A 72,089-nucleotide genomic window follows, 5' to 3' on the forward strand; every position below is an offset into this window, starting at 1 on the left:
CATCCATTCTTCACATACACTTTCACATCCATTCTTCTCATACACATCCACATCCATTCTTCACATACACATTCACATCCATTTTTACATACACATTCACATCCATTTTCATCACATACACATCCACATCCATTCTTCACATACACATTCACATCCATTTTCACATACATATTCACATCCATTTTCATCACATTCACATCCATTCTTCACATACACATTTTCATCACATACACATCCACATCCATTCTTCACATACACATTCACATCTATCCAATTCACATCAAATCACATTCATCCATTCATTCACATCTATCTGATTCACATGTCATCACATAAAGGTAAAGAGAAAGTGGTTGAGTCCCTTGTTATGCCTAATATTTCTATAGGGCATTCTCTTGTTGATGGAGAGTCTAGTGGCTCGGAGATGAGCTGTGAGACACCTCTGCCCTCTCCAGCATTCTGGCATAAGACAGTCTTTTAAGAAAACAGGGTTTCTATGTAAGTTTTCAGTTTGATTTTTCTTTTGAATACAAGAGTATTTCTTGAATCAGTATCCCCAAAACTTCTTGATCGGAATTCCGAATTTCATACCAGAATTCCTCGAATTCTATAACCTTAATCCACATATCAATATGAAGGGTCTCAAACTTAGTTTCAAATTTGGTAGGAATTTTGAGTGTATTTTTCTAAACTAGTCACACCTTCTTTCCTTAAAACTGACAAAAGAGTTTGGTCTTGGTCATAGTCTGATTCAAGGTTTCAAGTCGGATAAGATTTTTCTTGAACTATCTTTCTCGAAAAGGTTTGTTGATGATTCAGTTACTATTTTACTGAATTTCTTTCTTTGAATATTCACTTAACTCATTTCTAAATTAGTTTATAAATTAATCATTTATTTGAATATTTTGATCTCGATAGATTTCTTGATTTTTTTTTACAATCCGTGTGAATATAAAATGATAGAAATTTCTCTCTTAGAGTATTTAAATATTCATTTATCAAATACTCATAGAGTTTAGGAGAATTCTAATTTTGATATAAAAATTCTTTATGCATCTATTTATGCATAAAAATCAACTTCAATGGGAATAACACTTTTATTTTAAAAAAATCCTTTTATGCATCTATTTATGCATAAAATCAAATTTAACAGGAATAACACTTTTAAAATAGAAAGAAATTATTTATGTATCTATTTATGCGTAAAATCTCACATGTCTAGGCTTATGTCTCTAGACTCATATTTTTTTGCACAAGAATGTGGGCTCACTTTCCTTACATAAATTTTATAAGAATAACCCTTTTTATAATAATAAAAATTTCTTTATGCATCTTTCTATGCATAAAAAATCAAATTTAATAAGAATAACACTTTTGTAATTAAAAAAATTCCTTTATGCATCTTTCAAGGCTTAAAAATCAAATTTAATAAGAATAACACTTTTGTAATAAAAAAATTCCTTTATGCATCTTTCTATGCATAGAAATCAAATTTAAATCCAATAATAGCATGCACAATGAGAGAAGCACATGAAGCTAATCCTAGTAGGAAGCATTGATTTGCTAAGTGTAAAAGATGACTTCATCCACATGGTCCCTCTTAATGCAGTTACCAGAATGCAAAGTAGAAGAAGGGTTACAACTCACACTAACAGTGAGGCATCTACCTCGCAAAATCAGGGACACCTAGGACACGTGAAAGTTCTATCCCATAAGGATGTCCCAGAACAAGCACGCACACGACCACGCAACAAGGCACTCACAAAAGAAGAAGGCCACAAAGATGGGCAAGGGGGGTAGCCGCATGGTCTCATAAAGAGTGGGTCTGAAGACAAAACAATCACCAATGAGTCAATGTCCTCGTTTGGAAGGGGAGAAAATACTACCTTAGTAGGATGGATAGATCCAACCAGTTGTCCTAGAAGTGAGTTGAATATCCTAACCCCATTGAAGAGAAGGAAAAGCTAAAATCAGCTCAAGAGTTGGTCAAGGACTGTCAAGCTTAACTGGAGGATGAGCCTCCAACGGCATACCTTGAACCATGTCCCTTGATCTCCAACATGAGATTGACTGAGGAAGCTTAAGAACACAACAAAGGTTTCCATGACCAAAAACCCTCTGAGAGACCTCCACAAGTGGTGGTACCAACTGCTGTAGATACCCCCACAAGGGAAACCCAGTCGTGAAGTATTTCAACAACCTAGGAGATGATCTCCCAAAAAGGATAGACACAGAAGTCTAGCTCCCAATACCCTACTACACCTACAAGAGCTTGAAAAATAGACAAGGGTGATCCAACTCAGGAAACTGCATCTGTTCCTAGAGACATTGTAGGTCTCTTCTCCTTCTTCCTATCTTCTTAAATCCAAATCCCCATTGGCTCCTTAATCCAAGGTAGCCTGAGCTTATGGAAAGATTTAAAAGATTGGATGGAAGGATGCCTAGGAGCATGAATGCAAGAGCCCGCAAAAAGCTAGATAGTTCTAACGAGATAGATGAGGATGAATTCACTCTTTGAGTTAACAAACTAGGGCTATACTTCAAAGGAGATGAAATTAATGCAGCACTACCCATAACCTTTGATGGCCTTCACGTCACCGCCATCCTGGATGGAGGGGCAGGAGTGAGCTAAACAATGTTGGGAGAAATGGGGAGCACCTGCCATGGATGACACGGCTTTCCTGGTGAAACTTGTCAATGGAGCCATCGCAAGGCCCATATGCCTCTTGAGGAATTTGAAAGATCAAGATCCTTGGGACCAACTTCCAACACACCTTTGTGGTGAGCTTCGGCTAGCAGCCCATTTCATATTGATTACATCCTAGGATGTCCCTTTATGGGAGAAACAAAAATGATCCATGACTTGGACACGGATCATATCTATATTTTTTTAAAAAGGACCAAACGATCAAGATCAACCTGTGCACTTGGAAGTTCCATCCCACGAGTGGCTGACCCTTTGCAGAGGATTTGATAACAATAACCCAATCCACTACAATCCACTTATGCCAAACATGCCATAAAATGATTAACGAGGAAAGGGATAGCATGGAATTTGCACCTCTCCAAGAGTCGGAAGACTATGAGAATTGGATGCATATTTTTGCTACCTTAGACATACTTCCAAGAGGCATAGGAACCCAATTCGCCAAAACTGACGGGCAAGAAATCACTTCCCTCTACATGATGCTAAGCGCCGCATGGATTTCCGAAGTCACAAGTCATGAGCATGGGAATGACAATGGTGAGGAACCATTACGGGGAAACCATCCACACAGAACTCGTAAACCCAATGGTTTTACTGAAAAAGAGACATACGTCTTCCCGATTGACTCAAACACACATTGGCTGAAATATGTCCGGGTTGTCAATGTGCACGCATACTTCAACCAAGTTTGGTAAAAGGAGCTTGCCAATATCACCATTCCAGTCAATATGGTCACCCTCAGACTAAAGAAACCCATCGATTCTCAACCTGAACCCCAAAATATTTGCTACTCTGTGTGCAAGGTACACAACAAAAAGTTAGCGCTTACAAAAAAAGAAGCTTAAAAACTAGTAGAAGAGGAAAGCACTAAAGTTGAGGAGACCAAACAAGTCTCCGAGCACTTCAGAACCTTCAAGATGGCTGATTGATTTGTATAATATGACTCAACCCAAAGAACCCATCATGGAGAGCCAGGGACCTCTTATGATGGTCTCTAGCCAAGGTTAAAGAAGTTAACATGGCAAGCCCAGGTAAAGATCAAAGACCTATGTACATGAGATCTACATAGGGGAGGAAGACCTCTCAGCTGAGGAAGAAAAAGATTTGGTTGCTCTCCTCATAGAATCCCAGGACTGCTTCATGTGGAAGTACACGAACATGAAGGGTGTACCTCCCAAAGTGGTCAAAGATACCATCCCCATGGTAGAGGGAATGAGACTAGTAAAGTAAAGAGCATACCCTATGAATCCCAAATACTCCAAGATGGTCCGAGAGGAAATTGATAGAATAATAGATGTCGGATTCATCTACGAGATAGAGCACATATTCACCCATAGAGATAGTGCCCACCAAGAAGAACGAAAAAGTGTGAGTGTGCATAGACCTCAAAAAGGTCAATGTCGCCACAATACAGGATCACTATCCATTGCTCTTCACGGAGCATGTGCTTGAGAGAGTCGCAAGAAAGGAACCCTACAATTTCCTTGACGAATTCTCTGGATACAATCAAGTGTTGATCAACCCAAAGGAACAACATAGAACAACCTTTGCGACTGAATGGGACACGTATGCATATTGTGTCATGCCAGTTGGGCTAACCAATGCCCTAGGCACCTTCAAATGCCTAATGTGTAGGGCCTATAAGGAATATCTTCAAAAATTCCTTGAAGTCTTCATGGATGACCTCTATGTCAATTCTACTTTTGGAAAGCACACTTAGAGTGTTTACAAAAAGTGCTAGAGAGATATCGACTCTATCGAACCTCTCTTAATCCTCTAAAATGCCAATTTTGGATTCAACATGGAGTAATCTTGGGACACATTATCTGAAAAAACAAGGAATCTTCACAAACGATAGCAAGGTGCAACTCATCCTTGAGCTGCCATCACCGACCAACTTCAAAGGAGTCCAACGCTTCATGGGACATGTTGGGTATTATCGATGTTTCATCTTCATGTACGTCGACATCACTCTCCCCCTTTATGGACTTCTAATCATATTTGAATGGATAGAGGAGTGCCAATAGGCATCTAATACCCTGAAAAAAGCCTTGATAAAGCGCTCCCATCTTGAGGTCCCCCAATTGGGACATCATATTTCATGTTCACATGGATGCCTCCGCCTTTGCAATTAGAGGTGTGTACTGGCTCAACCCGAGTGCGGACACAATAGGGATTTCCCTATTAGCTTTGCGAATTGCTAACTAAACGAGGCAAAATAAAATTACACCACCACCAAAATGGAGGGGTTGGCCATGGTCTACACAGTTAAAAAGTTTTGCCATTATCTTTTGGCAAATAAGTTCATCTTCTTTGTATACCATCAAGCTCTCCTTTACCTTGTAAACAAACCCTGTAACCACCGGCAGAATCACTAGATGGCTGCTAATTTTGCTTGAGTTCTACTTCACTGTCTCACAGTGTGGAAGGGCTCACAACATGTTTTGGCTAACCACATGTCACGCATCCCCAATGGAGAGTCAACGGTGGCTGTCGACGACTTGCTAGATGTTGCCTTATTTGATCTATGCTTAATTCTCGAATGGAAAGAGGAGGTTGCACACTACTCCTTGCCAATGGCCTACCCATTGACCCACTCCTCAACAAATACCAAGCAAGGCACCTCATTAAAAAGGTTACCCCCTACCAATTAATTGCGGGAAATCTCTATAGGCAAGGGAAGGATAGAATCATAAGACATTGTGTCTGTGAAGACAAATGTCTTCCTTCTAGCATAGTAAATACAAAATTGCCTCATGAAACCTCATCCACACCAAACTATGTAGCTCCCCAAACCCACATCAAGAAACCACTCACCATTACTAACCCCACTCACACAAGACTAACCCACATTAAAGAAACCACCCACCATTGCTAACCCCACTCACAAGACTAACCCCACCCACCATTGCTAACCCCACTCACAAGACTAACCCACCCCAGGTACAACTTTAGCCCTAAGGCACACAATGCAAGAACACTCACACTTAGGTGCCCAAGAAGCACCTTACAGCCCAAGGATATTACGAAGGGGCTACAACTTTGCAGATTCCCCAAAGATCCACTTCCTAAACTCATGCCCCGATAAAACTAGCTCCTTGTACCTCGCGACCTGTAATTCGGCAACCACAAGCCCACAAGGTACAAGAGAACCTCTGGCAAAAACCTTCCACAAGGCCAAACCATCATCGCCAAAAACCTCGGCCTCCCCCTGCAACTACTTTTACAAGTGGATCCCTAAGTCTCTCCTACAAGCTCAACAGCTCTATGAAGACAATTGGCAAATTTGGGTCCCCCGAAAACCAAAGTACACCATCCCTCTCCTGTGATTCTGGAACTGCAAAAATTTCAATGGAAGCCAAAGATAGCCTCCATTACTACCACCATTACTACTGTGCGGGACAAAAAACTCCAGGAGGACACCTTGACCATCCAACCCCAGTCCACTATCCTTGACAGTGATGTACCTTCGACTTCGGCTACTCCCCCACCCCTTATCATCTGACTCCCTCGGTGCACCCCTTATCATCTGACTCCACTCAAACCCTTGCTTCTCCAACCCTAGCTGATCCTTCCATGGAGATACCAACCTTGCCAAATCCAAATTGGAGCTACCTTCTCACTCTAGCAAAATGTGCAAGGTCCGTACAAAACCTGCCAATGGGGTGCTGGCTATATAGCCTTAGGGTACAAAACCTGTTTACATGGTACCCATTTAAAAAAAACTATGATGAAGATACGATCGTGCCCTCACGAAGCCACGATCGTTCACTCATGAAGACACGATTGTACCTTCTTGAAGCCACAATCGTACCTTCTTTCTCCGCTTAGACATATCCGTTCTCTTGTCAAAAATCTAAGACTTGCCCGTACGCTCACGAAGCCACGGCCATTTCCTTGTCAATCACTTAGCCCCAGCAGTACGCTCTCAAGCCACGCCGATGGCTCCATGAAGCCACAGTTGTACCTTCCTCACTATGCTTAGCCACCCACGATCATACCTTCCAAAAGCCACGGCCATTCCTTTATTGGAAATCTATAAAAGGGACCCACCACTTTCATTTCAATCACTTTTCTCTCTCTCCTCTAGCCAAACTATTACAGTATTTTCTACCGAGCTTTCACCCTTGCCTACCAACCTTCTACCCTCATCAACATGGCACCCTTGCATGCTCAGACGACTCATCCTATGAGGTTCTCGCTTATACACCCTAGAAGAAGAAGCACCCTGCTATTGCTGGTGGCCATTTTTGAGGAGTACAACAATTACCCCTCCCAACTATCCCACCTAGGTGAGAACCTCATGCGCCAGGTTAGCGATCATGCAGTACAGAGCCTCATCAAGAACAACCACAAGGTGGAGAACAAGCTATTGTACTATGCAAGACCTTGCTATAGGGCGATCATCACTGATCCTGCTATAGTGGCCTGCCTGGAGCAGATAAGGCTTGGGGCGGCGGTCTACCCACTCTTGAACCCTTGAGCCCAGACCTCCTCACAACTACCTATACTACACCAAAACATATGATGCCAATGAAGCCACAGGGTAGGTACTCGACAATGAGGGCCACAATCCACCTTAGTTCGGGAGGCGCTTCATCTCCCATGCATTATGGAGCAACCATATGTTCGTGTGGCCAATGTAATGCACCATGTTCGCGGTACCTACTAACCACCAAGGACGAGGGAGTGGCAAAATATTTCGTAACATGAGCTTGTCATGCCAGCCTGCACCCTCTCCTTCCTCCTCACTCGTCGGATTGATCACTTTAATCGGTGCCACATGTCCACCCTTGCTCGTGTCCATCAAGGGGTATAGGTTAATTGGCCCAGATATCTCCATGCAGTCTACGCAAACCCCCAAGAGAAACTCACAGAGGTAGCCTCTCTTCACAAAGGTCTTATACCACGCTGGGCTGGCTGAAACTCCCTTGACCAATTCAACTGGAAGGTGCCGTCCCCATTCCCACACCTCTACCAGTACCCTGCCCCTCTCCAACCTCTCCACCCCCCAAACGCCATCACCCTAACACCCAAGAATAGGAGCCTACCCACCACCGAGCCACTGCTAGGGTAGACAAGGAGCCTAGGAAGACGAAGCCCGCAAAAGAGCCCATGAAGAGGAGGAGATGTGATGCACCACCTAATTTTTTGAGTAGAATCTTTATGAATCCCCCCCCTCATGTCTCCTCTCTGCCCCCTCCCTTCTCTGAAGGAGGTACTTCGATGCACCGCCTATTATTATGTAACCAAGCTAAGCGCTTCATGTAAAAGATATATGGGATGACCGAGCTTATGACTTGTGTAATGTTGTTACAGGAATAAGTCTAGATGTACATAGAGCTAGGAAATCAGTTTTAGGCCCCCAATTGTTAAATGGGCAGCTGACCATTGTAAAAAGTGAGCTCATTTATATAAGTGACTTATGAAATATGAAAAATGATTAATCCCATTATCACAATTGAGTTTTCCCTTCTCTCTCTCTCTCTTTTTGTGGCTTGTGTTATTGATGCATGCTTGCTTGATTGTTGTGGTGTGCATGTAGGTGATGGTCCTTGTTTTGCCTCCTCTTCTTGTCTTCTCCTTGAGATCCTTGCAGAAATGTTAGGAATACAAAGAGGCTCACCAACCTTCTCTTTGTCTTTCTGTGCTTTACTGCATTTTCAGGACTGGTATTTCGGCGTAGCATGCCACTCCAATGGTCTGTCATCACAATAGACCCAACACAAGAGGATTCTCTAGCTGGGTTCTCACTCAAAAGACTATAGTAGGGAGTTTGGGAAAATCCCAACAGGTTGACACGACCCCACCCAGGATGATCTCTTTAGTGAGAAGAAGTATGGAGATTATGCTCTTTGTAGAGACATGGATGTGGACAATTCTGAGATAGAAATCTCGCATGAGTCCCTTGCCTTAGAGAAAAATCAGAATGAGATCTTAGCTATGCTTAGAAGCATTCACTCTCGCTTGGATGCCACCTCGGCCACACCCATGGGTAGCACTGTTGTGCATAAATCTATATAGAGGAGGGTGCAATTTCCTTTTTGAGAGGACATAGGGCCTCGTTCAAGTAAGCAAGCCACAACACTTGTGAAGTAGTCTGTAGTGTCTACTAATTTCCTTAAGGACCTAAAGATGTCAACAGCTAGAGGGGGGAAGAGAAAGAGTGTAACAAAGGATGTAAGGAATATATTCCTACAGAAATGGTCAGATGTTCATAACCTCAGGTAGTTACCGGATGAGGTGAGGCTAGCCTGTTGTTGAAAGTAAGGTAGTTTTATCGATACTTAACTCTTGTTTGTTTATCTTAATCCAGCTTTGTAATTTATGTCTATGGTTTTTGTTTGTAAATGCTCAGCTTTAAAATTTTCATCATTTTAAATATTATAAAACTAATTTTAATATATTGTTTGTTTGTTATAAAAAATGGCATATTCAGGTGATAAGCAAAAAGAGAAAGAATTAACAAAGCCAAAGTTATGTATCTTCTAATGAAAGCATTATGCTAACAGTGTTGAGGACAAGTGAAAGCTCTCACTGAAGCCTGTCCTCAAGACAAGACAAGCTTCACTAATTTCTTGATACAAGTGTCCAATGTAGGATTTGCACAGTTGATCCAAGGCCTTTCCCAAGTTTGCTGAGAATCTAGATCTTGTGGAGAGTCATCTCGTTCCAAAGTGCAATCGCATTATTGGATAGTTGGATCGATTAAAGAGGCCTCAATCTATTATAGATACCCTTGCTACTATTGAGAAGTGCAATCGCATTATTGGATAGTTGGATCGATTAAAGAGGCCTCAATCTATTATAGATACCCTTGCTACTATTGAGAAGTTCAAATCAGCTGAGAAGTTAGATCTTGTGGAGAGTCATCTTGTTCCAGAGTGCAATCGCATTATCCAATAGTTGGATTAATTAAAGACACCTCAATCTATTATAGATACCCTCCCTACTACTGAGAAGTTCAAATCAATTATGAAGTTATTTCAAACTTATAAACAAAAACTTCAAATCAATTATGAAGTTATTTCAAACTTATAAACAAAAACTTCTAGTGTAGCAAGAGAGGTTATGGCAGGAGCAGTAGAGTTGAGATGAGGACAAGTTGTTGAAACAGGTGCAGCCGGCAAACACACGATGATGCACGAGGCCCAACCGGCCGGGGGCTCCCCCTCCCTTCATCCCTATACCCACCATAAAGGTGGAGGGATAATGGGAAGGAGCCCCCCTTATTTCTATTTTATATTGTGCTTGGAGGAGGCCGCATTCGCTTATGGGATATTCAACGAGAGGTCCACGCACATGGCAGCCAGCGTATGAAGATGAATTCCAACACCCTCCCGTCATTGAATGCTAGTGACACTCATCCATCACGACAGAGGCTCTACACGAGGACTTGGCTCAGAGGCACGAGGAGTTTAGGGTTCAGAGGCTCACAATTTTCGGCTTGACCCATGACTACACACGGCTTGGCTCAGAGGTTCTACTGGCGGGCTTAGGCTCAGAGGCGCACACTTTTTGGCTTGTCCATGGCCAGGCTTGTACACACGGGGCAACAACAGCAGCAGACGGCGAAGAGGATGGCGAGACAGGCTCTGATACCATGTTGAAACAGGCGCAGCCGGCAAACACACGATGACGCATAGGCCCAACCGGCCGGGGGCTCCCCCTCCCTTCATCCCTATACCCACCATAAAGGTGGAGGGATAATGGGAAGGAGCCCCCCTTATTTCTATTTTATATTGTGCTTGGAGGAGGCCGCATTTGCTTATGGGATATTCAACGAGAGGTCCTCGCACATGGCAGCCAGCGTATGAAGATGAATTCCAACACAAGTGAGGCTACATCAAAATCACGCTACCAAGTCACATCTCAGGCACAAAAAGCCCCACTACTAGGTCTAATGGTGCTCCGTCGTATGGGTGTTATGCCTTCAATGAAGATTCTATGTGCCAAAGATCTAAAACCCACTCCAAAGACAAGGTTGTTTTTGGGTCTAGATAGTAACGTAGTAAAAATCATTGTCATGGAAAGATCTTTTCTAGACAACCATTCTATTTTTATTCATATTAAAAGTCATACAAAGTTTTCATTTACTATTTCTGGAAGAACTTGCTTTTTGTAAATACTTTAAAAAAATATTATTTACACCTCATCAGGTGGATTATGACATTCATCTACATTGCTTCCTAAGCCAGTAACATGCTCTTTGATTTGAGTTGCTCCTTTGATAAATGTATAGCCACAAGCTCTGAATTGCATTTTTGAAGTTGTTGCAAATTAATGTATCTCCTCCACATATTTCCTTTCTATTCCTCTCCTCATTTCCCTATATGATTTTCAACCTACCAGATAATATACAATATACATTGGTTTTTCACAATTTTAAAAAATTATAAAAATATAAATAAATTGTTATATATTTATTATATAACTAATAAATTTTTGTATTATGCAAACTCCAAGAATAGAGTATTTAAAAATTATTTTTAAATAATTATTTACCTTTGTAGAATGTAACAAAAGAATATATCATATGTAAAATAAAGTAATAACTATTTTTTAAAAAAGAATTTGACCAAATCTTACTTTAGACTACTTAAACAATGGTTCTTTTTTAGAATGAAAATTTAAGATCTACAATCAAAAAATGATTTTCTCAATTAAGTTTTCATTTATCAATTAAAATATATTATTTATGTAATTAAAAAATTTATAATTTATAAATGGAAAAAATCACTTTATCAAATATAAACATTATTATTTCATCCATAAGAAAAAGCTAATTCTTCAACAACTGAAAGAGGTACTTAAATAATTCAAAAAATCTATATTTCATCAAATGTAAGCATATTAACTATTTATTATTTTCTATAAATAATAATTTATTTTTAAAAAATAATAAAAATAAAAATGATCATATTCAAAATGAAAAAGCAAGCTTCATATCAAATGAAATAAGAAATAAAAATAATAAATTATAATCTGATAAAAATAAATATACATATTTCAAACAAAAAAGCAAGCTTAACCAATTGAAAGTATTAAATTTATTTACCAATTCTCCTTGATTTATTTGATGTCTTGAGAGAGATCTCAAACCCTCGATCAAAAGATACACGTATTGTTTCTCATTTCAACCTTATATAAAAAAAATTAATTTACTAAAATGTAAGTCTAAAATCGAATTCCTCTAAAATAATGAAGTTTTTCTAAATTATTTGATCAACATTTTTAAAAATTTATACGATTCGTCCATTTTAATTGAATAATTCAAATTTTGTATTCAAATTAATGTAACCTAGCTCCAAGATCATTACATTAATAGCATTGTAGGTTGCCTCCCCACATTATCAATTGGAAACAATCTCACAAATTTACAACTTGGCACTCCTATTCCCTTTTAAGTACAAAATGTAAATAATTAGATGCTTCCCCATGGTTCTATCTTTACTTTCATCAATGAGGATTAAAAGAAATGGGCTTCCATAAATTTTAGCATACACTATTGCAATCTCTTAAAGCCATCAAGAACTCCCTTCTAGATTTGGGATTTGTTTAGAATGCACCATCATGTCAATACCCCCATCATGCCACCTAGATTAGACTTGAATTTTGCATGAGGATTTTTCATGCTCATTAAAGGCGGAAAGCTGGAGCTCAACTCTACACACTACACTCCAAGTAAGCTCCTAAACTTGCATAGCTTCTCTATACCCAATGCCTTCGCTAAGATGTTAGCCACCTAATATTTTGTGCTGATATATAAAATCCACATTATCTACTAGAACCTTCTTCCTCACAAAATGATAATGTACCTCAATCACTACTACAACACGTCAGGGCACAACAATGTTTTCTAGCAGCGTTTCAGCAGCACTTTTTTTGTTGGGATGTCAGGGATTTTGTTCGCTTCTCCAGCGACATTGCTGCTTTGCTGTCGCTACTGGGTAGCACTATTAACAACAAAATTTCATTGCTCCACAGCATTTATAGCAGTGAAATTCCACTATTGAGTAGCATTTTTAGCAGCAAAATTTCACTGCTATATACTGTGATTTTGCTACCTGGTGGACAGCAAAAATAACAGCAAAATTTCGCTGTTATTTTTGTTGCATGAAATTCCAGAGAGTTATTGGATGCTGAATTCTAAAAATACATGTCATATACACATAAAAATACATGTCATATACACATAAAAATGATATATAGTTTTTTTAAAAATCCATTAAAAAGCAAAAAAAAAAGATAGTTGAAAACTTTTGAGAAGCAAAACAATGTCAAGATCATGAATCTATCCCATCTTGTGATAAATCCATATGTGTTGCTTCATCAATGTCTATATCTAATGGAAGATCAATCAAAAGATGGGGTTCCATATCAATATCAATATCACTATCATGATCCAATGAAGCATTGTCATGATTGATAGGTAACTCATCATCTTCTTTCGATTGATGTTCCTCATGCGCTTCATTGGCCCCATCCAAAATGTTTTCTTCATCATCTTCTTCCAATGAGCCGATTTGAGGTAGTACTTACACCTCATCCAAAGATTCGGCCTCCATATCTTGATCTTGAAAGATATGTTTTGAACGAGGGAAAACTTGTATAGCATACCATAACTTTGGATCAATTCGATCGGCGCGAAACACAACCTAATATCACAAAGCAAAGGGGTTACACTTTTATTATACTACATCAAGATTTAATTTAGGATTGGTTGGGTTACTAACCTATTGACAGTGTTGAGGCAGTACGAAGGTATTTTTCTCATTATTCCAAAACTTGGTGGAATCAATTTGAAAGAACCCATTTGGATGTTTCTTCACGGTTGCTTGAGCACCTCTATATATCACCTTGAACCATTTGATATCAAAGATGAATAGACTAAATGCTCTAAATCCAACCTCAAGAATATCCTGAATAGTTCCATAATACTTAAGATAATCCTCTATGAGATTGGTATCATGTCTATTAGCTCAACTTTCTTGCTCAAAAGTTACCATCACACCACAATCAAATGTGTTTCTTTTAGAATCCACATGCTCCATGCAAAAGTGCCTTCCCTCTGACCATATTGCATTATATAGTTTGTACTAGCATTAAACAAAAGCATGACATTTAGTATAGTTCATTAAACAAGGTATATACATAAGATAGAGATGAAGAATGTACTTACTTGAGGGTCACATCCTCTTGCATACTCATGCTCTTCTCTTGTGATCATCTCTCCATTTTGAAATGCCATTGATATTGCCATATGAAGCCATTCTATATTGATCACATTTGGTAGAGATTCTAAGCTAGGCAAGAATGGCAAGTGTCTATTTGTCCTTTTGAAAGCTCTTCTCTCATCCTTTCGTCTATTGATTGCATCCTTGTATCTCCCAATCCACTTTTCCATGATGGGACTATTTAGAATGCAGAATGTATTAACCTTGTGGCGTAATGCTTCATCCTATCTTTGTTGCCTTCCTTTTCCTTGAGGCACATTAGTGATTAGTCGGTTATCCTCCTCATTGCTCCATAATCGTAGCATGGAAGGATCTATGCGAGATAGATGTTTTGAGATATACACAAGAGACTCTTGCATCAACCATCCCTCTGCCATGCTTGCTTCTGGCCTTTCTCTTTGTCTCACAAAATCCTTTAAGGTTTTCATGAACCTTTCAAGAAAAAACATCCATCGAACATGAATAACACCACACAATGCCACTTCATCAACCAAATGCACCACAAGATGCAATTGGCTAGTGAGAATTGTTCTAGGAAATTTTTCCTCGATCATACACACTGCCTCAATAGCATTGAGACGAGCCATCTCAATGGATGTAGGATCTATCTCCTTTAAGGATATGTACCTACATACATAGCAATTATGTGTACTATTTACCAATACATAACTTGTGAGCGCATGAGAATTCATAACTTGTGAGCGCTTGAGAATTCCAAATAAGCAATATAACCTAGTGAATTAAAGAGAAGATTCATACCTCACCAAGCTTCCTATTTTGTAAATAGCCTCTCTCACCTTCTTGTCTCCACAACCAACTATAGCAATTGGACTAATAAACTTATTAAGGGACTAAGGTTATGTAGAAGGGTGAGAGAAGGGTGTGAGTGTGAATGGACTTGAGGTCCACTTGCTCACCTATTTAAAGGTGAAGCCATGAGACATTTTGTATGAGAGCAAGGCCTAGTTATATTCATCAAACTTAATAAGGAAGAGTTTATTCTTGTACTTTTTGAGTCTCTCCTCTCCACACACTTGATCTAGCATGAGCACCACGTTTTCTCAACATGGTATCTAGAGCCTAGGTTGATTAGAATCACTTGTGGTGTAGATTAGGTCAAAAATCTTCATTTTTCTCTTATCTTTCTTGTGTGGAGCTCAACCCTCTTCCATTGGAGGCCTTCCAGCCGGTAGAGGCAAAATCTCTCTGAGATTTCAACATGGGAGATGTTAAGGAGGTCTAGGCGCATCAAAATGTACAGGCAATTTCTAAGAAAGATCACTCTCCGTCGCGGCATTGTTGACTGAGTGAGCCACCTGCGTCTGCGCTGGCCGCCGTATAATCATTCGCCGCATGTGAGTGATTATTGCCTATGGTGTTTGAGGGCTTTAGTAGTCCATTGAGTAAGGACTCTACAGCTCAAATCTAAGCCTATTTCATCCACTGAAGCGCCGGCTATAATCAAAACACCATGTGCCCCTTCTTCTTCACCTTCAAGCTTCCATTAAAGCTTCTTTTTTGGTGTTTTTTCTTGCACATATCATCACCTCCTTTGCTCTAATCAATCAAGTGATGAATTAAATGTTTGTTGCTGAACTTTCTCTTGATTTTGAAGAGATTCCAACCACATGAGATATTCATAAATCTCATTCCCGTCAAGCTTCAACATCAACATCAACCTTCAAGCCTTCAAAGCTTTCAAAGTGTGCTTTTAAGCACTAATTATATTGTTTAACACTAATTAAGTTATTAATCCAGCAAAGGGAGGTTATTATAAAGTGTTCTTAAACACTAATAGTGTTATTAAACACTAATGGTGAACTAATCACCAAAATAAGTGTTATTTTACACTAAAAATATATTTCTTAGCACTAATTGTATTTTATACACACTAATGGTGATATTAATCATCAACCAAAGTGTTGCTTAACACTAAGGTGGTCTTAACCATCAAATGAGGAGGTCATTTACATTAAGAAGGCTCTTCTTCATCAACATGGAGGCCGAGCACACACCATAAATGCCACATTCAAGTCTTTATCGTCAACCCGTTTCTTCCAAGGAGAAATGGTGCAACCATGAACCAATTGTCTTCATCTCATGAGTCAAAGAGGTTGAAGATCTTTGGTTTTTTCATCAACAAACTCAATACTTGAGTTGTTTAGACTTGAACACATGTACACTAAGTGTTCATTTACAATGTTGTTGTGTATTACCCTTGAGGCTCTTGTTTGTAAGAGGCATAGGCATGTAATAAGCCGTATGCTCTCATTTCCCAAGCCCAAGGCATTTCATTCCGCTGCATATTCTGCACTTTCATCGTCTAATATGAGTTGTAAGGTTGAGCATAGCATCCCTAAGTGCTCTACCTTATTGGTTGTCATGATTTTAAGCATCTTTTGGCATTACTTTTGTAAGAGGCATTGGCAACATTACGAGCCATGTCCTCTCCTTCTTGAGCCAAAGATGATAAACCTTATTTGTTTGAGTATTTACCTCAACCAATTACTCATTAAGCTTGTAACTTCAAAGCCTAAAGGGTATCATTTAACCAACATGCATAAAAGCTATTGTAATTGTGGAGTAGACACTGCCCTTGACCAATCCATAAGGCAAGTGGTAAGACCCTCCCTTTCCCTTTCCTATTTAAATCTACCTTGTTACTCATGGAGGAGATATATTATTCAAGGAAGCATAAAGCATGTTGGAGGACCATATAAAAGCAAACCACGTAAGCAAGGGTGGCAGCCTTGTCATGATCATTGTGTGAGAATGGTCAAGGTGGAAAGCATGTGGTGGAAGCAATGGCATGTATGTCTCAACCATGTCATCTACAAGAAGTCAAGCAAATTCAAAGAGTGGGGTGCACCATCATTGAGGTGTACATCTTCATCGACAACAAATAAAGACTTAGAAGGCAACATTCTATTAACCTCTAAGGCTCTAGGAACACATTTGTAAATCCTAGATAACCACACCACCATGACATCCTTGTATGCCTAATGTTATAAAGGCAACCTATGTCCAATACCACCTATTCTAATTCTTTCATAGTTGGTATTGAGGGGGGGTATTAAGGGACTAAGGTTATGTAGAAGGGTGAGAGAAGGGTGTGAGTGTGAATGGACTTGAGGTCCACTTGCTCACCTATTTAAAGGTGAAGGCATGAGGCATTTTGTATGAGAGTAAGGCCTAGTTGTATTCATAAACAACTTAATAAGCAAGAGTTTATTCTTGTACTTTTTGAGTCTCTCCTCTCCACACACTTGATCTAGCACGAGCACCACGTTTTCTCAACAAAACTATGCATAGAAAAAAACGAAAGTTAGTATATGAGCTTGCAAATTATGTACCACACAAAGAGAAAACGAATAAGCGAATATTTATATACTTGTAATATCTTGTGTCAATCATGTGTCTTGAGGCCATATAATTGTTCCTCTCATTTCTTTTTGGTCTTTGTGAAGGCACCCTTTAATGAATGCATTACTCCCATTGGTGTATGAAAAGAGGCAATCACACTTTTCACCTTATTGTGCTCCTTCTTGGTTAATACCCATGGTGCCTTTGGTAGGACTATTTTGCCACTCTCACTTTTAATTGGTCATGCACTTTGAAGGTATCCAACGTTTTGCAAGTCATCCCTTGCACCCTTTATATCTCTTTTACCAATTAAATGGTCCCAAATATTTGTTGCCACATTCTTGAAGATATGCATGGGATCTAAGAGATGATTGATCTGCATGTCATACCAATATGGAAGTTGAGAGAAGATTGAGTGTCTAGACATCCCATTTGGTGGTGGATTGGGAGTTCTTCTACATGCCTCAAACCAAGCTCTACCTCTTATCACAAGTGGTGATACATCATGTGGCACATACTACTTGGGATGTGAAGGAGGGAGAAATCAATCATACACCACCTTCTTAAGTGTAGAGGGTCTTTCCAAAACAAGTGATGGTCTGTAAATCAGACATGCATGATGTCCAGAGGTTGCCAAACCTATTTTAAAATTGATATGATTGAGATAGAGATATAAACTTAAAGTTTAAAGTCTAAAGCCTTATGCATATAAGGTTCAAGTAGGTACATGAGCACTCCGAGAACTCGGGGTAGTCATGGATCGTCCAAAGAAAAACTCCTTTCACCTCCTCCTCATGCCTATTTATTGGCCTTTAAACGTCATGTACTTTGATACCTTGCCATAGTGTCTCAAGCTCCTCAATCAAATGCTCGAGGTACACATCCATGTTTTCCACCTTATACTTGCCTGGTACAAGGAGAGAAAGCATGATATAAACTTTCTTGATTGCCACCCATGGAGGGAGGTTGTAATTCACCAATACAATAGGCCAAGTAGACCATGATGTGGACTTGAAGCCACATGGGTTAACACCATCCATGCCCAAGCTAAGACGTAAGTGACGAGGCTCATATTTAAACTCTAGCCATTGATGTTCCACATGTTGCTATGCTGGTGAATTAGCTCTGCAATCCTCATGATGCCATCAGTCGAGTGATGAGTAGCATGCCATGTCATGAGTTCTACAATCTCCTTACATTTAAACATGTGTTGGATGCGAGGAATGATAGGGAAGTGTCTCAAAGCCTTTTGGGGAACTTTATCTCCTAGCAAATCATCCCTATAGTGGCTCTTCCCACATTGTAGACATTGTGTTACATCTTTATTAACCCCTCTAAATAGCATGTAATCATTGGGACATGTACGTATTTTTGTTTAATCCATACCTAGCATAGGGAGCATTTTACAACACCCATCTTGTGAGTTTGGTAATAGATTTTGAGGGGGAAGAATCTTCTTGAGAAGCCTACAACATAACATAAGAAATCATATGTCAAAATATTAGCAAGGAGAGTATATAGAACAAGAAACATTTTCTATTTGAGAGAATAGAATGAGGCAGTCTTACCGAAGAAGACTTGTGACACTTGCATCACTCTATCCATAAGTTATTTGTTGCAAGTTCAATAGCTCCAAGTTTACCGCAGTGTGGAGTACGAACATCCCTCATACAAAGGTGTGCTTGCCTCTCTATGCAAGGTTTCCTCCTCTTGTTGTGACATTGGAGCTTGCTCACTATCATCTATGACCTCCTATCCAAAGAAGTCATTCACCATGTCGTCCATGATGAGATTCTCTTCCTCCTCATGTGGCAATGGTGGAGGCACCTCATTCATTGGTTAGGGAAGATGAGTCTCAGCCATGCTTTCCATATGAAGCCTTTCCACCTTCCACACTCTACCCGATGTCACCGAATGGTGTGGCATATTACCTAGAACTCTCCTATGGTTCTTCTCCATGTCATCATCCGCACTTGGTCGTGCCACTGACTCATGATAAAGACTATATGTTTGGACATGCTCAATTGTTATACATGACTTTGCCGTATATACTGGCCCTTACATCAATCACACACACATCGATTTTTTTCTCTCAATCACGCCTCGGATCCAACTTTTGGCCCTTGATGATCACTGTCAAACATCTTTAACCTGGCCAAAACTGATTTAGGGTTCATACAAAACACACACAACATCCAGTACTGCAAATAGAAAATTACCCAAGATTTTGCTGCTGCTATAAACAGCGACTATAGTAGCATTTTTTTGCTCCATAGCAGCGAAAATTCGCTGCTCAGCAATGACCTGCAAACTGTGACTCCCATCTAAATCACCATCGATGGGTGTCAATACCTACCTACTTCTTCTATCTTGCACATGCATAGCCTACGCTTGCAGCCTGCTGAGTATTCCTCCCACCACACCTCTTCTCTCAAGGGTTATACATAGCTCAAGTCTCCCTCTCCAAGGTAAGCCCTTTCTTACTTTCTTCAAGGTTTCATGGTTGGACATAGCTTTATGTGAGATTTTCTCCCTTTCGCTCTCTCCTTTTCTCCCTTCCCCTCTCTTTCCTCTCCCTTTCCCTAACCCTAGCCTAATGCATAGAGATCTAATAGAGAGCTTTGATGGAGAGCTCTCTATCAAAGCTTTCTATTAAGCATTCTATGCATAGAGCTAGGGTTTATGCTTAATATAAACTAGTTTTTCCATTCACTTATGCATTAAGAGTAAGGTTTAGGGTACTCACCTCTTTTTTCTCTTGTTCTTCTTGCTTACTAATGTGTTGATGAGGACTAACTTTTTTATTTATTATGTTTCTTTTTTGTAGGTTTATTCAAGTGAGCAAGGTTTTGGGCATAGCCTCTCATACGGTAAGCCCTCTTTCTTCATTTTTACTTATGCTTCTTATCTTTGTGTTTTTGCACCCTTGGGTGCTGGGGATTAGAGTTAGGTCAATAGGCAATAGGCTTGATGCATAGCCCTCTTATGCAATAGGGCCTTATGCATAGGCCGTATGCATAGCCCTCTTATACAATAGGGCTACGCATAGCCTTATGCAATAAGGCTTATGCATAGCCTTATTCATAGGCTATGCTTAGAGCTATGCATAGCTATTGCAATAAGGCTATGCATAGGGTATGAATAGGCCTTATGTATAGCCCTCTTATGCAATAGGGCTATGCATAGGCCTTATGCAAGAGGGCATATACATAGCCTTTTGCATAGGCTTTGCATAGCTATTGCAATAAGGCCTATGCATAGGGTATGAATAGGCCTTATGTATAGCCCTCTTATGCAATAGGGCTATGCATAGGCCTTATGCAAGAGGGCTTATACATAGCCTTTTGCATAGGCTATGCATAGCTATGCATAGCCCTTATGCAATAGGGCTTATGCATAGCTATTGCAATAAGGCTATGCAATAGGGCTTATGCATAGGCTATACAGGGGCTTATGCATAGCGTATGCATAGTGCTTATGAACTAATGAACTAATGTTTTGATTTATTATGATAATTTTTTGTAGGTATATTCAAGCGAACAACCACCAAGGGTTCCGGCCACGTAACGGCTCGGATTCGGCTAGTAGAGGTAAACCCTCTTTGTTTATGCTTCTTCTCTTGTCATAATAAATAATAACAATCCTATTCAAGCTACCATAGTAGCAACCCTATACTTTGCCTCTATACTCTATAAGACAATTATTAGCTATTTATTGCTACTTTAACTCACAGTAGCACTCCCAAAAGAAAACATAAAACTACTAGTAGATCTCATGTCTGAGAAACTATCAATCCAATCAGGATATGTACACCCATGTAGCTATATCTCTCGCGGCCAGCCTCATAGAAAAGTTCATAATCAACAATGAGCTTTATGTGTCAAAGAATCCGTCTAGCCACATCCAAGTGTGGTTTCTTGAGGGCCTACATAAATAGACTCACAAGTCCAACATCATAGCTCTCAAAGCTAGCCTAGTAATGGTTATGTAAATCAAGGTACCCACTATATGTGTGTACATAGTTGGGTCCAACGCACCCATTCCTCCGCTGGAAAGCCTGCCCACCCTTTGTTTCACCAGCACCAGGCTCCCAAATTACACTTCTTGATTCTTGCCACTTACCCTCCCCATACACTCGAAGGTGCCACCTCAGTCAAGCTCCACACGGCTCTCCCAGCTACACACTCACGGCGGGTTCCACGTGCCAACTTGTGCATCTCCTTGATGGCTAGCTTCAACTACACATGCCACCTCAGTCAAGCTCCACACGGCTCTCCCAGCTACACACTCACATGTTCCACGTGCCAACTTGTGCATCTCCTTAATGGCTGGCTTCAACTACACGTGCCACATATTTAGCACACAGTAGCACACGATCGGAATGGAGAGAGAGAGAGAGAGAGAGAGGTATTAACTTCGATAGAATGCAACACAAGGGCATATACGACCAACGGTGGGTATTGAACTCGGGTGGATCATGGCCTTTATAAGGGCCCTCGCAATAGCCAATCTGCCCCACTTGTGGGTGGCAGAAAGAGTGGCAGAAAGATAGTGCGAGGGTCCTCTTTTATTACACATACACTATGGAGGAAGAGAGAGGTATTAACATCGGTAGAATGCAACATGAGGGCATATACGACCAACGGTGGGACTTGAACTCGGGTGGATCATGGCCTTTATAAGGGCCCTCGCACTAGCCAATCTGCCCCACTTGTGGGTGGTAGAAAGGTAGTGCAAGGGTCCTCTTTTATTACACACACACACTATGGGAGAGAGAGGTATTAACATTGGTAGAATGCAACACGAGGGCATATACAACCAACGAGAGAGGGAGAGAGAGAACACACACGTAAATAAATATACAGCATTCCCAAAAGACAAAAAGACGAAAAAAAAACCTTGATAATTTGAAAGAGTTGAGAGAGAAAAGGCGAAAACGGGAGAAGAAAAAGAGAGGAAGGCGCCAACAGAAAAGAAAAGGGAAATTTTAGAATTAGAAAAAATCAAAGGAAGAAGAAAAGAGAAGAAAGTCAAAGGATAAGAAAAGAAAGCGAGTGAAGAAGGAAGAAAGAAAGAAAAAAAAGACAATAAAGAAAAACAAAAATATAAAAAAGGGAGAGAGTAATCTTTAAGGTTAGCATAAACTTCTAGTCTTTAAGGTTAGTATTTAGTTAGATATTAATTTCTAAGTATGTTTTTTTTTGCTTAGTTTAGCTCTTAGTTTTAAACCAAGTTTGTTGGTTTTCATCCTAGTGTTTTATCCCAAGAATCATTACAACCAATGTAACGAATTAAATAATGTGTGCACACTCCCATGAGACTCTAAGTAATATCCAAGCGCTATTTAAATTTACATTAATTTACCTAGTCTTAGAGGTGTGATTGGATTAGCCTTGAATTAGCCTAATTAGGTCTTGGATTAGCTTAGATTAGGATGATTAGCCTAAGTTTAGAGAGAAGAGAGAGTAATTGACTTGTATTATGATGATTATCAAAAGGTTCCCATGAGATTGGCCTATATTCACTTATATACTAGGCCACCCTTTCACTTATATACTAGGCCACCCTTTCACACTACACTTATTAATGTCCTTGGGCATGCCCAACCCTAGTCCTAGCCCTTGGCCCCTTTCACATTCCCTCATCCCTTGGCCTTGGCCTTAGGCCGCCCAAATTGACTTGAGTCCCTTTTTACTTTGTTACAAACTATCCCCACCCAAGAGGTTTCGTCCTTGAAACCTTAGATAGGTATACATGTACAAACTTGCATGGGCGAAGTATACCATGAAGGATTCATGTCAAGTAGCATGCTCAGAGCCATGTATGTTGGAGCCAAAAAGTCATATGTATGGCTATAAACTACTCTCAATGTCCTCAAATCAGGTCATATCATGTACTCCATAATGATATATGCACATCATGAAGCTTCCACGCATCTTGCATCCCAAAGCCAAAGGTATAGGGATGTCCAAACATTGATTTTTCAGAAATTCTAGCAGGCCATAATCATTGTTTTTATGTACCAAAATTGATTCCTCAAAGGTAGCCAAAGAATAACCTATTAAAAAATCTTTGACCTCTTGGATCAAAAGGCAAACCGAGAGACCAATGATCAAGCCTCCTCAAGCACAAGTAGCCACCTGGATCAAAAGGATAGCTACTATAATTTCCAACCCATACAACTTGGCTACCACATATGCTAGGGTCGAAAGGAAAGCATACCGGTATTTCCATCAATCTGGAACATAAATGTAATATACCATGTGCAAGAGTATTTCCATCATCCAAAGGCAATACACCAAACCATGGCATGCCACATAGTCTTGCACCATGCATCTCATATGACAAGTGATGCATCCGAAAGTGAATACCCCAATCTCATAAACCATAGAATCACTTTGGCATCCACAAAATCTAAAAGTGCACACCTCAAACTCCATGTCCGTATGATCTTTAGTGTCATCCTCAAAATTCCTTTGAAGATCTCACTACAAGACACTGCTGCCATACACGCGTTCCATACACGCGATAAGTTACGGACACGTGTATGGTCGCACATGTATTTTAATAGTATCGGGGGCACGTGTATATTGGCATCTAAATTCGCGTGTATTGAACTTTAATAACACGTCTAACAGCGCATGTATAAGCGCGTGTATATACACGCAATTATACACGCATCAATACAGGCATGAATACATGCATCAATACACGCTTTATTTAGAAAAACTAGATTCCTTTACAAAATTAAAAAGTATTTTCTTTAAACCATCTCATAGTACATTACAGTATATATCATTACACAATCCCACTACATGCATTTACAACAATGAAATATATTCAAAAATAAATCATGAGATAATTAAAAGACAACATATACAATAGAAATGTCATCAATTTAGAACGATACAGTGATGGATTGGTTAGAGTTCGATCTCATCTTCAATAAGATCCATCCTTGCCAAATGATCAACATCAATATCCATTTGATCAATTTGCAAGGCTACGATTAAATTTATTCCACTATCGATATTCTGTCTTGATAATGGTATCGATGTCCTGATCATCCTCATCAACATCACCATCATCCTCAAATGGTAGGGTCATTCTCATGATCATGAGAAATGGCATGCTCATCCTCATTATCATGATCGTCTCTTATTTCTTGATCATCGATCACAACATCTTCATTGGCATGTTCGACATCATCTTCATTGCGACTTGTTACATCCTCCATATGCTTCATATCAGTGAATGTATTATACATCACTTTGGAATGTGGTGCAATAGGGATGACGTACCACCATTTAATGTCATGCACCATTGGTAGATAAATAACCTACTCAAATACACATACTGCAGTAATTAATTAGCATATCAAAAGTCAAGGGGTATACGAGCTTAGATGTATATGTACATGAAACACATTAGTAAAAAAATACATACCTGCTCACATTGTTGTGGCAATACGAGCCTATCTTTCTTTGTTTGCCAAAACTTTGTAGAGTCAATAGTTACATAGCCACTTGCATGGCGTTTTATCGTTGCATTAGGCCCTTTTTCCACCACGTTCATTTGCCATTTGACATCCAAAACATACACAAAGAAGCGTCGAAAGTCAAGCCTAAATATGTCTTGGATTGTGCCACAATAATTATCCATTTTTCCATTAGCTCCCTCAAAGCTACTAATGACACCGCAATCTTGTGTATTCCTCTTTTCATCAATTCTTTGTGTTTGAAAATGCTTGCCTTCACACCATATAGCATTGAACATAGTGCACTGGACCAAAATAGAAGCAATATTTGTGTAAGCAATGTGAATAAATATTAAAAGCAAATCACTTACAACTAATGCAAAACATTAGTTCTATGTACCTTTAACATGCATCCTCGTGCATACTCCCATTCTTCCGTCGTGATATGCAGCCCCTCGTCGCTCTCTGCTCTCTCCATTTCCTCATGCAACCAATCAACATGGATATCATTCCGGAAGTGTTGCTAGATGCTTAGGGTACGCCTTACGAGAGCCATGTTGCCTCCGAAAGAGAGCTCTTTCTGCTTGCCTTTTTGTCTTTGCATCCTCATATCTTGTAACCCATCTGCTCATCACATCACTATTAAGGATGCAAGTGAAATTGAGATCATCAATCAATGTTCTGTCAATTACTTTACTCTGTCCTTTTCCTTGAGGCACAATAGAGGTCATCCTCAAGTCCTCTTCATTGCTCCATAGACGTGGCAAAGAGCTGTCCACCTGACCAAGAAATTCTGAAATATATACAAGAGACTCTTGTATCAACCAACCCTCGACCATGCTTCCTTCGGGCCTTGCACTTTGCCTCACGAAGTCTTTTAAGGTCTTCATGAAGCGCTCTAGGAAGAACATCCAACGTGCATGCACAGTGCCACATAAAGCAATTTTGTCCACTAAATGCACAATGAGATGTAGTTGACTTGTGAGAATGGTTCGCGAAAAAGTCTCCTCTACCAAACAAACCACCTCCACTGCCATAACATGTGCATCATCCAATGTGGCTGGATCAATTGCTTTTTGGAACTAACATATCTGAAAAATAAATGAATAGTACGTTATACCTCATGCACGTTCATTTTGCAAGGTATAATGAAGGGTGATCTGACATGGGTTTTACATACCTCACAAGCTCACCCATCTTATAAATACATTTTTTCAAACTCTTATTTGCACAATGGTCGATATGCTAGTAGGTAGTATGAACTGCGCACATAAGAGCACATGTATATATGGTTTATGGCATTACAAAATTTAATTTCAACGTACAAGACTTGGAAAACACTTACTTGGAGCATCTTGTGCCAATCATGGGACTTCAACCCATATAGTTGCTCAATGCCTCTTTTCTTAGTGGTTGTAAAGGCTCCCTTCAATGATCTCATGCATCCAGTGGGAGTACGCAAAGTGGTGATGGCCTGCTTTACCTGCTTCTCCTCTTTCTTTGATATAATCCATGGTGCAGGCGGAAGACAAACGTGCCCACCCTCCTCTCGTGGCCAAGCTTGATGCATACGTCCTGCAACCCGCAAGTCCTCCCGTATGCTAACATTGTCTTGTTTACCAATAACATGTTCCCAAATACCAGATCCCACATTCTTGAAGATGTGCATGGGATCAAGAAGATGGTTGATCTTAAGATGGTTGATGCATGCAGCTTCTCCTCTTCCACGCCTACCGAGGAGACATACCTCATCCCAGACACACTCACGCACACCCTCCCAGGCACCGTCACGTAGACAATCCCCCAGTCATGACTCCACCCGCAGCAGTAGTAGGAAGAGTGGGAGTGGAGGATGCGGCGGGTGCTTTGGTGGGGGAGGTAGTAGGGCACGCGGTGAGAGAGGAGATAGAGGGAGAAGAGTTAGAGGAGACAGTGAGGATGAGGAGGAGATGAGAGAGGTGGAGGGAGTGATCTGCTCTATGATGTGACGGATAGGGGCGGGATAGTGATGATGCGAGGGGGAAAGAGGTAATGGAGTACATGCATGGGGTAGTATCAAACTTGTATAGAAATTATTTTATTAGATTTAAAGATCAAAATAGCCGTTTAGTTGGGGAGGTGAGGTGATAGATGCTGTACATAGTCGGTACCCCAATCCCCCACATGTGACATTCTCGAATGTATAGGGAAGGACGCAAATAAGGGAGATCTTAAGTAATAAAAGATCTCACCTTAAGAAACTCGTGTACGATGATGGGCTAAATGTAGCTGCGGGTGGCTATCCTACTGAGAAGCCTGCCCACTACGCACAAATGCGAGTGAAAGGAGGCAAAGAAACAAGCAGAGGGTGGCATGAAGAGCAGGCAGCATGTGGAGGCATGACGGATCCAGATGGAGACCATTGGATCTTTGCATTTCGGATCTGGCGCCGTCGAGTCATGGGAGGCAGAGTTCGTAAGTATCTTGCCACTTTCTTTGATTGTTTACTTAATTCATTGATTCTATGATTGTTTTAATCTTACAAATTGTGTTGATTATGATACAGCGAGACGGGTTACGGGGAGGAAGCCCACAGCCCACGATACTGGGTATGCTCGCCGGCATCGCAGACGTGACACGTGGGCCATCTTTAGAGCCGAGGGACGTATTAACGGACGCGTAGTTTAAGATGGCCATGAGACCATACGGTTGACAGGTACTTGAAAACTCTAAACGAATGATTTTGGTTTATTGAATTACATATATATATACTTATATACTATATATTACTTGAACAGGCACAAGCTGCTGATGATCCACCCGCCACCACTGCAGAGGGTGGACGTGAGCACTACTCATCATCGGACATTCCGACCGATGTGAGCTCATGTGATCATGGAGGGAGCACCGAGTCATCATTTGGGTCTGAGTAGTACTCAAACTTATAGTATCACATTCCATATCGAGGATGTGGTTGTATATATATTTTTGTAACTGAAGCCATGGGTTACTTCGACATATGGACTCCCTTGTATATATGTGTACACATAAAATTTTGATAGTAATATTGAATCATGAATCGATAGTATTGCATTCATGTCTGTCTTGAATCGTGTATTGACAATGTATGCATTCATGTCGTTCTTGTCTTAAATCTTCCTCATGGATGGTCCAATGCACCCAAAAAAAAAATCCAGAGTGTTATTGGGTGCTAGAATGCTGGAACAGCATTCAGGTACCAAATAGCACTCTCTGGATTTTTTTTTTTGCTCTCTGTTCGCATGTATAGACGCGTCAACTCTGCAAAAAGTTGCGTGTATATATGCGGATACTCTGTGAAATGCGCATGTATGGACGCGTCAACTCTAGAAAAGTTACGTGTATATACGCGGATAGTCTGTGAAATACGCGTGTATAAGCGCAGCTAAACTAACAAAACGCATGTATACACCCTCGTATCAGCGCATCTAAGTACAGCTAAACTGACAGAATGCGTGTATATGCCCGTGTATCAGCGCGTCTGACTATTCCTATACACGCATGTCTCTAGCCGCGATGATACACGGGCCCGTTACTATTTTTCCACAAGTCATTTTTAGCGGCTAGGAACGCGGGTATGAGCCCGATCCCTTGTAGTGTCTCCACTACAAAGCATAGAACATGCATCCTCATAATGAATATCTTCATTGTTAAGGCTACCATCATCTACATCTTCATAGACATCCTTGTCCTCATGATGAGTGAACGCTAATACCCTTATGCAGCTTATGTAGCACCATCACACACTGCCTCTATAGATGAGTGGATAGAGATGCAACATACCGCTAGAGTTTCATGTGGCTTGACTTAGTGCTACACGATAAAAGGTGAATAAGCTTCCTAGCATTCGAGATTCCTTTTTAGATCTATTTAGAGATGGCAAGGGTGTTAGAGGACCTTTTAGTACATGGAGATTTGAATATTTCACAAATTAATTAATTAATAAAATAACCATAGACACTATAGCATAACTCAAGAGAATCCAAATCAAAGAACACAATATTGGGTGCAATCCTCCCCCCGGCATGTGTGGCTCCACTCCCACATGTGGTATTTAAATCATATTTCATAAATTTAGCCCTTGGAGCCATAAATAGTATAGCTTTTCCAAAATTGGTCTTTTATAAAATTGAACCATAGTCCAATGCTTTTAAAGTATCTCATTAAAAATAAACCTTGCCCAGCATATGTACAATTGGCCAAACCATACAAAATTAAGTATTTTGTACATATGTGTAATTCCGTCCAATGTCCACCTTCATTGTCCTGAACTTATGATCTATACTCAAAGATAGTCCACAATATTAGATCACAATTACTTTGGATTCACTCACAAAAATGATACTGACAAGTGAAAATCATTATCTAGATTAAATACCATGCATCACACATAATTAATCGGATTCACTCCCACATTAGATTCACTCATAATATCTTCACATAATTAATTGGATACATTTCCACATTGGATTCACTCACAATGTCTTCACATGTGTTGCATGTGACACAGAGTTGATCGGATTCACTCACAATCAAACTCACACCACGCGTCTCACACGTTACCGTTGATCAGATTCACTTACAATCAACTTAGATTAGGTACATCTCACATGTGTTACCGTTGATCGATTCACTCATAATTAACTTAGCCCAAGATATTCTTTTCACTTATTTAGTCACCTAGCAATTAATAAATTAATTATCGTAACATCCCTCTTGCTCTTGCAACTGTCCTCAGTTACATATTTAATTTTAGCCAAGTGAAAAGAGTTGGGATAGAGTATCCATTAACAGATAGAATCCCTCTTAACACTTAACTATAATAATTTATTTGCCCACAAATAAACATCACTAAAAGTATTCATCAAACGAACATCAAAAAAGAGTATCCTTCACGAAAACCAACATGAGTATCCTTCATAGATAACCCGTTAATTTTTCTTAGTATTGAGATGAATATAATTGTAATAAATTGAAGTAGTCTTTTGTATAGTAAAACCTATGGGCTCAATATGTGAAATAATAATAAGTTACATATATCCTTTGGTGATCAATCAAAATACATATGTGCATCATTGTTAGTTCATTGAGGTCTTAATAGTGAATGTTCTAATATGTATTTTCTTCCACATTTAGAAAGTACATATTAGTCATTAAAACTATTATGAAAAATAATTTAAATTTAACTAAGCACTATTCTTGACTATTTATAAAATCAATAAACATACCCTAGAATAATTTTTCCCCTCTTGCTTGGAAAAAAGGTCACCTATAGACTCTAAATTTCTTTTGATATTGAACAATGTATAAGAATGAGTTTTAGGCTTACCTTGCTAGTCATATAAGTCATGATTTGGAGTACCCTCTTGATTTGGTTGGTTGTAGTTGTCTTTGTCTTCAATCATGTTCATGGCCACAACTCAATTCTTTGTCTTCTCTGGGTGGGCACTTGTATGCATAATGTCCTTCTTTGTCACATCTGTAGCATGTAATCACATGAGGCTTTTGATCTCCATTGTTATTCTTCTTTGCTAGTTCGGTTTTCTTTCCATTCACTTGTGAACCATTGCCCTTCACTGCTTTATTTTTACGTTGAAATTTCTCAAAATGTTTGGAAAGAGGGTTAGATCAAAGAAACTGAGGAATGTGAGAATTCGCCATTGTAGTGTCCCTAGGAAATCCATTTTTTTTCTCACAGTTTGTCGCTAGAGAAATGGCTTGCTAAGATAAGGAGGACGGAACATGTTCACTTTCACTCTAATAATTGACTTTAATCCGGCTATGAACTTTTGCATTTGGTCCTTCGATCACACTCTCTCGATGGCTTGAAGTTGGATAAGTGTTTGCCAAAATTTATCCACATACATCTGCACAGTTTCTTGATCAAGTTAGCAAAGCATATCCCTTTGTTGCTGCACCATGGCTTTGTATTGAGGTGGAAGAAAATTTTGTTTGATGAGATTTTGAAATTCCTTCCAAGTCCTTGGTCTATGTGGTCCTTGCTTGATGGCAATCCACCATAGAGATGCACTTTCAACCAAATGGTTGATGAGATTTTGAAATTCCTTCCAAGTCCTTGGTCTATGTGGTCCTTGCTTGATGGCAATCCACCATAGAGATGCACTTTCAACCAAATGGTTGGTAGTACATTTGACTTTGTCCTCCTCAAAAAACTCTTTCCCAAAAAAATAGTCGTCAAATTGACTAAGCCATGACAATACAATCTTTGGTTCCTTCTTACCTTTTAAATTTTGAAAAGTGATAGCTTTACAACTAGTCTTGGTTTCCTTCTTCATTTCATGTGCTTGAAGAGTAGCATGTATTGTCTTACATATGTGATCCCCCTCAGAATCTGAAGAATCAAAATACCCCCAAATATGGGACAAGCTTCGTCAAGGATGGTGATCTCCTCTTATCTTTAATCTCCACAATCTACAGTCTCTCAAAAAGGAATGAGGCCCAGTCAATGTGAACCCCACGCTCTGCATTCCACAACGGTGCAAATGCCTCTTTTGACATGTATGCTGTCTTTGCCAACAAACAGAGTTTATCCAAGTACCAAAACAGATGCTTGCTTCATATTTTTCTGCATTCCTCACCATATAATAGGCCCTGGTGCCCTGTGGTAGCCCAAACTCCCCTTTCATGATAGAATCCATAATCTTCTTCAGCTTTGCACCCTGTTGATTTGGCAACTTAAACACCTCAGCCACTAATTTCGGCGTCACCTCTTTGTCATCAGTGATGTAGCCCCTGTTTTCCCTCAAATGCTGCATCTGCTGCTTTGCATAAGTATTTTGCTGCCATGCAGACCAAGGCAACTGTGCATACTCAAACAATTCAATCCGCTTTAGCCAAAACTTTGTTTCATCTTCATGCAAATCAATACCTTCATCTGACTCCGTGTCGCCACTCTGGGCTTCTGATACATTCTCGGCTTCATCATCATCTTCGGTCACCTGCACAGCAACCCACGGCGTCTTCAATTCCTCCAAAGCTACCTTCATCAAATGCGTCTGTGTCATAAGATCACTACCCTGCTCCTGCGGGGCTGCATGAAGAAATTCTTCCTCAAACTCTCAGAGAACATCTTGAAAAAGACACAGAAAACCCTTAAAAACACCAAGCATCCACACACTTCGATTTGGACAAGTCGAGCACGTCGACCCCTCTCAAGTTTATCATGGTCTTCCTTCTCAAAAAGCGCACCCTATGCAAATTTCTCATCAAAAGGTGTGCCCAAAATCTTTCTCACACGTGACACCACTCTTTTCTTAACTTGAGTGCAAAGATTCCCTCAAAAAAATTTATTCCCCTCATTTTGACTTCCATTTTGGCTATTCCTCTGACAAAATACCTGACAACCCCATTGTCTACCCAAAAACTTCTTTCCCACAAACATTCCGATTCCGCTTCGGCCTGCCATCAACTTCCCCTGGAAACCTGATTGCCTAATTACTTTCCTCCTCACTAATTTTGCTCTGCCTTCTAATTCAACTTCCACATGCCTCACAGTAATGTCTTCCAATTACTTTCCTCCTCACTAATTCTGCTCTGCCTTCTAATTCAACTTCCACATGCCTCACAGCAATGTCTTCAGCCTTATTAATCATCCATCTTGGAATTTCAGGAATCTTGCCATAAAACTTCTTCAATCGGAATCTATTTACGAGCTTAGGGATAGGAGTTCCAAACACATCTATCAATCTAAAAGTTCCTTGCCCTAATTCTTACACAATCTGATATGGACCAAAATATCTAAGCTTCAACTTTCCCGAGTGTGGCCCTAGTTTCGAATTGTACATCATTACCCAATCACCTTTCTGAAAAATTTTGAATTTGACTTGCCTTGTCATCCATGCTTGCCTTTTGTTTTGACTTATTTGCGCCACATAAGCACTGTAAATTCTATCTTCTTCCAACTTTAACAATTCCTGTTGCCTATGCATCACTGAATCTTCAGGGCTCAATCTATGCTGAACTGCAAGCCTCAAGCTAGATATCACATATTCCATAAGGACAACTACCTCAATCCCATAAACTAGCTTAAAAGGTGTCATGCCTGTTGCCACTTTGTATGCAGTCCTGAATGACCACAATGCTGAATCTAATTTCTCATCCCAATTTGCTTTGTTGTCAAAAACAATCTTCTTCAAAATCCTCACTAGCACCTTATTTGTGCTTTCTGCCTACCCATTTTCTTTGCGGATTATACAGGGTAGATTTCTTATGAAGAATCATGTGCTTGGATGTCAATTCCTTAATGACTGAATTCTGCCTGCTGCTGCTGCTGCACAGGTGGCGCAGGTAACTAAGGTAGTTGTTGAGGAGGTTGGTTGATTCCACCCCTGCGGAGTCCAGTTCTACTGATTCTAGCCTTGCTGATTCCAATTCGGTGGCGGCTGCCAAATTTGCTGTTGTGACCATCCCTGTTGTTGATTCCAATGTGGTGGCGGCTGCCAATTGTGTTATTGCGACCACCCCTGCTCTGCTGATTCCAATTTCCTCCCCATGATGGCAGAAAATTTTGCCATCCACCAAATCTTGATCTTCCTCCTTGATTAAAATTTCCTCTAAATGGTGGTCTCCCTGATGGTCTCCAATTCGGATAGGGCTGCTGTGGCCTCTGCCATCCTTAATTTCCAAATGATCTCTGTTGATCCGAAGTTTTCGAAAAAATGCCATGAGATTGTGTCGCATTTTGCTGCATCTTTTGTTGTATTCTCTCAGGGATTACCCCCCTAAAGCTAGGATTATACCAGCAATCCGTTGTCTTGTGACCATCTTTGACACAAATGTCACAGTGCTCCATCTTCTTTTCTGACTCCTTTTGAAGTCCCGTCTCTTTCAACTTCTTTTCCACAGCCTTCTCAACTAACACCTCCTTAGTCTTTTCCTTTAACTTCTTACTTAGCTTCCTCTTGTTTCTTCTTCTTGTGCTCCTCATCCTCTGACTTTGAATCACTACTAGAATCATCATCACTACCTGAACTTGAATTCGTATCAGAATCTCTATCCGAATCCGACTCCGAATCCTCATCCGTACTGTCATCACTTGACTTCTTCCTCTTTTTCCCCTTCTTCTTCTTCCTCTTTGAATGTCTTTTTCCAGAGCTCAAACCTAATAAACCAAACCTTTTCTCCGCTCGAGTTGCAGTATTAATGAGTTCATTCATTCCTCCCGCAACATCAACACCAACTTACTACTGCATTCCGCAACTTCTTTCTGAGGCCTTTAACATAATATGCTGCCAGCATCTCATCAGTGGGCCTTTCTTGAGGAGTGAGCCTTCTCACATACCAATTGAACCTCTGTGTATAATCTTCCACAAACATCCTCTTTTGCTTTATTGCTTTAAGTTTTGTCAACACATCATTGGCGGTCTTTTCCACCCAAAACCGATTCAAAAATGCAATCCTCAATGCATCATAATCTGCAAAATGTCCTGGCACAAAATTGCTAAACCATTGCATAGCTTTCCCCTCAAATGTTGCCTCAAACTGGCGCATTTTGGCTTGCGCATCATATACTCCAGCAAATCCTCTAGCCTGCCACATCGAGTCTCAAATTGAGCTACGTGACAATCAGGGTCTTCTTTTGACTTTCCTGAAAAGCTTCCGAATTTGACACGTAAATTTGCTCTAGCGATTGCTGCCATGTTAAAAGGTCTATTTGGGGGTACCTGCCTGTTGGTTCTCCTATTCGGTAACGGATTGAATTGCAACCGTCTTTGAGGCAATAATGCCTATTGTATTACTGTTGTTGCCAATACATGTGGAAATCCTCTTGCTAATCCTGGAGTTGCTGCCCCTGAATTAACCACCGCATTCTCTGAATCCTCATCAGAACTATCTGTTGACATTCCACTGTCATCACCTTCATGCAACCATCGTTGATGTTGGTCATCTCCCCGATGCTGCAAACCCAAACGCCTTGCTCTTCTTGACCTTGTAAAATAGAAATGAGACGATTCCCCTGAATTCTCCAGAGCGAACTTAAACCCCAGTCGCTATTAATGCATGAATGAAAAAAAATTCTAACCATTGCCTACATGAATCTCTTCATCTTCCAGCATTCACCATTATCAAAAGAATGTAAGCCCGCGGATGAAATTCATCACAAACACCGTGATCGCCACTGTTTTACTTTGCTCACAGCCAAGTAGTTTTTTACATAGGAAATTGTCACACAGGAACTGTCATTTTAGATGACTCCTACTCTTGTCAGACCAAGAGAATCCTCACACACACAGAACTTCATGTTTCAAAAACACACACATTCCTCTCAGATCACCACTACATTGTATCTACACTCAAGACACTGAATATGCAAAGTATAGGAAACAAGAATAAGATAGATAGATTGACAAAACTGCATCTTGCATTCAGAAATCCACCATAGTTACACAGAAAATCCGCCTAGTATCAAGAATGTCCACAACTAAAAAGCCTTCCCCCTTTTCAAGAACCAAACGACTTTTTAACTTCTAAGATATGAAAAGTCCCCAAAATAGACAGGATTCATACATATGATAAAAGTAATTCCTCCTAAGGTCTAGCCTAAACAAGTGCATGTAGCAAGAGAAGATGCACAAATAGCCTAAGTGTGTTTAACCTCTCAACAAGAGGATGACCATGGAAGGCCAAATCTCCATAGATGGAGCCCAAAGGTACAAGATGACCAAAATTAGTAAAAGTGTCAAAAGATCCTACCAATGTCCCCCAAGCCCTATTTATAGTCACTTTCTCCTTTTGCCCATGGGCCCCTATGTACATGTGGAAATCAAGCTCTATGGTTCATGACAAACCATCCCTTCCCTTGTCCTCAAAATCATACAAGATATTTACAATTGAATCGCAATCTCAATGTAAACCCATGGGAAGTAGAGAGGTCTTCAAAAATGTGCCTTGAATACATTTGGAATAGGGAAACCAAATGTAGCGAAGCCGGCAAACTCCTTCTCCCAAAATAGCAGGTAGGACTGTTATGGCAGCCATGTTGTCGATGAAGCTTCCCTTGAAATTCTTCATGAAACCTCGATAAAAATGAGCTGCAAATGATGCATAGCCGCACCCAAAAAGGTCCCACATATTTGTCATCAATCCAAATGATCTTCCAAGTGTGTTGGAGTAGAGTGATAACCCCAACAATAGATCCAACCAAAGCTGTCCAGAAATTATAGCACATATAAAACCTCATGATATGCCCATTCTTCACATAATAATCATGCCACTTGATCAAGGAAAACTTCCATCAAGTAAACCATGTTGTTGAACATACTCCATTGATTGCCAAGTAGCCTCATCTATGGGCAAGGTTCCGGTTCCTTAAAACCCTTGTCCTCTTGTCCTCTTGTCCACAATCCTCTCCGGCTCATAGATAATCTCTCCTTCTTCATCCATCGGTGGTAACTCTTCAATCTCTTGAGGAAGAGAGCCCACAAACCTCTTAAGGTTGGATACATGAAACACATTATGAATCCTTGTAGAAGGAGGTAGGTCAAGCTTATAAGCCAAATCACCCACTTTTTTGACTACCAAATATGGTCCATAGTATCTATGTGCCAACTTGGAATTGGAAGACCCTTTGAGAATATTGTAACGGCTCTTAGTAAGCTTGAGCAACACATAATCACCTTCCTTGAACTCCATTTTGCGTCTATGCTCATCCGCATTTGCCTTCATGACTTCTTGTGCCTTCTTCATATTATCCTTGCATAATCGAAGAAGCTATCTCATTCTTTCCAACTCTTCCTTGGCTAAAGGATTAACCACTTTATCCTCATGGAAGGCAATAGATGGCACATGCACTTGATACCCATAAAGAGCCTCGAAAGGTGACATCCCAATACTCAAATGCTTGCTTGAATTATGACAAAATTCAGCAAGGTAAAGCCATTCATCCCATGATGCTTTCATGTCATGACAATAGTGCCTCAAGTACACTTCGAGCCATTTGTTTGTGCACTCCGTTTGCCCATCCGTTTGAGGGTAATAGGCTATGATTTGAGTCCCCAAGTTCTCATACAATGTCCTCCAAAAAGTGCCCATGAACTTGGTATCTCTATCACAAACTATGTTGAGTGGTAAACCATGTATCTTGAATACATGCTCCATAAATTTCTTGGCAAAATGTGAGAGGCCCCATAAGTAGTCTTAGAAGCAATAAAATGAGCTGATTTGGTGAGTCTATCGACCACCACAAATACTTGATCCCATCCATGCTTCGTCTTTGGCAAGCCCGTGATGAAGTCCATGGAAAGGTGAGTCCATTTTTCATCTAGAATAGGCAAAGGATGAAGTAAACCACTTGGCAATTGGTGACTATCCTTATTCCTTTAGCATGACACACATTCCAAAACAAACTTCTTGACATCCCTCCACATGCCTTTCCAATAGAAGCTTTTGCTCACTTTGTCAAATGTCTTGAGAACACCAAGATGACCCGAAAGCGATGAAGAATGCATCTCATGAAGCACCTTGAGAATGTTGGATGAGGTTGGAACCAAATACACCTTATCCTTGTGCCATAGTAGACCATTCCAAAGCTTATAATGAGGAAATTCTTCACCATCTCCTTGCTGATATTGGCAAATATTGGCAGCACTCTCATTGACAAGATACTCCTCTTGTATCCCTTTTATCCATTCACTATACACTTCCATAATTGATGTCAAGGTGCAAGCCTACATTCTAGACAATGCGTCCGCTACTACATTGTCCTTTCCCGGAGTATAGGATATCTCAAAGTCATATCCTTGAAGCGTAGCCAACCATCTCTTTTGATTGGGAGAAAGATTGTGTTGAGAGAGGAAAAATTTCAGCACCCTATGATCACTTCTCACCTTGAAATGAGCACCATAAAGATAGTGATGCCATTTCTTGATTGCATGAAGTATAGCCAACATCTCTTGTTCATACATATGCGATTCCATCTCCTTCTCGGAAAGCTTCCTACCCTCAAATGCAATGACACCATGCTCTTGATACAAAACTACCCCAAGACCTCTTCCACTTGCATCCGCTCTCACATAGAATGTCTTTGAAAAATCCAGACAAACAAGAATAGGAGCTGAAGTAAGTAAAGCCTTGAGCTCATTGAAACTCTTGTCGGCAATGGCATCCCAAAAGAAAGCTTCCCTCTTAAGTAGGTCGGTAAGAGGTGCCGCAATTGATGTATAGTGCTCCATAAATCTTCTATAGAAAGAAGATAGACCCAAAAATCGTCTCAATTGAGTTGCATTAGTAGGGGTTGGCCATTCTTTGACACATGCCACCTTCTTTGGATCAACCCTAATGCCATTTTCTCCCACCAAGTGTCCAAGGTATTCAACCTCATTCACCACCATGAAAGTGCACTTGGTCTCCTTTGCAAACAATCTGTGCTCCTTCATGACCTCAAAAACTTGCTTCACATGTACCAAATGCTCTTCTTTGCTCTTGCTATAGATCAATATGTCATCAAAGAACACAAGTACAAATTTGAACAAGAAAGGAGCCAACACTCTATTCATGAGTGCTTGGAAGGTGGCCAGGGCATTCATGAGACCAAAAGGCATAACCATGAAATGAAACAATTCTCTTTCGGTCCTAAATGCCATCTTCTCTTCATCACCCTCCTCCATCCTTATTTGATGGTATCCCGATCTCAAGTCAATCTTGGTGAAAAGCTTTGCCCCTTTTAGCTCATCAAGAAGATCATCAATGCGAGGTATGGGGTATCTATTCTTGATGGTTGCCTTATTCAAATCACGGTAATCTATGCACATATGAAAGGAACCATCCTTCTTCTTCACCAATAGAACGGGAGATGCAAACGGAGATTGTCACCAAGAGAAGCCAACCAATCACATCCCATAATCACATCAATGGGCCCCGTGTCCAATACTACCAAGTCACCTTCCCAAGCATATGAAGAGGATAAACTCACTCTTGTTGAAGGGCAAAACAAATTAGCTTTTTCATTCTCTCCATTTGCTACTTGTACTTGGAAGGTTATGGATAGCTCCGTAGATAGTTTGAGAGAGTTGAGGGATTTGGAGTTAACAAAACTATGAGTACTCCCTGAATCCACCAAGATGTGTGCAACTCTCCCATTAATGGTGCCCACCAACCTCAAGGTGTTCGGACTCTTGCAACCCAAAAGCTCTTGTGAAATGGAACATACATGGGCTGCATTTTCTGCATTTCATGTATCTTTTAGCATATTGTCCCTCAAAATGCATGCATGATCCCTTCCATCGGGGTCAAAAGGAAACTCATCCTCTTCTTTGACAAAAGAATGACCTTCCACGTCTTCTTCATGTGTCTCCTCGCTGCAATCTTCAAACTCTTCCACATCATGAGATGACTTGGAATCGTCATCCTTATCCATAATGATCATAGTAGCCACCACTTTCTTAGATTTGCAAATGTGCCCGGGTGACCACTTCTCTTTACATTTAAAACATAGGCCATTGCTCCTCAATTCCTCAATCTTAGGATCATCCATCTATTGAGTCTTCTTGAATGGTTGAGGAGCTTCTTGACAAACCCATTGCTCTTCTTAGCATCATTATGAACTTCACTTGTGGATTGTCCACTTCCAAAAGATGTATGGAATTTAGAAGTGTAAGTGCATGTAGAAGAAGGTAGACTTTTCCACACATTTGAAGAAGTGTGAAATGGCTTATGAAAAAGTACATTGGGCTGAACCCTCTTATACTTTGGCTCATATAGCTCCGCCAACCTCATAGCTTCTTTGATAGTACTTGGTCTTTGTGCCGAGACATCTGCTTTGATGTATGAATCTAGACCATGCACAAACTTCTTCAATCGCGTGCCTTCATTGAGTCCATCCACCACAAACATAGAGAGCTTCATGAACTTCTTGATGTACTCCCTAACCGACATGCCCTTTTGTGTGAGTTCATACCATTCTTCATGGTATCGGTCAAGAACCAAAGGCGACACAAATGTCATATTCATTTCATGCTTGAGTTCTTCCCAAGTATGTGGCATAACTCCTTCCTTGAGCATATGTCTCCACCATTGATGTGCATAGTCTTCCAAATGCAAGGATGCAAAATGCACTTTGTCCCTTTCACTCTTCGGATAGAGCTGAAAGTATGTATCCAACTTATTTATCCATTCTTCCAACTCATGTGGGGCTGAACCATCACCCTTAAACTTAGAGAGTGAAATCTTGTCCTTTACATCCTTTGACACGGTCGACGATGCATTCTCATGATGGTGCGAGGGCTTGTGCTTTTGCATTTGCACAAAAGATCCAAGGAATTGTGTAAAATCCTTGTACTCCCTCTTGAGGAAATTTGGCATTTCCATCCACCTATCATGAGCTTCTCTTTGTCTCTCAATGAATGACATATGTTCCCAATCAAGCTCAACCACATCATCCATATCATACACCTCCTCTTCAAGCATGGAGAACTGATTTGCTTTGGGTTTCAAAGGTACTCTCCTCAGATCCCCAAAATTTGACTCCTCATGTCTGAATGTAGGTGCATGTTGCTTTCCATCCAATTGAGAAGAACCCGCTTGGAATGTAGTAGGCTTCATCTCCCGCATAGAAGGCCTCCTAGCGTTCGTCATGAATCCAAAAGTGACATTCTTGGTGGAATGCTCATGTGTTACCTTGGGAGAAACCTCTTGTACCATGGGTAGCTTGCCTTCCCTATGGCCTTCAAAAGTTGTCCCAAATTGCTTGCCTTCATGCAAAGCACCGTGACCACTATCATAGGAAGGTTGGCTCATTGGCCGAGCGACCCTCTCTTCTAAAACTTCCATCCTTGTAGCCATAGTGTCAAGCCTACCATTGACTTCCATCCTTGTAGCCATCGTGTCCATCTTAGCATTCATTTCCATCAGCATTTGCACGATCGAATCGATGGGGATGGTATGTGAAGATTGTGGGGTGTGCTTATGGGCACTTCCGACATTCAACTCCTCCTCTTCATCTTCTACCTCTTCGGAAGCCAAAGTGTTGCGCCTCGGTCACCCTTTTGGCTTCGGCCCCATGGAAACCTTCGGTTTCAAAAATTTGGCTCTACATTGAGGTAGGGATGTCCGATTGAAGTGATCTAAAGCTTGTTAGAGAGCTAATGAAGTGTACTAGACCACTATGCAAAGACCCGAAAGAGATGAGGTGTGCTACTATTCTCTATTTTAGGGTTTACAGGGTTATAGGCTAAAACGGTATTTTGGGTACAACTTGAGCTAGAGATATCCAACTGCAAAAATTTTTAGCTCAAATGAAAGCCTTCGATGAGTACTACAAGCCTATGTAATTAGATCTAGAAGACCTTCAAACCCCTGTGATGACTGAATTAGGGTTTACTATTTCTGCAAAAACCCTAAATTCTACCCTAAAGAGATATTGAAATGTAGAGGTTAAGGGATCATTGGGTAGCTCTAAGGAAGCACTAAGAGCTCATATGGTCCCTTTTAATTTAGTCCAAAAGAGTTGGGACTGAATTAGGGTTTTTTTGAATCTGCAGATTCTTGCCAAAGTGACCCTTTTTGTGCCCAATTGATCCTTGTTTGCTACCAAACCAATGTCAACACCTTCCGCACCTCATTGGCATCCCAAGGTCTGCAAATTATGCTCCACAAGCTTCAATTGTCCATGTATGACCAGAAATTTGAGAAAATTTTGACATAGTCTCCCTTGTTTTAAGAGCTAAATCTCAATTTTTCTCAAGTAACAATGTAAAAATCCATGATCCTCTTATCAATTCCCATGAGATGTCCATATTAAGGCACCATTGCCATGTACATAAACCAAGAGGATCGTCGGTGTAGCGTGTTGAAGCTTGCCGATCTCCCGGCCAAGCTCTTCTCACTCCCGTACCTAGTTCTAACCAAGGCACGGGTTGAGGCCAAGTCTTCACCTCCACACCTAATCCTCCACCGTACCGCTTTACCACGGCACTCACGACATAGTGGATTCAAGCCATGCTCTTCCCCCGGGGGGCCTCTCCGCCGCCACAACACTCGGGGTACCCTCACCAACATATCTAGTTTCTGAAAATTGAAGTGAGTGCAAACAATTGTGAGGTGCATATAGCTTGAATATGAAAATGAGGCGGATCACTTACAAGGATGTGGCATGACTCATGCCCATTACAATATACTCATAAACCATTATGCATGAACTCATGCTTATCCACATAGCTCCAAATGTCCACCATTCATCCAAAGCTCCAACATCAATCAATAAGCACAAGTGAGGTAATACCATATACCAATGACATCAATATCCAATTGGTATCACTTCCATAAGCATTGCTTATTATGAGTAATTGGCATTAAATGGCATTCAAGGGCATCAACTTGCATTTGAATGTAGCATTACCAATTGATTCCAATCACACATAAATCTCTTCCAATGCTCAATAGCATCATACCAATGCATAAAAGCATCATGTCCATAGCAAAAGCCTTCTCATTATTACCCAACATCCACTCCATGTATGTGGCTCAATCAATGCATCTAAGCATATGCATTCCTTCATCCATTTATGCATGGATTCATCAAAGAATCTTGCATTTGTATCACAAATGGCCACATGACATCCAAATGGGTGTGATTAAAGAAAGATGTGAGCAATAAGAGCATGTAATCACTTTCCAATGGATCATGAGTCATGTAGGAATGTTAAAATGCTGTAAATTAGGGTTTTCATTCATGAATAACCCCAATTTGTCCATAGCATGAAGATTAATCACCAATGCTTGAGAAAATAGCCATAGCAACTCACCAATAGTATTCCAAAAGCTTCAATGGTTGGATTGTTGCTTGATAGAGCCAATGGAACCAAATCTTGAAGATTTTTGCAATTTTTGAGGGCTGCTCAAACCTCCTCTTCTCCCTCTCCAATAGCCATGAAGAACTCCCCAAAATCCACCAAAAAGATGCCAAACATCTTAGCTAACAACCACATGGTATGGAATAGCATGTAATGAAACCTTCTCCTTGTGATTTTGGCCGTGAGGACGCATTGAAAAACAGTGCTCAATGCCTAGCTTCATGAGTGAAAAAGCACAAAATCATCTCCAAGTTTGGTCCTCATTAGCAATAGAATGCATTTGCAGCCATTTAGAGTGAGTGGAGATGGACAATGGTGAGCTATGTGGTGAGAGAGATTAGGGTTTGGAGCAAAGGGAAAGAAAAGGGAAAGAAATTTTCAGAAATTGTTACTCTATGTGTTCCTCTCCTCAAGATCAACAAAAGCCCTAGAAAATGGAAGCAAAACAGGAAAGATGAGAAGTAACGGCTATGGAAAGCTTGGAAAAGAAGCACAAAAAGATAAATGTGATTAACAGAGAGATTAAGAGATGATTAATTCAAATTTTTTCCAAATTTTATACCCCACCCCAAATATTTGATCCAAGGTGCCCAAATTAGGTCCAATTGAAATCACATGAAATGATGCCTTCCCTCCACTAATCTCCAAAGATTAAGTAGAAATTAAGTAAGATTAAGCCAAAACTCTACAAAATCAAGAGAAAATTCAAAAAATTATCAAGAAAATGACTAATCTCATGCCCAAAACCTTGATAATGGATCAAAATCAAGGCTCTGATACCAAATGAAATGGATCTAGAGCAAAATATGGAATCAAACACATCAAAGAAAGAATCTAGCATCCATTAATCATGAGATTCGTGATCAAATGGCTCATCACATGAATATACAAAAGAGAGAAAATCTATAAGTGCATGTAGCAAGAGAAGATGCACAAATAGCCTAAGTGTGTTTAACCTCTCACCACCAAGAGGATGACCATGGAAGGCCAAATCTCCATAGATGGAGCCCAAAGAAACAAGATGACCAAAATTAGTAAAAGTGTCAAAAGATCCTACCAATGTCCCCCAAGCCCTATTTATAGTCACTTTCTCCTTTTGCACATGGGCCCCTATGTACATGTGGAAATCAAGCTCTATGGTTCATGATAGCTTGTGACACCATTGCCTGTGATGATACAATGCATCTAGCCAACCAGGATATCCTCCTAAAAAGGAAGCAATGCGCAGCCAGCACCACACAGGAGTGTGTTTTCTTTGCACTGGCTGAATTATCTTGGAATCATCAAGTAGTGAGGAATCCATGGAGAATCCTCTTAACAAGGAGGCAGAAGGGTACTTCTGGGATTATCTCAAAAATCTAGAATGCTTTGTCTGCCTATATCTTGGTCTAGATTTGATGGGCTAACAAAAAAAGTATGTACGTTTGCAAGTAAGCCATACTTAGTATACATATCTACCTAGTAATTTTCAACAAAATGATGTCTTTTAGAGTCAAAATGTGCAAGTGCAGGATGGTTGGATGTGAGAAGATTCCAGCTAATAGTAGAAAAATTCATGAGGATATTCACAAATGTGGGCTCTTTTAGGATGTTTCATTTTGGAACACCACTCTTGACATATACTCTAGGAGGCTCTTAAGATTGCCACGATGCAATGAACATTGTCTCAACATCAGTTCACACCTGGGGTACACTCATGTATGGATCAGGGGGTCTATGCATTAATCATATATTAAATGATGGTGTTGTGGCTCATAAAATACTTTTTAATCCTTCTCAAATGCTCCTTTTCAAGGGCATTGCATTTAATATACATATAATCCACCAATATGTTGTCAAATGACCGCACTATTTCTCACCGAGCACAATATGTTGTCACTCAGGTGACACCACTATTTGATGATACAATGCATCTAGCCAACCAGGATCCTCCTCCCAAGGAAGCAACACACAGCAGCACACACAAAGGAGTGTGTTTTCTTTGCAATGGCTAAATTCTCTTGGAATGATCAAGTAGTAAGGAATCCATGGACAATCCTCTTAAGGAAGGAAGAAGGGCACTTCTGGGCTTAGACCAAAAATCTAGAATGCTTTGGCCGCCTATATCTTTGCTTGGATTTGATGGTCGTTAAGCAAGAAAAGTATGTACTTCTGCAAAGCAATCCATACATAGTATACATATCTACCTAGTAATTTTCAAAAAAATGATATCTTTTAGAGTCAAAATGTGCAAGTGTAGGATGGTTGGATATGAGAAGATTCTAGCTAATAGTAGAAAAGTTCATGAGAGGATATTCACAAACGTGGGCCCTTTTAGGATGTTTCATTTTGGAATACCGCTCTTGACATCATGTACTCTAGGAGTCTCTTAAGATTTCCACGATGTAATGAGATTGTCTCATCATCAGTTCACACTTGGGGTATGCTCATGTATGGATCAGTGTGTATGATCAAACATTTTTTAATCCTTCCTAGATGCTTCCTTGCAAGGGTACTTCATTTAATATACACATAATCCACCAATATGTTGTCAAGTGACTCCACTATTTTCCACCAAGCCCAATATGTTGTCAGTGACACCACTATTTCCCACCAATCCCACTTAGACAAAATAGAGGTGAGGACATTGAATCCTCTTAAAAAAATAGTTGGTAATATCATGCCATAAGGGCATTCCAAGAGACAAGATGCATACTATGACACCCAAACTCTTCCCACCAAGCATGCATACAAGCAACAAGAAAGCGGAGGCACACCGCATAAAATTTATAATTTAATAAGATAGACATCTGAAATAGTTCCTAGGGGTATTAGGAAACTCATTTGAACAATTCGATGGGCTGCTTTGGATGAAGACCATCACTATGATTCTAAAGAGGATCATGGTTGTGACTCTAAACCCTGCAAAATTAAGTCGACTAATATTTTCAGAATCGAGAAGAGAAGCACGTAGGGACTTCTTAACACTATGGAAAGTTGTGAGGTATGAGAATAAACAGTAATTTTGATGTGATTCCTGTCGTGATCATACCCACGATTTCTTATCACATGAGCATGATTCTGGATGGATCTGTGTAAATCTAAATTTTTAGACAATGAAAACCATTTCATGCAGGTAAGGTCCGGAAGGCTTGTGACACCATTGCCTGTGATGATACAATGCATCTAGCGAACCAGGATCCTCCTCCCAAGGAAGCAACGCGCGGCAAGCACACACAAAGGAGTGTGTTTTCTTTGCACTGGTTGAATTCTCTCAGAATCATCAAGTAGTGAGGAATCCATGGAGAATGCTCTCGCGATCATGCCCACGACTTCTTATCACACGAGCATGATTTTGGATGGATCTCTACAAATCTAACTTTTTAGACAATGAAAACCATTTCATGCACGTAAGGTCCGGAAGGCTTGTGACAACATTTCCTTTGATAATACAATGCATCTAGCCAACCAGGATCCTCCTCCCAACAAGGAAGCAACGCGCGGCCAGCACACACAAAGGAGTGTGTTTTCTGTGCACTGGCTGAATTGTCTCGGAATCATCAAGTAGTGACGAATCCATGGAGAATCCTGTTGCGATCATGCCCACGATTTCTTATCACATGAGCATGATTCTAGATGGATCTGTGCAAATCTAACTTTTTAGAGACAATGAAAACATTTCATGCACGTAAGGTCCGAAAGTCTTGTGACAACATTTCCTTTGATGATACAATGCATCTAGCCAACCAGGATCCTCCTCCTCCCAACAAGGAAGCAACGCACGGCCAGCACACACACAGAGTGTGTTTTCTATGCACTGGTTGAATTGTCTCGAAATCATCAAGTAGTGAGGAATCCATGGAGAATCCTCTAAACAAGGAGGGAGAAGGGCACTTCTGGGCTTAGCTCAAAAATCTAGAATGCTTTGGCTGCCTATATATCTTTGTATGGATTTGATGGGCTAAAACAAAAGGTATGTACATCTCCAAGTAAGCTAAACTTAGTATACATATCTACCCAATAATTTTCAACAAAATCTTATCTTTTAGAGTCAATATGTTCAAGTGTAGGATGGTTGGATGTGAGAAGATTCTAGCCAATAGTAAAAAAATTCATGAGGATATTCACAAACGTGGGATCTTTGTTTTGCGGATGTTTCATTTTGGAATACCGCTCTTGACATGTACTCTAGGAGTCTCTTAAGATTTCCACGATGCAATGAGATTGTCTGATCACCATCAGTTCACACTTGGGGTATGCTCATGTATATGGATCAGTGTGTATACATTGCTCATATAATAAATGCTCCTGTGGTGGTTGATCAAACATTTTTTTATCCTTCCTAGATGCTCCTTTGCAAGGGCACTGCATATAATATACACATAATCCACCAATATGTTGTCAAGTGACCCCACTATTTTCCACCAAGCCCAAAATGTTGTCAGGTGAAACCACTATTTTCCACCAACCCCACTTTGATAAAATAGAGGTGAGGACATTGAATCCTCTTAAAGAAAGTTGGTAATATCATGCGATAAGTGCATTCCAAGAGACAAGATGCATACCTATGACACCCAAACTCTTCCCACCAAACATGCATACAAGCAGCAAGAAAACGGAAGCACACCTCGTAAACTTTATAATTTAATAAGATAGACATCTGAAATAGTTCCTAGGAGTATCAGGAAACTCATTTGAACAATTCGTTGGGCTGCTTTGGGTGAAGACCATCACACTGATTCTAAAGAGGATCACGACTGTGACTCTAAACCCTGCCAAATCAAGTCGACTAATATCTTCAGAATTGAGAAGAGAAGCACATAGGGACTTCTTAACACTATGGAAAGTTGTGAGTCTAAAAATAAACAGTAATTTTGATGTGATTCCTATCGTGATCATGTGCACGATTTCTTATCACATGAGCATGATTCTGGATGGATCTGTGTAAATCTAAATTTTTAGACAATGAAAACCATTTCATGCACGTAAGGTCTGGAAGGCTTGTGACACAATTGCCTATGATGATACAATGCATCTAGCCAACCAGGATCCTCCTCCTAAAAAGGAAGCAATGCGCAGCCAACACACACAAAGGAGTGTGTTTTCTTTGCACTGGCTGAATTATCTTGGAATCATCAAGTAGTGAGGAATCCATGGAGAGCCCTCTTAACAAGGAGACAGAAGGGTACTTCTCGGATTATCTCAAAAATCTACAATGCATCTAGCCAACCAGGATCCTCCTCCTATAAAGGAAGCAATGCGCAGCCCAGCACACACAAAGGAGTGTGTTTTCTTTGCACTGGCTGAATTATCTTGGAATCATCAAGTAGTGAGGAATCCATGGAGAGTCCTCTTAACAAGGAGACAGAAGGGTACTTCTGGGATTATCCCAAAAATCTAGAATGCTTTGTCCGCCTATATCTTGGTCAAGATTTGATGGGCTAACAAAAAAAGTATGTACTTCTGCAAGTAAGCCATACTTAGTATACATATCTACCTAGTAATTTTCAACAAAATGATATCTTTTAGATTTAAAATGTGCAAGTGTAGGATGGTTGGGTGTGAGAAGATTCCCGCTAATAGTAGAAAAATTCATCAGGATATTCAAAAATGTGGGCTCTTTTAGGATGTTTCATTTTGGAACACCACTACTCTTGACATGTACTCTAGGAGGCTCTTAAGATTGCCACGATGCAATGAACATTGTCTCAGCATCAGTTCACACCTGGGGTATGCTCATGTATGGATTAGGGTGTCTAAGCATTAATCATATATTAAATGATGGTGTTGTGGCTAATAAAATACTTTTTAATCCTTCTCAAATGCTCCTTTGCAAGGGCATTGCATTTAATATACATATAATCCACCAATATGTTGTCAAATGACCGCACTATTTCTCACCGAGCACAATATGTTGTCAGGTGACACCACTATTTGATGATACAATGCATCTAGCCAACCAAGATCCTCCTCCCAAGGAAGCAATGCGTAGCCAGCACACACAAAGGAGTGTGTTTTCTTTGCACTAGCTAAATTCTCTTGGAATGATCAAGTAGTAAGGAATCCATGGACAATCCTCTTAAGGAAGGAAGAAGGGCACTTCTCAGCTTAGACCAAAAATCTAGAATGCTTTGGCCGCCTATATCTTTGCTTGGATTTGATGGGCGTTAAGCAAGAAAAGTATGTACTTCTGCAAGCAATCCATACTTAGTATACATATATACCTAGTATTTTTCAACCAAATGATATCTTTAAGAGTCAAAATGTGCAAGTGTAGGATGGTTGGATGTGAGAGGATTCCAGCTAATAGTAGAAAAGTTCATGAGAGGATATTCACAAACGTGGGCCCTTTTAGGATGTTTCATTTTGGAATATCGCTCTTTACATGTGCTCTAGGAGTCTCTTAAGACTTCCACGATGCAATGAGATTGTGTGATCATCAGTTCACACTTGGGGCATGCTCATGTATGGATCAGTGTGTATGCATTGCTCATATATTAAATGCTGGTGTGGTTGCTGATCAAACATTTTTTAATCCTTCCTAGATGCTTCTCTGCAAGGGCACTGCATTTAATATACACATAATCCACCAATATGTTGTCAAGTGACCCCACTATTTCCCAGCAAGCCCAATATGTTATCGGTGACACAACTATTTCCCACCAATCCCACTTCGACAAAATAGCGGAGGACATTGAATCCTCTTAAAAAAGTAGTTTGGTAATATCATGCGATAAGTGCATTCCAAGAGACAAGATGCATACCTATGACACCCAGACTCTTCCCTCCAAACATGCATACAAGGAACAAGAAAGCGGAAGCACACCACCATGTAAACTTGATAATTTAATAAGATAGACATCTGAAATAGTTCCTAGGGGTACCAGGAAACCCATTTGAACAATTCTTTGGGCTGCTTTGGGTAAAGACCATCATTGTGATTCTAAAGAGGATCACGGCTATTGTGACTCTAAACCTTGCAAAATCAAGCTCACTAATATTTTCAGAATCGAGAAAAGAAGCACGTAGGGACTTCTTAACACTACGTAAAGTTGTATGGTCTGAGAATAACTAGTAATTTTGATGTGATTCCTGTCCTGATCATGCCCATGATTTCTTATCACACGAGCATGATTCTGGATGGATCTGTGCAAATCTAACTTTTTAGACAATGAAAAACATTTCATGCACGTAAGGTGTGGAAGGCTTGTGACAACATTTCCTTTTATGATACAATGCATCTAGCCAACCAAGATCCTCCTCCCAACAACAAGGAAGCAATGCACGGCCAGCACACACAAAGGAGTGTGTTTTCTGTGCACTGGCTGAATTGTCTCGCAAATCATCAAGTAGTGAGGAATCCATGGAGAATCCTCTTAACAAGGAGGGAGAAGGGCAGTTCTGGGCTTAGCTCAAAAATCTAGAATGCTTTGGCTGCCTATATATCTTTGTTTGGATTTGATGGGCTAAAACAAAAGGTATGTACTTCTGCAAGTAAGCCATACTTAGTATACATATCTATCGAATAATTTTCAACAAAATCTTATCTTTTAGAGTCAATATGTTCAAGTGTAGGATGGTTGGATGTGAGAAGATTCTAGCCAATAGTAAAATAATTCATGAGGATATTCACAAACGTGGGATCTTTGTTGTGGATGTTTCATTTTGGAATATCGCTCTTGACATGTACTCTAGGAGTCTCTTAAGATTTCCCTGATGCAATGAGATTGTCTAATCATCAATTCACACTTGGGGTATACTCATGTATGGATCAATGTGTGTATGCATTGCTCATATATTAAATGCTCCTATGGTGGTTGATCAAACATTTTTTTATCCTTCCTAGATGCTCCTTTGCAAGGGCACTGCGTTTAATATACACATAATCCACCAATATGTTGTCAACAAGTGACCCCACTATTTCCCACCAAGCCCAATATGTTGTCAAGTGACACCACTATTTTCCACCAACCCCACTTTGACAAAATAGAGGTGAGGACATTGAATCCTCTTAAAGAAAATTGGTAACATCATGCCAGAAGTGCATTCCAAGAGACAAGATGCATACCTATGGCACCCAAACTCTTCCCACCAAACATGCATACAAGCAGCAAGAAAGCGGATGTACACAGCATAAACTTTATAATTTAATAAGTTAGACATCTGAAATAGTTCCTAGGGGTATCAGGAAACTCATTTGAACAATTCATTGGGCTGCTTTGGGTGAAGACCATCACACTGATTCTAAAGATGATCACGGCTACTGTGGCTCTAAACTTTGCAAAATCAAGTCGACTAATATCTTCAGAATCGAGAAGAGAAGCACGTAGGGACTTCTTAACACTATGGAAAGTTGTGAGGTCTGAGAATAAACAATAATTTTGATGTGATTCTTGTCGTGATGCGCACAATTTCTTATTACACGAGCATGATTCTAGAAGGATCTATGTAAATCTAAATTTTTAGACAATGAAAACCATTTCATGCACGTAAGGTCTGGAAGGCTTGTGACACCATTGCTTGTGATGATACAATGCATCTAGCCAACCAGGATCCTCCTCCCAAAAAGGAAGCAATGCGCAACCAGCACACACAAAGGAGTGTGTTTTCTTTGCACTGGCTGAATTATCTTGGAATCATCAAGTAGTGAGGAATCCATGGAGGATCCTCTTAACAAGGAGGGAGAAGGGTACTTCTAGGATTATCTCAAATGAGAGGATATTCACAAATGTAGGCCCTTTTAGGATGTTTCATTTTGGAATACCGCTCTTGACATGTACTCTAGGAGTGTCTTAAAATTTCCACGATGCAATGAGATTGTCTCATCTCATCAGTTCGCACTTGGGGTATGCTCATGTATGGATCAGTGTGTATGCATTGCTCATATATTAAATGCTGGTGTGGTGGCTGATCAAACATTTTTTTAATCCTTCCTAGACGCTTCTTTGCAAGGGCATTGCATTTAATATACACATAATCCACCAATATGTTGTCAAGTGACCCCACTATTTCTCACCAAGCCCAATATGTTGTCGGTGGTGACACCACTATTTCCCACCAACCCCACTTCGACAAAATAGAGGTGAGGAAATTGAATCCTCTTAAAAAAATAGTTGGTAATATCATGCGATAAGTGCATTCCAAGAGACAAGATGCATACCTATGACACCCAAACTCTTCCCTCCAAACATGCATACAAGCAACAAGAAAGCGGAAGCACACCACCACGTAAACTTGATAATTTAATAAGATAGACATCTGAAATAGTTCCTAGGGGTAGTATCAGGAAACCCATTTGAACAATTCGTTGGGCTGCCTTGGGTGATAACCATCATTGTGATTCTAAAGAGGATCACAGCTGTGACTCTAAACCTTGCAAAATCAAGCTCACTAATATCTTCAGAATCAAGAAGAGAAGCACGTAGGCACTTTTTAACACTACCTAAAGTTGTGAGGTCTGAGAATAACTAGTAATTTTGATGTGATTCCTGTCGTGATCATGCCCACGATTTCTTATCACACGAGCATGATTCTGGATGGATCTGTGCAAATCTAACTTTTTAGACTGAAAACCATTTCATGCACGTAAGGTCCGGAAGGCTTGTGACAACATTTCCTTTGATGATACAATGCATCTAGCCAACCAGGATCCTCCTCCCAAGGAAGCAACGTGCGGCCAGCACACACAAAGGAGTGCGTTTTCTGTGCACTAGCTGAATTCTCTCGGAATCATCAAGTAGTGAGGAATCCATGGAGAATCCTCTTAATAAGGAGGGAGAAGGGCACTTCTGGGCTTAGCTCAAAAATCTAGATTGCTTTGGCTGCCGATATATCTTTGTTTGGATTTGATGGGCTAAAACAAAAGGTATGTATCTCTGCAGGTAAGCCATACTTAGTATACATACCCAATAATTTTCAACAAAATCTTATCTTTTAGAGTCAATATGTTCAAATGTAGGATGGATGGATGTGAGAAGATTCCAGCCAATAGTAAAATAATTCATGAGTATATTCACAAACGTGGGCTCTTTGTTGCGGATGTTTCTTTTTGGAATACCGCTCTTGACATGTACTCTAGGAGTCTTAAGATTTCCACGATGCAATGAGATTGTCTGATCATCAGTTCACACTTGGGGTATGCTCATGTATGGATCAGTGTGTATGCATTGCTCATATATTAAATGCTCCTGTGGTGGTTGATCAAACATTTTTTTATCCTTCCTAGATGCTCCTTTGCAAGGGCACTGCGTTTAATATACACATAATCCACCAATATGTTGTCAAGTGACCCACTATTTCCCACCAAGCCCAATATGTTGTCAGGTGACACCACTATTTTCCACCAACTCCACTTTGACAAAATAGAGGTGAGGACATTGAATCCTCTTAAAGAAAATTGGTAATATCATGCGATAAGTGCATTCCAAGAGACAAGATGCATATCTATGGCACCCAAACTCTTCCCACCAAACATGCATACAAGCAGCAAGAAAGCAGAAGCACACCGCGTAAACCTTATAATTTAATAAGATAGACATCTAAAATAGTTCCTAGGCCTATCAGGAAACTCATTTGAACAATTCGTTGGGCTACTTTGGGTGAAGACCATCATAGTGATTCTAAAGAGGATCATGGCTTGCGACTCTAAACCCTGCAAAATCAAGTCGACTAATATCTTCAAAATTGAGAGAAGAAGCACGTAGGGACTTCTTAACACTATGGAAAGTTGTGAGGTCTGAGAATAAATAGTAATTTTGATGTGATTCCTGTCGTGATCATGCACACGATTTCTTATCACATGAGCATGATTCTGGATGGATCTGTGTAAATCTAAATTTCTAGACAATGAAAACCATTTCATGCACGTAAGGTCTCGAAGGCTTGTGACACCATTGCCTGTGATGATACAATGCATCTAGCCAACCAGGATCCTCCTCCTAAAAAGGAAGCAATGCGCAGCCAGCACACACAAAGGAGTGTGTTTTTTTTGCACTGGCTGAATTATCTTGGAATCATCAAGTAGTGAGGAATCCATGGAGAATCCTCTTAACAAGGAGGGAGAAGGGTACTTCAGGGCTTATCTCAAAAATCTAGAATGCTTTGTCCACCTATATCTTGTTCTAGATTTGATGGGATAACAAAAAAAGTATGTACGTTTGCAAGTAAGCCATACTTAGTATACATATCTACCTAGTAATTTTCAACAAAATGATATCTTTTAGAGCCAAAATGTGCAAGTGTAGGATGGTTGGATGTGAGAAGATTCTAGCTAATAGTAGAAAAAGTCATGAGGATAGTCACAAATGTGGGCTCTTTCAAGATGTTTCATTTTGGAACACCACTCTTGACATGTACTCTAGGAGGCTCGTCAGATTTCCATGATGCAATGAACTTTGTCTCAGCATCAGTTCACACCTGGGGTACGCTCATGTATGGATCAGGGGGTCTATATATTAATCATATATTAAATGATGGTGTTGTGGCTCATAAAATACTTTTTAATCCTTCTCAAATGCTCCTTTGCAAGGGCATTGCATTTAATATACATATAATCCACCAATATGTTGTCAAATGACCGCACTATTTCTCACCGAGCACAATATGTTGTCAGGTGACACCACTATTTGATGATACAATGCATCTAGCCAACCAAGATCCTCCTCCCAAGGAAGCAATGCGCAGCCAGCACACACAAAGAAATGTGTTTTCTTTGCACTGTCTAAATTCTCTTGGAATGATCAAGTAGTAAGGAATCCATGGACAATCCTCTTAAGGAAGGAAGAAGGGCACTTCTAGGCTTAGACCAAAAATCTAGAATGCTTTGGCCACCTATATCTTTGCTTGGATTTGATGGGCGTTAAGCAAGAAAAGTATGTACTTCTGCAAGCAATCCATACTTAGTATACATATCTACCTAGTATTTTTCAACAAAACGATATCTTTTAGAGTCAAAATGTGCAAGTATAGGATGGTTGGATGTGAGAAGATTCTAGCTACTAATAGTAGAAAAGTTCATGAGAGGATATTCACAAATGTGGGCCCTTTTAGGATGTTTCATTTTGGAATACCGCTCTTGACATGTACCCTAGGAGTCTCTTAAGATTTCCACGATGCAATGAGATTGTCTCATCAAGAGTTCACACTTGGGGTATGCTCATGTATGGATCAGTGTGTATGCATTGCTCATATATTAATTACTGGTGTTGTGGCTGATTAAACATTTTTTAATCCTTCCTAGACACTTCTTTGAAAGGGCACTGCATTTAATATACACATAATCCACCAATATGTTGTCAAGTGACGCCGCTATTTCCTACCAAGCCCAATATGTTATCGGTGACACCACTATTTCCCACCAACCCCACTTCGACAAAATAGAGGTGAGGACATTGAATCCTCTTAAAAAAATAGTTGGTAATATCATGCGATAAGTGCATTCCAAGAGACAAGATGCATACCTACGACACCCAAACTCTTCCCTCCAAACATGCATACAAGCAACAAGAAAGCTGAAGCACACCACCGCGTAAACTTGATAATTTAATAAGATAGACATTTGAAATAATTTCTAGGGGTATAAGGAAACCCATTTGAAAAATTCGTTGGGCTGCTTTGGGTGAAGACCATCACTGTGATTCTAAAGAGGATCACGGCTGTGACTCTAAACCTTGCTAAATCAAGCTCACTAATATCTTTAGAATCGAGAAGAAAAGCACGTAGGGACTTCTTAACACTACGTAAAGTTGTGAGGTCTGAGAATAACTAGTAGATTCCTGTCGTGATCATGCCCATGATTTCTTATCACACGAGCATGATTCTAGATGGATCCGTGCAAATCTAACTTTTTAGACAATGAAAACCATTTCATGCACGTAAGGTCCGGAAGGCTTGTGACAACATTTCCTTTGATGATACAATGCATCTAGCCAACTAGGATCCTCATCCCAAGGAAGCAACATGCGGCCAGCATACACAAAGGAGTGTGTTTTCTGTGCGCTGGGGTTGAATTGTCTCGAAATCATCAAGTAGTGAGAGGAATCCATGGAGAACCCTCTTAACAAGGAGGGAGAAGGGCACTTTTGGGCTTAGCTCAAAAATCTAGAATGCTTTGGCTGCCTATATATGTTTGTTTGGATTTGACGGGCTAAAACAAAAGGTATGTACTTCTGCAAGTAAGCCATACTTAGTATACATATCTACCTAGTAATTTTCAACAAAATGTTATCTTTTAGAGTCATTATAATCAAGTGTAGGATGGTTGGATGTGAGAAGATTCCAGCCAATAGTAAAAAAATTCATGAGGATATTCACAAACGTGGGCTCTTTGCGGATGTTTCATTTTGGAATACCGCTCTTGACATGTACTCGAGGAGTCTCTTAAGATTTCCAGGATGCAATGAGATTGTCTCATCAACACTTCACACTTGGGGTATGCTCATGTATGGATCAGTGTGTATGCATTGCTCATATATTAAATGCTCTTGTGGTGGTTGATCAAACATTTTTTATCCTTCCTAGATGCTCCTTCTCAAGGGCACTGCATTTAATATACACATAATCCACCAATATGTTATCAACAAGTGACCCCACATTTCCCACCAAGCCCAATATGTTTTCGGTGACACCACTATTTCCCACCAAACCCAATTTGACAAAATAGAGGTGAGGACATTGAATCCTCTTAAAAAAATAGTTGGTAATATCATGCGATAAGTGCATTCAAAGAGACAAGATGCATACCTATGACACCCAAACTTTCCCTCCAAACATGCATACAAGCAACAAGAAAGCAGAAGCACACCACCGCGTAAACTTGATAATTTAATTAGATAGACATCTGAAATAGTTCCTGGGGGTATCACGAAACCCATTTGAACAATTCGTTGGGCTGCTTTGGGTGAAGACCATCACTGTGATTCTAAAGAGGATCATGGCGGTTGTGACTCTAAACCTTGCAAAATCAAGCTCACTAATATTTTCAGAATCGAGAAGAAAAGCACGTAGGGACTTCTTAACACTACGTAAAGTTGTGAGGTCTGAGAATAATTAGTAATTTTGATGTGATTCCTGTCGTGATCATGCCAACGATTTCTTATCACACGAGCATGATTCTGGATGGATCTGTGCAAATCTAACTTTTTAGAGAATGAAAACCATGTCATGCATGTAAGGTCCAGAAGGCTTGTGACAACATTTCCTTTGATGATACAATGCATCTAGCCAACAAGGATCCTCCTCCCAAGGAAGCAACACGCGCCCTGGGGCTGAATTGTCTCAGAATCATCAAGTAGTGAGGAATCCATGGAGAACTCTCTTAACAAGGAGGGAGAAGGGCACTTCTGGGCTTAGCTCAAAAATCTAGAATGCTTTGGCTGCCTATATATCTTTGTTTGGATTTGATGGGCTAAAACAAAAGGTATGTACCTTTGCAAGTAAGCCATACTTAGTATACATACCCAATAATTTTCAACAAAATCTTATTTATCTTTTAGAGTCAATATGTTCAAGTGTAGGATGGTTGGATGTGAGAAGATTCCAACCAATAGTAAAAAAATTTATGAGGATATTCACAAACGTGGGCTCTTTGTTGTGGATGTTTCATTTTGGAATACCGCTCTTGACATGTACTCTAGGAGTCTCTTAAGATTTCCCTGATGCAATGAGATTGTCTAATCATCAGTTCACACTTGGGGTATGCTCATGTATGGATTAGTGTGTATGCATTGCTCATATATTAAATGCTCCTGTGTGGTGGTTGATCAAACATTTTTTTATCCTTCCTAGACGCTCCTTTGCAAGGGCACTGTGTTTAATATACACATAATCCACTAATATGTTGTCAAGTGACCCCACTATTTTCCACCAAGCCCAATATGTTGTCAGGTGACACCTGTAAGATTCCTCTCCCCAACCCCTTTTTGATGTCTAGTATCTTCCCCTGTAATCAATCCCTCTTCAAAAATATAAAGACCTTGTTTCTAACTGTTTTAACCTAGAGAGAGAAAATATTCTAGAGAGAGAATATTCAGATTTTGAATATTTTTGGATAGAAAAATATCTCATATAATTAAGATGAATTCCCCTGAAACGGAAATTCAAAAAGAATTTTCAAATGTGCAATTGAAATTAATTGGAAATAGGTATAAAGAACCTTAGTCTAAGGGTCTAGATTTTCAAAAATCTTTAGACTATGGTCTAATTAAGGTTCCTATAGGCCAATAGCATCAATACATGTATAGGGAGGAGATAAATCCAATTTGTAAAAAGAAGATACCCAAAAATGAGTAAATGCTCACATAAGGTGAAGAGTTGAAAATGTACAAGGTTTATTAGTAAAAAACTATGAGCAATATTAAAAATATGAGATATTTTGGGTATCCAAAAATGAGTAAATGCTCACATAAGATGAAGAGTTGAAAATGTACAAGGTTTATTAGTAAAAAAAAAACACATATGTAAGGAAGGGGAGTTCTTTAAAGGAGGTGCATATTTCACATAAGATGAAGAGTTGAAAATGTACAAGGTTTATTAGTAAAAAAAAAACTATGACACATATGTAAGGAAGGAGAGTTCTTTAAAGGAGGTGCATATTTCACATGCTTGAATGAGTTTTAAACTCATAAAAATTGAGGTATTTCATCTCTCCTCTCTCCTCATTCAAGTCTAGTTCCAAAAAGTTAGCTTAACTGACCTAAAAATGGTCAAAAAGTGACCTAACTGACTTGGAAAATTCTAGAATCAGTTTGTTTGGTTAGGACTCAAATTTTCCTATAAATAGAAGCCTCCCCTTGTTGAAAAAAATATAGTGTCTTATGCATTGTTACTCTACTCCACCTAAACCAAGAACTATGAATTCTTTAATAATTCATTAGTTTTTGACACTTCTCTCTTTCTTCAATCCCCATTGGTAGCTCCATCAACATACTAAACCAATTGATTGGTTGGGGGCCTCTACCGTGATCAAAGAATCAAGCAAATTATAAGATAAGTATAGTGAATTTTGATCTTTTCTATAATTTCTCAATGATTCTCTCTTCTCAACCCCTCTCAAGCTTGAGAAGCTTAATTGGTATGGTTTTTGAAATGCTATTGAAGTTAATTAAGTAATGATATTAAAGAATTACATAAAATTCTATTTATAATTAATTCTAATGGTTTTCTCTCTCTCTCACTTAAGAAATGGTCATACTCATGACCCTTTTCAATCCAAATGAAGCTTTTCATAAGGCTTTTCCTTAATCCAAGATTAAGCTATGCTTGAGGCCAAATTAATGGCTTTTTTCTATGCTTTTAGTTTATGTATATTGATGATTCAATCCATTATGGATTGATGATCCAATTAGAGACCATTCTAATTATTTTCTTAATGATCCAATTAGAGACCATTATGGATTGATGATCCAATTAGAGACCATTCTAATTATTTTCTTAATGATCCAATTAGAGACCATTATGGATTGATGATCCAATTAGAAACCATTCTAATTATTTTCTTAATGATCCAATTAGAGACCATTATGGATTGATGATCCAATTAGAGACCATTCTAATTATTTCTTTAATAATGAGCCTTATCCCTTAGAAAAAAATTGAGATTTATCAGTCATAGTAGCGGAGCTATGGTAAAATTTTTATAGAAATTATGCATAAAATAATTTCATTCAAAGCATAAAAAGAGAACTTCCTACCATATTCTAGAAACTATCATCCTAGATTAATTAAAAGAATATTATTATGCATGGAGATATGGATGTTTGCATGTAGATGTAGAGGTATGGATGTGAGTGTGAATGTGGAGGTGGATGTATGCATGGGGATGTGGATGTATGCATGTAGAAATAGATGTGTAGATGAGGATGTAAATGGAGATGTGGATGGATGTATGTAGATGTAGATGTATAGATGTAGATGTGAATGGAGATGTGGATGTATACATGTAGATGTAGATGTATAGATGTAGATGAGGATGTGGAGGTGGATGGATGCATGTAGATGTAGATGTATAGATGTAGATGGGAATGGAGATATGGATGTATGCATGTAGATGTAGATGTATAGATGTAGATGTGAATGGAGATGTGGATGTATACATGTAGATGTAGATGTATAGATGTAGATGTGGATGTGGAGGTGGATGGATGCATGAAGATGTAGATGTATAGATGTAGATGGGAATGGAGATATGGATGTATGCATGTAGATGTAGATGTATAGATGTAGATGTGGATGTGGAGGTGGATGGATGCATGTAGATGTAGATGTATAGATGTAGATGTGAATGGAGATGTGGATGTATGCATGTAGATGTAGGTGTATAGATGTAGATGTGGATGTAGAGGTGGATGTATGCATGTAGATGTAGATGTATAGATGTGGATGTGAATGTGGAGGTGGATGTATGCATATAGATGTAGATGTATGGAGGTGAATGTGAATGTGGATGTGGATGTATGCATAGAGATGTAGATGTATGCATGTAGATGTGAATGTACGCATATAGATGTGGATGTATGGATGTGAATATACGATATGTGATGTGAGGGAATCTGAAGTGATGAGATGGAAATGATGTGATGGGATGAGTATACATATAAATGGAATATGGAATAAATAATGTAGATTGATGAGGGATAATGTGGAAAAATGAAAGTTAAAATAGAAATTGTATTGTAAACTATTTGTAAATGCTGTTTGTAAATGATTGTTTTATGTCAAGAATGCTGGGGGGAGCATTTTGACCGTCTTGTGATTAAGGTCGTGATGGTAAAGTTGCAACTGCTGACGGGGAGTCAATGAAGGACGTCTCGCGTAGCAAGGTCGGCCGAGGTCTTGACCAGCCTCGGTGCGATTAAAATGGTGAGCTTCCGGTACGGTGGATGAGGGGCCAAGGAAGCGGCCTATGAGTGAAGCGCTAGGTCACCTCTGCGAAGGATCCTAGAGGGTGCTGACCATACGGTGCTCGGGCTCTGGGTCGCCTAGGATACCCATGCGTGCGTCGAGGAAGATATTGGAACAGAGTTGGAGTTGTTTTTTGAAATCGGGCATGGATCTGGTTGATTGACCTTGCTGGTCTTCAATGGATGAGTCCATGGCTCTTTATATGGATCTGTTGGTTGATCTTGCTGATCTTCAACGAGAGTCCATCTTGATAAGTGATTATATTGCCGAGTATTATGGGCTAGGGATTAGGAAACGGCCCCTGAGTGGACAGGTGGTGAGCGTCCTAGTTACCAATGATGCCATAAATACTCTGATGAAGGAATGATGGGAAAATTGAGAATCAACTGGATAAATTGGAAGATGGTGATCGGTGATACTATGGTTTTATTAAAGGATTGTTTTAAACTGGTTGAATCTGTGAAAAGGCAACTTCATATTGGGTGTGTGAGTGGTGTGACTAGTTTTATTTTGCATGAACATCCGGCTAGGGGGCCTTGGAACTCTTTTCCTTGGTACCCGGGACAAAACCTAACCAAATTCTTAATTGGATCCCATCACTACAGTGGTTGGGTGGTTGGCTAACCCATGGGATTGGATGGGGTTAGGCTGGACTGATGGATCCGTAAATCGAGACTCAAACTTTTGTTTTTACGATAGATAAAATAAATCCCGGACAGTAACTGTTCTATGGATAGGAATCAACGGCTGTGCCTCTTGAATGGGGAAAAAAGCGTTGATCCCAATGATCCAAGTGCAAGTTTCTTCCTTAATCTGACCATGTATCTTATAGATGCAATTAGATCAGCTCGATCAGAAATGTTCTTGACTACGTTAGAGTAAAAAGTTATCCTGGTGGAATCGCCCGTGCTTTCCGGTAAAGGAAGTTTTTTCGGGTTCGGTTTTGGAACAACCGACGGATTAGTCTCTTATCCGGATATCCGTGGGTGAGGCCCCGAATGTGGGACCCCTGTCCCGCACGAGAAGTGCTACTTCCGCTGCTAGTATCCCGAATCTGTTGCTCGGTGGGAACAGGGATCTTACAGTTGGTATCAGAGCATTTGGTTAATAAAGATCAACTGAGAAGACAAATATGTCAAAAATTTATCAAGAAACACAAAAAGGTTATAATTGTGTGATATAATTCATACAATTTGATATTTAAACTGAAAGTCGTAATTTGGTAATTGGGTCTTCAAATGGAAGTTTCGCAATTATATAGAACCCTGACTTGCTTGAGGCTTAGACATGATGGTATTTACCTTATAATTCCAAGGGCCGTGACTACCCGTATATACCGAGAGTATACTGCAGCTCTTTACTGACAGTATATACGAGTAAATCTAAGACTTGAAATTATAAGCGTTAATGCTATCTAAATGATGATTTTGAATGTGATTGATATGATTTTTAATTCTGTTTGAGAATGGATGAATTGATTTGGATTCTGATTGAAAATTCTGATTGAAAAATGATGATTTTTAAAAATTAGTTGAAATATAATGAAACCACAATGAGGGGGAATGGGACGAGTCCCTGTGATGATATTCATAACTAGAATGATGATAATGAACTCAGCAAATCACTATGAGATTAGTGGGTTGTGCTATCAGATTGCTACTGTTAATACTTGATCGGTAGATCAAGTTAAGGGATGTCAAATTGAGGACTAGCTTAACTGAAATTCTCGTGAAGGAATGTTCAGAAGGAAATTTTTCGGTCTAATGGACCATTATCATGTTAAAGATATGAATGACATGATCTGAATGAATTGTTATTTAATGATGAGTTCTATATAAGGGATATTTATCCCAGTGTTCTGTTGGGTTGACCAGAATATAAAGAACCCCACAATAAAATTGGATCTTAAGAAAAAGAGCTGTCCTCTTTCTTGCGAGATGAGGACATCTCGCACTTTTTAAGTGGGGTAGAATGTAAGATTCCTCCCCAACCTTCAAGGTATACAGGAGTAAGAATCTTCCTTTCTGATCTTATAATTATTCCCTCTCTAAAATAAAAGAAAGTTTCTGTTTAAAAAAAGGAAGACCCTTTCCCTAGAATACTTCTCAGGAGTCCCACCTATTTTAAGGATTTAGAACAATGAGTTCAGAAGTGAGAATCGGTGTTTTGGATACCAAGGTTTTGGCTTTCATTCCAGTACGGACCAAAAGAAGTTCTTTATCTCTTGGGGAGTATAAGAAGTTATCCCCTAGATATTGTGACCCTTATATCTGAATTCAATGAAAGTAGGTGACTTAGCCTACAAGCTTCTTTTATCTCCTCATCTCAAAATTCTTAATGCCTTCTATAGAAAAATGTGTCAAACACAAATCATGGAAAGACGGTAAAACTTCAGTGGCAAGTTACCGTTGGCTTCTAGGTTACGCTAGCTCCTTCCTTTATATAAGTCGTAACCTTTAACTGTCGTTCACAGTAATCTTACTCCCATCAATCTCCTTTCTTTCTTAATCTCCTTCATGGCTTGGCAACAAGAACTAGTTTTATCCATGATGATTTCTCATCTTCAAGACGCAAGAGAGTCAGTGAAGAGAGACTTTATAGAACAGTATGAGCGCTCACTTTTTCCTCACCTAGGAACTTCTGTAGCTCAGACCAAATGGCGGACCTATCAAAACATAACTAGGGTAACACCCTGGGGTCAGCAGCACTTTCGTAACAATGTCCGCTTGGCCATGGTTATCGAAGCCTTGGGTTTGGGTCCCCGATACTACTGCGTCATGAGATCAAGGCATCTTGGGTTTTCTGAGCGGGTCTTCTTACTGGCGTGTTTTCTTCCTCATGAGAAGATATGCCTTTACCCCGTTTTTGGCTTGCCTCTCAGAGGTCCTTTTGTTGGATCACCTCATACCACTGAGATAGGTGCGGCAATAACCAGCAGAATTATTCCCATAGATGAGTTACCCTATACTTGTGCAGCTTGTGAGGACTGCTTTTGTGACCATATGATGGACGGGCTTATGGAAGTGTGAAGAGTTCTTCTATCTTTACTGTATAAGTTCTGAGAATGAATAAAGTTTAAATCTTGTTCTTATCTTGCCCTCTTTAAGACTTTTCTTGGTGGTTAATCTTGATTAAAATTTTCCTCTAAGACTCATATTCGTGCATCTTGCGAAATTATCCCAAGTTGCGAGATGAGGACATCTCGCGTTTTTTAAGTGGGGTAGAATGTAAGATTCCTCCCCCCAACCCCTTTTTGATGTCTAGTATCTTCCCCTGTAATCAATCCCTCTTCAGAAATATAAAGACCTTGTTTCTAACTGTTTTAACCTAGAGAGAGAAAATATTCGAGAGAGAATATTCAGATTTTGAATATTTTTGGATAGAAAAATATCTCATATAATTAAGATGAATTCCCCTGAAACGGAAATTCAAAAAGAATTTTCAAATGTGCAATTGGAATTAATTGGAAATAGGTATAAAGAACCGTAGTCTAAGGGTCTAGATTTTCAGAAATCTTTAGACTATGGTCCAATTAAGGTTCCTATGGGCCAATAGCATCAATACATGTGTAGGGAGGAGATAAATCCAATTTGTAAAAAGAAGATACCCAAAAATGAGTAAATGCTCACATAAGGTGAAGAGTTGAAAATGTACAAGGTTTATTAGTAAAAAACTATGAGCAATATTAAAAATATGAGATATTTTGGGTATCCAAAAATGAGTAAATGCTCACATAAGATGAAGAGTTGAAAATGTACAAGGTTTATTAGTAAAAAAAAAACACATATGTAAGGAAGGGGAGTTCTTTAAAGGAGGTGCATATTTCACATAAGATGAAGAGTTGAAAATGTACAAGGTTTATTAGTAAAAAAAAAACTATGACACATATGTAAGGAAGGAGAGTTCTTTAAAGGAGGTGCATCTTTCACATGCTTGAATGAGTTTTAAACTCATAAAAATTGAGATATTTCATCTCTCCTCTCTCCTCATTCAAGTCTAGTTCCAAAAAGTTAGCTTAACTGACCTAAAAATGGTCAAAAAGTGACCTAACTGACTTGGAAAATTCTGGAATCAGTTTGTTTGGTTAGGAGCTCAAATTTTCCTATAAATAGAAGCCTCCCCTTGTTGAAAAAAATATAGTGTCTTATGCATTGTTACTCTACTCCACCTAAGCCAAGAACTATGAATTCTTTAATAATTCATTAGTTTTTGACACTTCTCTCTTTCTTCAATCCCCATTGGTAGCTCCATCAACATACTAAACCAATTGATTGGTTGGGGGCCTCTACCGTGATCAAAGAATCAAGCAAATTATAAGATAAGTATAGTGAATTTTGATCTTTTCTATAATTTCTCAATGATTCTCTCTTCTCAACTCCTCTCAAGCTTGAGAAGCTTAATTGGTATGGTTTTTGAAATGCTATTGAAGTTAATTAAGTAATGATAGTAAAGAATTACATAAAATTCTATTTATAATTAATTCTAATGGTTTTCTCTCTCTCTCACTTAAGAAATGGTCATACTCATGACCCTTTTCAATCCAAATGAAGCTTTTCATAAGGCTTTTCCTTAATCCAAGATTAAGCTATGCTTGAGGCCAAATTAATGGCTTTTTTCTATGCTTTTAGTTTATGTATATTGATGATTCAATCCATTATGGATTGATGATCCAATTAGAGACCATTCTAATTATTTTCTTAATGATCCAATTAGAGACCATTATGGATTGATGATCCAATTAGAGACCATTCTGATTATTTTCTTAATGATCCAATTAGAGACCATTATGGATTGATGATCCAATTAGAGACCATTCTAATTATTTCTTTAATAATGAGCCTTATCCCTTAGAAAAAAATTGAGATTTATCAGTCATAGTAGCGGAGCTATGGTAAATTTTTTATAGAAATTATGCATAAAATGATTTCATTCAAAGCATAAAAAGAGGACTTCCTACCATATTCTAGAAACTATCATCCTAGATTAATTAAAAGAATATTATTATGCATGGAGATATGGATGTTTGCATGTAGATGTAGAGGTATGGATGTGAGTGTGAATGTGGAGGTGGATGTATGCATGGGGATGTGGATGTATGCATGTAGAAATAGATGTGTAGATGAGGATGTAAATGGAGATGTGGATGGATGTATGTAGATATAGATGTATAGATGTAGATGTGAATGGAGATGTGGATGTATACATGTAGATGTAGATGTATAGATGTAGATGTGGATGTGGAGGTGGATGGATGCATGTAGATGTAGATGTATAGATGTAGATGGGAATGGAGATATGGATGTATGCATGTAGATGTAGATGTATAGATGTAGATGTGAATGGAGATGTGGATGTATACATGTAGATGTAGATGTATAGATGTAGATGTGGATGTGGAGGTGGATGGATGCATGAAGATGTAGATGTATAGATATAGATGGGAATGGAGATATGGATGTATGCATGTAGATGTAGATGTATAGATGTAGATGTGGATGTGGAGGTGGATGGATGCATGTAGATGTAGATGTATAGATGTAGATGTGAATGGAGATGTGGATGTATGCATGTAGATGTAGGTGTATAGATGTAGATGTGGATGTAGAGGTGGATGTATGCATGTAGATGTAGATGTATAGATGTGGATGTGAATGTGGAGGTGGATGTATGCATATAGATGTAGATGTATGGAGGTGAATGTGAATGTGGATGTGGATGTATGCATAGAGATGTAGATGTATGCATGTAGATGTGAATGTACGCATATAGATGTGGATGTATGGATGTGAATATACGATATGTGATGTGAGGGAATCTGAAGTGATGAGATGGAAATGATGTGATGGGATGAGTATACATATAAATGGAATATGGAATAAATAATGTAGATTGATGAGGGATAATGTGGAAAAATGAAAGTTAAAATAGAAATTGTATTGTAAACTGTTTGTAAATACTGTTTGTAAATGATTGTTTTATGTCAAGAATGCTGGGGGGAGCATTTTGACCGTCTTGTGATTAAGGTCGTGATGGTAAAGTTGCAACTGCTGACGGGGAGTCAATGAAGGACGTCTCGCGTAGCAAGGTCGGCCGAGGTCTTGACCAGCCTCGGTGCGATTAAAATGGTGAGCTTCCGGTACGGTGGATGAGGAGCCAAGGAAGCGGCCTATGAGTGAAGCGCTAGGTCACCTGCGAAGGATCCTAGAGGGTGCTGACCATACGGTGCTCGGGCTCTGGGTCGCCTAGGATACCCACGCGTGCGTCGAGGAAGATATTGGAACAGAGTTGGAGTTGTTTTCTGAAATCGGGCATGGATCTGGTTGATTGACCTTGCTGGTCTTCAATGGATGAGTCCATGGCTCTTTATATGGATCTGTTGGTTGATCTTGCTGATCTTCAACGAGAGTCCATCTTGATAAGTGATTATATTGCCGAGTATTATGGGCTAGGGATTAGGAAACGGCCCCTGAGTGGACAGGTGGTGAGCGTCCTAGTTACCAATGATGCCATAGATACTCTGATGAAAGAATGATGGAAAAATTGAGAATCAACTGGATAAATTGGAAGATGGTGATCAGTGATACTATGGTTTTATTAAAGGATTGTTTTAAACTGGTTGAATCTGTGAAAAGGCAACTTCATATTGGGTGTGTGAGTGGTGTGACTAGTTTTATTTTGCATGAACATCCGGCTAGGGGGCCTTGGAACTCTTTTCCTTGGTACCCGGGACAAAACCTAACCAAATTCTTAATTGGATCCCATCACTACAGTGGTTGGGTGGTTGGCTAACCCATGGGATTGGATGGGGTTAGGCTGGACTGATGGATCCGTAAATCGAGACTCAAACTTTTGTTTTTACGATAGATAAAATAAATCCCGGACAGTAACTGTTCTATGGATAGGAATCAACGGCTGTGCCTCTTGAATGGGGAAAAAAGCGTTGATCCCAATGATCCAAGTGCAATCCTGTGGTACAGAGTGAGCTTTTGAATCCAGATACATTATGTCAGACCGCGACAGTGGAGCCGGTATGTTTACCATTTAACAATTAGCTATTATGGAAAACAAAACTACTTTTTTTGCTTATGTGGTTTTATAATTTCTGTACAAGATTCCTCAACAACCTAATTTCATCTCTATATTCTTTAGTTTCATGGTTAGTCTATCTCTCTATGTTCTTTAGTTTTATGGATAATTTATCATATGCATTTACCTTCTTGATATGTTGTATTCAGCTTTCAAAAGCTTGGTTTTCACATGCGGATGTACAAAGGTTGAAGGGTGGCGCTTGCGCTTCCTTGCACCGAAAGATTTTGAATATTAGAAAGCTTTTATTTACGCTCACGTGACCTAGATAATTTATCTCTTTGATTATTTATGAGTGTTTCTTATTCCTTATTTTTCATGTCTAGGTCATGTGAATGTTTTTTCAAATCTTCAATACTTGATTGAAGATTTGAATTAATTGAGTGTAAGTATTGGTTTAATGATGAAAACCAACACTAATAGAAAGTCTTTTACAATAACCTAAGAGTCCATTTTCCCCATCATGTACATATCGAACAAAACTAGTCAAATCACAAAATGGTGGACTGTACAAGGTCAAAGGATTATAGAGAAAGAGGTTCCCATACACCCAAAAATCAACATTCTTCTTTTCCTCATTTCTTAGTGTAGACATGGTTGAATTAGGTAATGGTTGCCTAACATATGGACGTTTTGCTAGTGCATAATCTTCATCTATACGAATGTGAATGTCTACTTTACGCTTTCTACCATTCGTAATATCATCTAAAGGCATGTCTAATTCAAGATGACAAAAAAATAAGATTAATAGAAGATTAAAAAAGAGATTTGTATTAGATAATAATATTCTAACATTTGGAATGATCCTAGAGAAATATATATTAAGAATATATCTCTCTAAAAAGCCATTTTTGATATTTCAAAAATAAAGATTTCAATTATGATTAAGAGAGATGATAAGAATGAAAGGAGTGGGGTGGCATTAAATGACATTTAAAAATTACATTAAATGAGATAAGGATTTGAAAATGATATTAAAAAATAAACTTTTAAATATATATATTTGGGAGGAAAGTTATAAATGAAAATACACTAAAATGTGAAAAGTATTAAAAAGTCGTTATTTTAGTGGCCTCAAAAAATGCCCTTCTATTTTGGGATATAAAATATTAGAATGCATCTTGTAATCATTAGATAGCATAGCAGTTAGGAAGATATGACAAGAGTGAAGAATGAAAGGAGTGGGGTTAAATGACATAAAAATTTACATTAAATGAGATAAGGATTTGAAAATGATACTAAAAAATAAACTTTTTAATATATATATATTTGGGAGGAAAGTTTTAAATAAAAATATACTAAAATATAAAAAGAATAAAAAAGTAATTATTTTAGTGGCCTCAAAAAATGTCCTTTTATTTTGGGATATAAATATTAGAATGCATCTTGTAATCATTAGATAGCATAATAGTTAGAAAGATATGACAAGAGTGAAGATTCTGAGGAAGTTATGAAGATATGACAAGATGAAGATTCTGAGGAAGTTATGAAGATATGACAAGATTGTTATGAGATAGTCATGACTAAGAAATGATATAAAAAAATCACTTTTTGGGTTTATATATGTATAAGGAAAGTTTTTTTTATGGAAAAACTCAAAAAAATAAAAATTTTAAAAAATCAAATTTTGGGCCCCCCTTATGGGCGTGGTGATGCAACTTGCATTCTATTTTTGGTATAAAATATTAGAATGTACCTTACAATCATTAGATATCATAGAAGTGAGAAAGATATGACAAGATTATTATGAGATAGTTATGACTAAGAAATCATATAAAAATTTCACTTTTTGGGTTTATATATTTATAAGGAAAGTTTTTTTGATGAAAAAACTCAAAAAAATAATAAATTTAAAAAAGTCAATTTTTAGGCACCCCCTTATGGCGGCCGAAAAGTGAAACCTTGGGAATGGTGATGCAACTTGCATATAAAGTAATGGGTTAAAATATTCCAAAACTATAGACTATAAAAGTACTAAAAGCTAGTGAGAGAGTGGATAAAATGTAGATGGTAGGACCTAAAAAGTCTATAAAAAATAGGAAAATCATTTGCTTTGTCTCCCACTATGGGGTCAAAATTAGCATTTTTAATCAAAAGATTACTAAAAATTAAGATTTCTTACAGGGCCCATTTCATAGTCCAAATTTTCCCTAATGATGCCTTTTGGAGTGTACATGCTTCATTTTTTGAACTGGGTATCTCAAATCTGGGTGGTTGCACCACATTAATCTCCTCTTTGAGATGGCTATTTAAAGATATTGACCTCACATCCATTGGGGTATGGGTGGTTACAAGATGAGGGTGCTCACTTTCGTTCACTCTCTCTAAAATTAGGACATCGACACAACTCGAGTGAAGTACCTCGACCATGATATTGCCATTAATTAAAACACAACATGTGCCTCCCGAGCCGTAAGCGCCTTATCTCGAATGAGATACAAACTAACGCCATGCCAGCAGGCCCAGGTTTCAAGTCACCATCCATGTCACTAATACATGTCACCGCCACCACATTATCTCAATCGAGATATGCATGCCATTTGGATCCACGTCAATGTCACGGTGGATCCCCCTCGACATGCCCGCTCAGATGTACATTTAGCATATTCAATGATGCCGTCTCCACCGTCCACATATCATCTCGAATGAGATAAGGAAATATAATCTCAACCATTGAGACAAATCTTGTTTGAGGTATAGAGATACAAACTAATGCCACGCCAGCAGGCCCAGGTTTCAAGTAACCATCCATGTCACCACTCAATACATGTCACCGCTACCACATTATCTCGATTGAGATATGCATGCCATTTGGATCCACGTCAATATCACGGTGGATCCCCCTCGACATGCCCGCTCAGATGTACATTTAGCATATTCAATGATGCCGTCTCCACCGTCCACATATCTCAAATGAGATAAGGAAATATAATCTCAACCATTGACAAATCTTGTTTGAGGTATAGAGATGTGATCTCATCCATCCACATATCTCATTGGAGATACCAAGACAAAATTGAAGCCGTTGAAAAACCTTGAACGAGATACATCTACACAATCTGACGACCCATCCATTCATGCACATTTGAAGATGTGATCCCAGCCATTTATATATCTCGATCAAGGTATGAAGTGAATCTCGACCATCATACCTCGATCGTGGTAATCACCCAAAATCTAAGCCATCAATGTACCTCGAACGAGGTACTTAATTCAAATCACAGCCGTCGATCCCTCACCAACCCTAAAATCAAATGCATATCTTGGCCGTTTGTCTCACTAACCCTAAAACCATGCGTACATCTTGCAAACCCTAAAATACATGCAAGTCAATATTAGATAAAATGGAAAAAATCCCTCAAAATGGGAATGTATTTAAAAAATTTGTTTTGGCCATAACTTGAACATGCAAACTCCAAATTTGTCGGACAAAGTAGATCTAGATTCTACTTTTCAAGCTCTTTCCAATGATATGTCACATGAATATGTTTTGACAAACTTTTGGATGAGTTTACCATACCCCCACTTTTTTCATGGGAATAGGATTTTTCCCACTTGATCTAATATTGACTTATGCCACTAAAACTATGCCACTAAAACTGGAAAAAAAAAATCACCTCATTATCACACGTCGTTTTCACTCTCCTTGCTCTCTTGATTTGGATTAGCAATTAGTAGGCTCATTAGTATTGTTTTATAGCTTCATTAGTGCTACTTAGCACTAAGAATTGGACCTTTCACATTGACCTGCCCGTTTGTGTTAGGTTTAGGTTAGAGCATGAAGTCACGCGAGGAGGGCCACGAGGAGGGCTGCTCGTCTATTGTGGACCTCATCGCGGCGGAGATAGACCGTGAGTTAGCGGCTATTTGTAGGACTGCTAGAGACACACCGTCTACATTACATATTGTGTCAGTAGACTTGGAGGCGATGCTATCATCCCTTTTCATAGCCTTCACGATATTGTTTATGTAGATGAGTGGATAGCTCACCCATCCCACTGCTCCTGTGTCACATGGCCTAACATATCGTCAGGTTTATGATCTTGGTCCGATTAGGGATGGAGCCTACTAAGACCTTTTCCTTGATAGCCGTGGGATGTAGCCTGGGGGTGGGCAAGCCCCTTACTATTTCGCAGTGTTCGCATCCTCGTATGGCAGCACATATCTATAGTCGATATGTTGCTGCATACATATGGGAGGATGCCAAACAACCGCCAAATTTCCATATACTTTATAAAGCAATTATATGTGGAGTTTGTCTTAGGAGAGGAGGTGGATTACACTAACCATCACAGCCCGATGGCGGTGCTGGCCGAGGCCGTGTCTAGGACCAGGGTAGGCGGCCTCCACCAGCCCTTCGTGTAGCTACTACTACAGATCTTGCGTTTGTGCCTTTGTCGACGGTCGAGGCTCTTGGCACCCAGGTGGGTATCGACATATGGAGTACCACGGAGAGCATCCAACATGTGGTGTGCTTGTTCTCATGATCAATACTACCGGATGATAGATATCGAGGT

The sequence above is a fragment of the Cibotium barometz genome, chromosome 13 (genome assembly GCF_041138505.1).
Source record: "Cibotium barometz isolate CiBa-2024 chromosome 13, ASM4113850v1, whole genome shotgun sequence".
Taxonomy (NCBI): domain Eukaryota; kingdom Viridiplantae; phylum Streptophyta; class Polypodiopsida; order Cyatheales; family Cibotiaceae; genus Cibotium; species Cibotium barometz.